We start from the raw sequence: 56358 nt of genomic DNA, 5'->3' as shown, positions 1-56358 counted from the left end.
ATTCGAAAAATTGAAGGCACTCAATTTTATTTAGTTAATTAGCTAAAATTCTAGCAATAGGGGAATCGATTATATATATATATATGTGTGTGTGTGTGTGTGTGTGTGTGAGAGAGATATATATATGTGTGTGTGTGTGTGTGTGTGTGTGTGAATATTCAACGTTAATATTTATGTGAGTAGATGTGACATTTATTATTGGATATATAAGACTCACTTCAATGATATTCACGTAAATATTCATGAATCATGATGTATGCTCGTGTCATCAAAATTTCACTTTTGATTGATTATTATTTAAAAACATATTAATTTTTTTATTTATAAATTAAGTTATAAAATTAGGAGTGGGACTCATGTAACACGGGTCGACCAAGTTTCATATGAGATGGATCAATCAAATCTATATTTAGACTAAAAAGTAATATATTTGACATAAAAAATAATTTTTTTTCATAAATCAAGTCGCATGAAAATATTTTTAAAAAAAATAATGTATTTTTTTAAAAAAAATTAATTCTAATGATAATATTATAGGTTAGACATATAATTTTATATTCTATATTATTTAGTTATTTTTAATATTTATATTGATAGTAAAATTTTGTCAGTGAGTCCAGGGGCGGAGCCACTCTTGTGTTAGGGTGGGCTCCAACCTCACCTAAAATTATATATATATATATATTTTTTTGACTTTTCTGTATTTTTTTTTTATTTTTGTATTTTTGTTAACTTTATTTTATTTATGTAAATTTCAAGAGTTTTTGTTAACTATGAGTAATTTTTTAAAATTATCTTTCATAAACATTTATAATCAATTTTGACTTTCGCTCGCATTTTACTCAAAAGGATGAAAAACTTAATGTAAGTTATTTTTAAAATTAGTTTTAAGTTCCAAATATATTTTTAGGCTATATTTACATAAACACACAAATATATTAAATTTAGCTAATATGATAATACAATTATGCATTAAATACATATTTTATTATATCTTTATTTAATTTCTATTAATACTAAAAATTTTATAGAATTTTAATTTTTTTAGTATGAACTGGTGTATGTTTATTAGAATTGATTTTGAGAAAAATAAAGCGCAAATTTTTCATGTGAATCATAGTATGTGATATTATATGATTTATCAATTATTTAAATGATGTATCAAACTTTTGTTTTCTATTAATGTCTATATTATTCTTTGATGTTTGTCAATATCATTTTTTTTTTACTTTTGGTTTTAAAAAATGATGTGAACTGACTTTGGCTTTTGACCGCAATGATTTTTAAGAGTAAAAAATTTGAAAAATCTTTTTTGGAATTAAGATAAGGCCATACATCAATTCAGCCTATGGGTGAACAAAATATCGATTTCAATCCAAATAAATTATCAAGCTGAATTAATTTAAAAAATCAATTTGTTTAATTGATTTTTGGTTTTAGTTTTTAAAATTTGGTATAGGCCATTCTTGTCAAAAAATGATTCAATCACAGTTGACAACCACTATCGATTTAATGTATTTACAGCTATAATAGATTTTCAAGTTGAAAAGCTTAATAATAGATTTAAGGATGAGACAATTGAACTTCTTAAACTTAGTTGTGTTTTGGAACCAAAAGAAAACTTTAAGCTTCTTAATGTTGATCATATATATCGACTTGTTGAGAAATTCTATTATATTGATTTCGATTCACAAGATTTGCATCACTTGAGAATGCAATTAGATCACTATAAACTTGATGTTGCTGGCCATGAAAGATTTCAGAATTTATCAACTATTTTTGAACCATGTCGAAGATTAATTGTCAGGAACCTACGATTTGATTGACAAGTGATTTATACATTTTTATCTACGTCGTTTATTATTTATCGAATATTATATATTTATTTAATTGACAGCTTGATTCGTCTTATTTTAACTCGTCCCGTTTCTATAGCAACAACGGAACAAGCATTTTCATCAATGAAATTTGTTAAAACAACTCTTCGTAACAAGATGGAAGCATAGTTTTTCGGAGATTCTATGGTAATTTACATCAGACGAGATTTGGTTGAAAAAATTGATAACGATTTAATAATTAACGAGTTTTATTCTAAGAAAAATCAAAGAGTACAACTTCAGTAGTGTTTTAGCTCCATGTTTTTGAAAATATTAAATACTCTTATTTTATGTTTTCATGAAAGTTAAATTTTTTAGTTAATTATTTATTTTATTAAATATCGTATGAGACGAAGTCGTCGTAATTTTAAATCCTGTTCCGCCACCGTGACTTCACCTGAATGCTTCATGGAACATGCGGCTCCGGCGACGACCCAGAGCGGTGTCCATCTCCTGCGCTTAGTCCTCTCCTGCAGAAATATCACAGCCCAAGTCATATCTCCGAGCACCGACTCTATTATAGCCATGGCTTCATCCACCGAACAAGAATTCATTGCTGACTACAGAGCGAAGTTCGAACGCTTCCCGCGCTCCCAATTCTTCTGGAGCTCCAAAGTTGCTCCCAGAATCGGGGAAAAAGATGGCCACCCGCCTCAAAGTAGTCGGGGTCTTGAGCGTCCAAATTGATGCGCAAGAGGAGTTGTCGAGGCCAATTCATTATCTGATAAAGCCATTTTCAGGTATATATTAATCTAATCAACTGTCTTTGTATTTTTTTTCTCTTCATTTTGTTCAGTTTAAAATGTTAAAGAATCAATCTTTGTTTACGAATTGGTGGGTTATCCATTGCGATCATTAAAATTGTTATCCCTTGAAATTGTGGATCATTCTTTTTGAACCACGGGATATGTGGGTCGTGAGCCTCGTGACGTGGATTTTTCTTTATTATCGTTTGCTCTTACAAATTTGGATGAGATATGCTAGGAGATTGGTTTCAAATCTAGCTTTTACGCCATTTACAACGCAGATTTTGCTAATTTTGATTGGTTTCTCCACCATCTTGAAATAATATAATGGCGGCTGAAAAATTTCCTGATAAGAATAATGTGGCCGGTAGCTGTCCACTATTGGTAACGATAATCAAGAATTTGATTCAGTATGCTACAATTTAGTTGGTTTGTCTCGGGGAAACTTGCCTTAAGAATTATTGAACTCTAAGTTTAATGCTCGGTGGAGTCGTAAAAGATTAATGGTCATTTGGATTGGAAAATCGCCTTTGGAACATCAAACTTCTCAGTTAGGAATAGTGTTTGTGGATAAGTTATATTTCTATTTGTTTGGATGGTTCTATCTTCAAAGTTAATAATAATAGAGCAATCCTATCTACACTTTATATCGAGCTCCACATAAACTAGATTGATCAAGAAGTGAAAGAACTTATGCATAAAAAAGTCTATTTTTTATTGATGATATCATTCAGCCATCCCAAAAGAGGGAGATAAATCTTCTATTATACAGAAACAAAATTTATCTGGGCCATTTATCAACATAATACCAAAACAGTACTGATAGGCGGCGCACCCAGGAATAGGTATGACGGGGGCAAAATGGTTTCGTGAGGGGTGACTCAATGCATTCGAAGGATGTGAAACTAGTCCATGGGAAAAATGTACTCATTAATTTTACATATTTGCCATTTGATACTGGTTCACACTTCACACCTTCTAAACTGCTATTTCTTGAAAGTGCTGTGACTCTTTAAATGTTAAGAATTTGAGCATGAGCTCGATATAGATTAAAGTCTAAGAGATATCTTGGTTTTCATTTGACATGGATATGCAGGAGCAGTAAATGTTTTCATGCCATGAGACGAGTATGGATTCTCATTGTTATTTTTGTTTCGCTTTTGTTATTGTCTTCATCATCCATCTTGTGAGGTTTTTTTTTTTCATTTCAACACTTGTTTGGTGAAATTTATCTTTGTTTACCTTTATTTTGCTGATGCAGCTTGGATGTGAGCAAAATCTTTTTTGCTGGCCAAAATACAATATTTGGTCCCCAGACTGGTCGATGTATCATTAAAGATTTTGCTACATATAGACCTCAATAACTAGAGTAGCTGATATTTCCTTGTACCTCGAGTTTATTTGTTTTCTCAGTCCGTTTTTTAAAGAACAGATCAAGTTGATGTGAGAAGATGGATCATATTCAGGATTGAAACTGGAATAGACACCAAAGAACTTGTAGATTTCAAAAAACGGCTGGAAAATGGTAGTTGTGTTTTATGCCAATTAGCATAGGGTTCAGATATGTAGTCTCTATTGTAATCTTTGTGAGTTCAAAGACTCATTTTCTTCAAATCATAGGGTAGCGCCTTGCTTATTCTTGGTTTTTTATGTTTAAAACTGCAGGGAGAGGGCGATGGAGAGGTCGCGCCAACTCACTCAAGAGATGTTGTTGCCTTGTTGGCTCTTGTGTAGTTAATTTTAGAGCCCTATAGCTTTCTCTGACTCTTAATTTTTTATATCCTTTTACATCCTTAAATCCGAAAATTATGTCGAAAGAGAGACTTAATCTTAAAATCTCAAACTTGAATCGTGGTTACATTCACGAATTTTATATGTACTCATAACTAATCCATTCCATTGGTGCAACTCATCCACCTGCATATAAATTTCAACTGTATGTCTATTTCTTTCATCATTTCTTCAAATCTCCGAACAAGATTGAATGGGTACGGACACATACGAGGAAAAGCGAACTGGCATGCATGCTTTCTTACCAAATCAGCTGGAGTTACTGTTATGCGCAAGATGCTCATCAAAATTCTCAAGTAGAAAAATCCAAGCACAAAAATTGGGAATCCATGATGACATTCTGACTGAAAAAAGGAATGTTGACTCAGTGGAGATGCATCCCTGCTCCACAAATGCAGGGGCACATTTCCTAATTTCTAAAAACTAATTTGTTGAGATAGTTTGAAGCAAATGAAACAAGAAGAAAGAAGGAGCAAATAAAATGGGAACGTTGAAATAAGCTATGTCACACTCACTTACACATGTATGAATAATAATAATAATAATAAAATCTAGAACATGTCTAATGTACATAGTATGTGTTGTACATATACAAGGGATCGAGTTCATTTAAAATGAGGCGAAACAATCTTGTTCTGGGGAATTCGAATCGTCGCAAGGCGAGTGGTTGTGCCGGCCTTCGTAGGTCGTTATTACCATCCGACAGTCCTCCGATAGACGCTCGACCCTCTTCTTGACTCGGCAGTTGCTGTGAGTACATCGATAATAACTTCTACATAATAAAATTTGATAAACCATGTCTAAGAATGATATACATACATATTATAACAGAAGGAAAATTTAAATCCTGCATTTTACTCTAAATTTGTTTTCAAGACATTTAAGGTGAATGAGTCTGAAATATAAGCATACAGCATGTCTAGCAAGTATACATACCATCGAAGAGCGAGTAGGGAGTAGGAGCATAGGCTGCGCTTACTTTTATTTAAAGGAAACTATAATTTTAGTTCTATTCCAACTGTGATGTAACGATGAAACTCTCCAAATACGAAGTTATTTGGCCTAAGGGCTCAACATTTCCTTCTTCTCTTCAGCATGAGACAGAAACCATGACATTTTCTTAGACTAATTGTACAACCAGGCATTATTATATTCAAAATTAAACTGGTAGTACAGTAGAAATGGTAAAGGGATAGTTTTCGGCTGATGNTTATAAATTCCCTTTCTCCTATGTCTGCAAGAATTCAAAAGAATCGAATTTGAAGGAGGAAAGACAAAAATAAGCCAATATGATAGCAACAGTAGTGTACTATCAGTATTCTCCTCTACTCCTCACACCAATTCTATCAATAATTAATGTTCATCATGCGCGCACACATACAGTTTTGACAAATCTATTTAGGCTACTAAGAAATTAAGTTATATGTACTTGTAAGAAAATTACATTAGCTAGCTTCCTAAAACAACAACAATAATTTTTTTTTAATCTGTATGTGTGGTGGTTCATTTCGATTTTAAAAGTGTCGTTTTTTACATAAAAAAATGTATTTTGTTCTCTTGAATTTACTTCTCTATTTTAATTCATCTTAATCTTCATCGATTTGCATATATGAAACAATCTAGTCTTAATTTCCTTATATATGTAAAAAATTCTTAATCCATTAGGATCAGTTAATTAGAATGAAAGAAAAAAAAATCAAAATAATAAACTAATAATGAAAAGATTTTGAGTTTTGGGGCAATATTAAGTTACTGTGCACCTTGGATGAAGGCTGTTCTTAACAACTTTCTGTCCATATTTCCTCCATTTGTAACCATCATCAAGAACATCTATGTCACTCCTTGTCTGAAAACAAAATCTTGGCTCCCTTAGCTTTCTCCTCACTTTGACTTTGTTCTTATCTGATGAACAATTCCTCCACCTGCCAAATGTATTATACATCAATCTGTGTTTTTATATATGCGACTCGGATTCCGGCTATTTTATTTAATAAATTTTTTTTATAGAATTGTAAAAAATATCAAGATTCAATATCCAACATCATAAACATCAAACACTTAGCATCAATCACTCAGTGTACAGAGATGCATACATATATATAGATATATATATATATATACATATATATACATATATATAGTGGAAGCAGCACTTGTCCTTCTCAGATTTCACTAAAAATATATATTCATCACATTAACATTGGCAGGCAAATATAATTGAAACAAAAAGGTATTCTTTTTGTGGGATTTCTACGATATATTAAGATCTTTCATTAAAAGTACATAAACAAATAAATCCCTTAAAATCACACTAATTCTCTATTAGTTCGATCCGAACCCGATATTTTAACATATTTTTCATATTTAATTATTTAAGCCTAACAGAAGCATTTTTTGAGGGGGAAAAAAAGAAACAGAAAAAATAATCCCTTTCGGATTAGTCTTTCCGACTCAAAATTCTCTATTTCCAAACATTGATGTTATATATGCCATACTTCATTTTTTTTTTGCAATTTAACGACTCTTCTCTTGGATTTTTTTAGATAAACAAATACAGTAAAAACGTAAATGATAACCTGGCTATTATTCAGACATGTGGCATCAAATTCAATGTTCGAAATATCATATTTTGCTAGGTTTGAGAATCTGAACTTTACAAACATCCCAATTGTATATACCATGGCCAGATCTTGATGAAAAAATATCTGTAGGGTTTCATTGTACGTAAGTCATTCATGAATATGTACGTACTTACGTGGGTCAGATCCCTCTTGATCCAGTGAAAAAAAATATGAACGCACGATCGATATATAATTGGTTTGATGATAAGATAAAATCCCAGATCGTGCACTTAAATAGTAAGAGGCTATGCCCGAGTTAAACTAGAAGATGGAAGTCTTTTTTTCGTAAAAAAAGCTAAACCAATTTCATGGAATAACAAGGAAAAAGAAAAGGAATTCAAGAAAATATCAAGATACCATGAATTTCCACCTTCATTGTTGTTTGCACTGCAATTTTGATCGTTTACTGACTTGGGATCCAGAGCTCCTATCTGTAATATAAATTTTATCCATTTAGTAAATTTTCTCCATTTAGTAAAAATTTCAAAAAGAAAACATTTTTTTATTCATTAATAACAAAGATCTTGGACTTGAAGCAATCAGTAATCTAAAAGTAATGACAGCAATTTGAAACCTAAAAGTGTACCCAAGATTTCCAAAGCGAAATGAGTACAGAAACCCAACAACCTGATCGTTATTCCATGAGGGTCTGTTGACGAGCTCGGTATGATTGAACCTTAAGAAACCATTATTGCTTGCAGCAGCCGCGGCTAACTTGGCGGAGCCGTCGCCTCCTCCGCCGTTCACGGGGGACTGCAACGATGACGGAGGCGTCAAAAAGCTCACGAATTGATTATGATCTTCAAACTGTACAAACCCCATTTCTTGATGAGGCACAGAAAAAGAAACTTGTAGCTGATCGTAAATGGGAGGCAGCCCTCTTTCTCCTTCCATTATTTGGATCTTTTTCTTAGCTTTTTTCAAAGGAAATATTGATGATGAATTGAAGAGAAAACATCTTGCCCTGCAGCTCTTATTTTCTTTCTTTTCCCTGCTGTATTTTGCTAGTGGATTGTGGGATACTATTGCATGTTCACAGTACAAATGTGTGGGGCGTAATACTTATACTCGTGCCTCTTCAATGAGGTGGTGTGTTTTGTTTTCTTTCGGTCAACTTAAACTCTCCATGGAATATTGTGCAGTGGATTTTCAGACAGTCGTTTCTAATCGTATTGTGTTTAATTTCTTCAGTGAAGATCGATCACAATCAACTTCAAGTTTTGTTATATATGTTTGGATTGATCATTTTCAGCCTATATCGTAGGATCGAGAAACTATAACCAGTGATACCAAAGTTTGTAACTCGAATATTTTAAATCATATCAAATTTCGATTAATTTTATCTAACATATATGTATCTTTTGTGTAGTAAATAATCGAGAATAAAATCTAACAATCATGTTTTTTTTAACAAAGAAATATATTATTTAGAAAATGTAGACCACACATATATACATAATGATTTTCTTCTAAACAAAGCCTATAATGCTTGAAATAAATATCACAAGTTGTTGATTTAGTAATGTGAGATTACTAAATAATTAATGATTTTAAAGAATGAAATATGACATATCTTGGTCCTATGAAGTCCAAATGATTTGAAATCTAGATATAACGTAGAAAACTCAAAGAAGATGATTCTTATTTTTGGTAGCTCATCACGTAAGAACTCCAAAGTTAAGCGTGCTTGACTTTGGGCAATTTTGGGATGAGTGACTGACCCACTGGAAAGTTTCCTAGGTGCGTGTAAGTGAGGACATAAGCACGCTGGAAAGACTCATCTTGGTACAGTGAGGACAGTCGTCGAATCTGTAGCGTTACAGCCAAACATAGATATAGCCTAATTATATTATAATTTATTAATTATTATATATAGTCTCAAACATTCGGGTGTGTAAAATTGTTAATGGGAATGGCCGAGTGGGCAATCGTGTGATCAAAACATAAAAACCATATATTTGAATTTCTGGAAAAAAGAATTTGCATGAGTTTGAAATTAGAACTTTCCGTTAATTAGTTGGGTTGATAAGATTGTAATATTATTATTAAAATATTTGAATATACAAGGATGATTTCGTGACTCAATCAGATAATTCATCGGGTCACATTTGCACTAATCGTCACGCACAAAAACTAACGGAAATTCAAGAAAACCATTATAATTTTCAAGTCTCACTTAAACTTTTTTCCATGTTGTTAACATTTTTCAATCACAAAAATTCTTATGAGATCGTCTCACGAAAAAATTTTGTTAGACAAATTTCCTATCACACATGCATGATTCATGAAAAATATTATTATTTTTTTGTAAATATGAACTGATTCAGCTTATAAATTCATGAGACCGTCTCACTTTAAACTTACTCTTTTTCAATTAATATAAAAAGCTGCAATCCGCATTTAGACAAGAGAACTAATAGGAATGTGGTCCATGAGTTTTTAAGTCTCCATCCAAGTCAAATAGGAAAAGAAAATGATACGGGTTTCTAAGAATCCACCAATAGGAACCCTTACTTAGGAGTGGTATATCGTCCCGTACCGTACCGAATATCCTATATCGTATAATGTACCAAAAATTACGATATAAAAAAATTCATACCGATATCATACCGAAAATTTCGGTACATATAATTAGCATACCGATTATATCGAAATTGTACGGTATACCAAGATTTCGGTACGGTATCGATATATACCATTTTTATATCGAAAAAAAACCTTACATTTTAAAATTTTTATAACTCTATTGTTTTAAAATATTATATGTTTTAAAATTTTTGTATATTTTTTCGATATTTCGGTATTCCGGTATCTCCGAAATTTTCAAATTGCATATCGTTACTGAACCGAAAAATTCGGTATTGTTACCGTATCGTACCGAAATATTTGGTATACCGAAAAGTTGGTATTTTTTCGGTACGGTAATCTCGATATACCGTGCAATTCGGTGTTTTTTCCCACCCCTACCGTTACCAGATGGACAAAAACAAAACAAATATTATAATTGTGTTTATCTATATGATATAACTTATGATCTAAATTAATCTAAATTTCCAATAAAAAAATGTTAGTCTTTCCTTCACCAAATTTTTTTTAAAAAATAACATTGATATTGCTATCATATTAAAATTTGTAATATATTTTTATGATGATTTGAACAATAATAATTTAAAATTGAAACCCTACATCGATTCCAAAATAGGAGAGGAACGATGCACTAAACGACATGCGGGCCATGCTCGAAATGTAGGAGATCGATCATTTTGCTATCCTGAAAATTAACTTTGTACAATTAATCTTACATAATAGAGATCAATTTACCAATAGAGTCACGTGTATATATTGGGATTAATCTCTTAAACTTCACAGAAAATTTATCGGGGAAATCATTTTTCATCTGAAGTATAGATTTGGCGCTATAGACGTCAATGTCACTTCGGTATCATGCATGTCAAGTGTGACATTGGCACCACGTCATAAAAATTAATAAAATCGAGGAAAAACAAATATTAAAATTGAATTTTAACAACATGATAAAGCAAAATCACAAAATAACAAAATTGCAAAGTTCCATACTGCTCGATCACTGTTTATCTAAAAAATGTTATTATTTTTGTGTATACTTAGATAATGTTTTTAAAAAATTTCTCCATTGGTGAATATGATACAATAGTTATATTACTTTTGCTTGTAATTCATTGTGTAATTCTATTCATGTTTACGAAATAGGATCGTACAAATCGGTTTGACCAGGATCCGATTATTGTTCGGACAATACTTAAAAACCGTTTTAACGGTCGAATTGGTTCACTTTTTTTTAGAATAATTTTTTTAGAGTTTAATTGTTTCTCATATTTGAAATCTTAAATTTTATTTTTGGTTATACATATGATAATTTAGATTTTAAACTTCGTTAAAAAAATTATTTTAATAATATTAGAGCTTATTTTATTTGTAATTTTTTTTAAAAAATATATATGTAATTCATCTAATATTTTGATTATATGTAGGTTGCTGCTTATATTTTAAATTTATTAATTTTTTTTATTATTTATATAAATTTAATATTTTTAAAATTTAAATATATTATTTACTATATTATATTATTATTTTATTCAATGCAAAAGTGTTCTTGTCTGATTGACCGGTTGAACCATTATTAAAATAAATCGGTTCGAGCATCTATCCTGTTATGAAAATATTGGTATTTACTATATGTTTTTAAATCATAAATATTTTGTCAATTTATTTCTAAAGAATCTTCTCCTCCAATTTGACACTAAATATAAATTAAAAGAAAAGAAAGGATGTTGATGCATGCATGGCTATGGTGGTGCCTATTGGATTATGCTTTAGGCAGTAATAATAGAAAATAATTTCCCCCAAAGTAAGAAAGAAATCTAACTTTTTGTTTTGAAAAGATTTTCTGCATAGAGTGGTGTAATTTAGGACAAGCACGACTACATTTGGAGGGATACGATAGAATAACAGTCTCAATTCTTTATAAAATAAATTAGATAAGGTAAGACGGGTTAATCCTACCGATATTCACTATAAAACTTTTTGTTTTGAAAAGATTTATCTGTAAGACGAGTTAATCCTACCGATATTCACAATAAAAATTAATACTCTTAGTATAAAAGTAATATTTTTTCATGGATGACCCAAATAAGAAATATGTCTCACAAATACGACCCGCGAGATCGTCTTACACAAGTTTTTGCTTTCTTTTATATAGCGGCTAAAATTTTAAAGAATTGACATACACACTACTAAATCATATTTTAATAATGTAAATGACAAACAATATAAAAAGACAACATATAGAATAAAAATTACAATTATTCTATTCGATATTAGACTATAAATTTTAGGTGTTAGAAATTGTTCTCCATTCAATGGAGTAAGGTTTGTGTTCGCTTTTAGTACATAAAATCAATAACAATTATATATGCGATTATGGATTTTTTTTTAAATGGTCGAATTTAGATAATTTTACCGTAAATGTTATTTGGTTTAAAATACACAAAAAAATATTTATTTTTAAAAAAATTATATTTGTAATATATTAAAAAAATGAATATCGCTATATTATATCATAAAAAACAAACACTTTCTTGGTTTTTTGTTCTTTTAATTACCTTCTCACATATATTTTAATATTTTTATTTACTGTAATTCAGCAAGCAATAATGAAAATTTTTATAATCTTTTTTCTCCATATACGAGTTGGGATGCAAGGACAATAATCCAATCATGTCACCCGAGCAATTTGTTTTTAAATAAATTAAATTTATAATCAATTTGCATTTTTGTTATGATTTAATGCTTACAAAATCATACTGTATAAATTATTATCTCTTAATATTAATATATATTTATAAATTATTATCTCTTAATATTAATATATATTTATATAAATTCAATACTAAGAATCACTAAATTAAGATTCTGTCCACAGAAAGGGATTGGGTACTGATAGAAATCTGACAATTTAGTAATCATATTTATATATCAACCATTCCTTGCGTGCACCTTGGTAGTAATAAACTATATATTATTTTGCATATTTGTACTATTAAAATAATAAATAAATAAAATTTTATATTTAGCAATTCCCCCAATACAGTCAAGATTTCAAACTGAAAAAGTTGGTAAAAATGGAACAAACTTTCAATCCATACTGTGATAAGTACAAATATTCAGGGAATATATGAGGATTAATCATTAGCTATAATAACATCACAATAAATTTGAATTTCTACTGATCCCAATTCTCAAGATTTAGCATGGAAAAAACCAAAAAATCAGTTCGAGTAAAAAAATTATTCCAAAGTATAAAAAGAATTTTGCAAATTATGTTTTTTTTAATGTTTATCAATTTATGATTTTAATCATTTATATAATCACAAAAACTCTTGTGAGACGATCTCGCTGATCAATTTCGTGGGTCGAATCTCTTATTTGAGTCATCTATGAAAAATTATTACTTTTTATTGTGAATATCGGTAGGATCGACCTGTCTCACAGATAAAAATGCGTGAGACCGTCTCACAAGAGACTTACTCTTATATAATTGAATTTCAATTTTAATTTTTTATTTTTTTTGTTTTCGTAATTTTATTTATTTTTTTATGTGATATTGATATGTACAATGTCAAATAAGTACTTTCATAAAAAATATTAAAATTACAAAACAAATTATCAAAATATAAAAAAAAGAATTAAAACTCGATTTTGATAACAAAACTGACAAAACATCATATATGAAAGATGAAATATATTATTTACATTATTTTTTGTAGCCAAATGTTTTCTATTCCTTTAACCAAATATTTACATCATTATTTAATTTCACATAATCATTTATTAAAGCAATTCATGAATGGCATCATTTCGATTTTCTTTGGAAGATATTGAAATGACCATATCACATGTATGTCAAGCAGTAATTTTACTCTTTTCATCGTTATTTTCCATATTTTGAAACTATATTTCCAAACATTCATTTCGTTTTACGATAATATATATCTTTTTTTTTCTGAATTTTATATTAATATATTTTAGAAAACTACTATTTTTCGATAAATTAGTAAAAGAGTAGAAAACATATTGCTAAATAGGATATAAGACTACATATTTGGGACAAATAAAAAAATAAGATAAATGATCTATGTAATTGGGACGAAGAATGTAACACATTTTTCATATTTAATATTAATTTTCTATTCTTTTACAACCAATCGATATTTGATTTGTGTTTTATCTACTAATTTGTTTATTTAATTTCTAAAACATTCATTAAAAAAGAGGTTGTTAGGTGCAATAATTATCTCTGTTGGATAACAATCGAAACGTGGTGCTTAAGCTGCTGGTCGATTTAAAATATTTGAGTTGCATTGTTACTAACTTTTGGCCAAGTTACATGTTCGATTCTCTTTGATTGCAAAAAGTGCCATTATTGGTAGATATGTTGTTGAGTGTAATAATTGTCTCTGCTAGTTAGAGCTATTGAAACTTGCTGCTTGAGCTGTGCGTTTTAAAATATTTGAGTTACACAATTACCAACACAATTAGATGTATAATTTCATCACATCTAACTTGATGTCGTCTCAACGGTGCTCACACGTGTCCAAAGTGAGTTACCCAAGAGATCAATTCACACACACACACACCACACATATTTCATTGGATCATAAATAATATTGCATGACACAATTTGATTTGTAGGATGAGATAATGAATGATGAGATGATAAATTTAAAGATAATGACAGCACAGTCATTCTTTAACTTTAATTATTGTAAAACTCGAATCAAACACGAGATGATATAAGGATATTGAATATATATCTTCCACACCAAATATTATGACACCATGTGCACATTATTTACTGTGATCTAACAAGAATTAACATAATGTAATTGGAATGTGAGATGAAGAATGGGACACGAAGCTCCACTTTGAATAATCTTGGTGGCATTTGAAAAAGAAGCTTACCTACGGATCCGACAATCTCATGATTATTCATTAAAATTTCAAAAGAGCAATAGATATTGCAAGTTGAAGCAAATGGGGATGTAAGTAAGTATGCGCTGAATTCCATGCAATAATAATGAATGCTTCCTTTCAATATCAAATCAACCCTTTAAATATCTTCCAATTTTCTATCATTACCACACTCCTCTTATTTGGTGGTGGATCCCCATTTCTTCCTTTTCACCTCTAGTTTATTTTTTAATCTTTTCTTAAAGCAAAATTGTGAACTTCATCCCGTTTCGAACGTCTGACTTAACATAACAACCCTAGAAAAAGAGACAAGGAGCTAGGAGACGACTCTTTCTCAGATTATTTGGCAGAGTTAAAGTCTTACGAACCAAAACCTTACGCCAAAGATCAAGCACTGAACAAGACCAAAATGGAAATCATATACTTTTTTCCACCCTTCTAATCTATACTCATAATCGACAACAAGTTTAAACAAATTATTTCACTCCAAACTGAATAAGTTTGTACTTTTTCTAAACCATAGAGACAATTATGAAACATATTAAATATGCAAAAATATATGAACTAGTTCATAGCATTTGATGCAGATTAACTATAGTTCATAATGGTTAGAACATAAAATGTAAGAAAAAAAATTATGCAAAATTTGAAGGTACAGCAGGCTTGTTTACGCATTTAACATTCAAGATTAAGAATTAAACTACCAAACCATTTGTCATACAAGTGAATATATAGGTCCACAAAGTTCAACTTTCTGCTGATAGTAGCCTGTAGCCAATCCGAACACAACGTTTCGGAAATAAACTCATCCAGAACTCAACCCAGCTTCTAAGAGTTTGTTTGATGGTTAACTACCATGCTCACAGCTTGGTTGTTGAGACCAAAACATAAATTGGATGATAATTAAGTCAGAGAAATAAAAGTTCCAACATATAACAGGGATCATTGTTTCGCCGCCCTTCAATTGCTACCTTTTCATCAATGTTGCTGTAGGTTCATCTCCATCCAACAGAAATCCCGGATCACAAGCTCTCTCCTTGCACACAAAAGTTAAAAAAAAAATATGACACGAAATGTCAGATTAATTGAGCTTGAGACGTTGAATCATAGTTCAAATTGTTTCCCTTCAAGCACTGCTCGAAAATAAAAGTATGTTAGTACACTACAATTTTCATGTAGGGTGGTACCTCTTTCAAAACAAATTCTTCCACGCACAGCTCATTTATATATAAGACTTAAAGTAATTCAAGAATTCAATAACAATATCAGAACATGTGTAGCGTATACGCTCCAACTTGCTCGAAAGTACAAACTCAAATAAGAGCAACAAGCATAAGTAATTAAATATGTAGAGTAGACTTGAATCGCATTGCCTCTGCTCTAATCTCTCGTCCTTTTTCATTGTATAAGCCACAAAATCTGTAAGCTAATATATTATTGATAAGGTAATTTACCTAGTTTTATAACAGTAATTGATTCCTTTTGTGTAAACTAGAGTTGATAGAGGGCAAGACACTTGGATATCATAGAGCTTTAGGGACAAGGTGAGGCACGAACCCTTTTAAACGGAGGTACACTAAAAAAAGATGACACACTAGAAATTTAAGCATCTCAAGAAAACTTTATTGCCTAGCATCCTCATGTATTAAACAAAGTTTTGAATGACAATAAAATAAATGTTCATAAATTTATAAGCAAAAATCAATGATTATCAACAAAGTGTGCCTTAAAACGATTCGATCCTTTAAACCGCGCCAAGGAAAGTGATCTACAGCCAATGTGTATGCTTTATTGAAGAGATATCAGATATGCCTTGGCTTGCATCTGGGCTCAAGGGGGGAGCCTGGCTCCAACTTGTCTAGGTGCATACTTTGTGTAATTTCAATTAATATAGTGTAAATGATTTTTCAAACTAATAGAGTGTAAATGATATCCCGGAGCTTGGTTTTCTGTTTTGACTTGTGGTGAGTAGGTTAATTATAGGCAATGCTGCCTTAACACATGGTACAATGGGTTTATGCCCTAAAAGTTCCAACTAACATGCTAATCGCATAAAGAGAGTCCAGGACACAATAGTACCTTTCGATGCTCTTTTGAAACTAAACTTTGTTTTGGGGGTCCTGAGCCCTCTTCAGAAATTTCCTAAATTCAAAGTGAAGCACTTTCTTGTTCCAGAAGCAGAAATAGAGGTGACAGATAAGGCAACTCTTTTAGAGGCTAACTTAACCGTTCCCAATGCATAAAATTTATTTGGATCCAACTCTTGTTCCTCCAGGCTGATTTGAATATTCTCCAACACTTTCGCATTCTGGAGTAAAAACTTGACAAACTCCATTGGGAATACAAAATAGCAGGACCCAGTAATCTGAACCTCTTTCAGATGATATGACAAACAAGCCACATCCTCATCTCTGGACTTCCAATCTTCCTCGAAGCCCTGGAAAAGAACATAGTAGAATGTATTCATGAGGAAATAAGATTTAATAATCTTGCACACAGGAAAAATTGAAGAACAAGAAGAATCTTTTGAGATTGCTTAGTGAAAAACAGAAAATTCCCTTTACAAATTATCAAACATTATAAGTTAGACATACTTACCATTCCTGGTCACAAGCACATACTGTACATTCTGGGACAGAATATATGTGCAAAGACATCCTATCACACAAGATGATTATATCAAGCAGAACGCAAGCACGGAGTACATAACCATGTTAAAGCCAGGGGATACAGCCAAAAATTCATTATCAGTAACAGGAAATTCATCATGCTGGTTCTACAATGATAGATCTGCAGTTATTGTCCATGAAAAAATACTGATTTCCCTGTAATTATAATGTAGAATCAATCCATTTATATAGTGATGAGCAATAAAAACAGTTATTTCAATATGTCTCATTAAGTAGCAGTTGCGAGGACAACAGACTATAATAGATGAAAACAAGGCCAAACAAACAGGTGGTACAGTTTTAAAATTTTGTTTCAGGAGTTGGGCAGAATTACAAGCAGCTCCAACCTACAGGTAGCTTGCCTCACCCAGGAGGTGAGAAAAGTCGAGTAAAAAAACTCACAAAAGCTTAAAAAGATAGAATCACCAGGCAATAACAAAATACGTATATCCTCTGTGTAGGAAAAGATTCTCTATTATCCAGTGTGAAATAAACTCAAGGAAGAGGGAACCAACACTTGCACACCCTCAATTGCATATGACTCCAACATCAACAAATCACTTCCCAAAGGCAATGCAAAATTAAAAGCACTTACCCACGTGAATTCCATGGAAAGTATTTTAAGATTGGGTGTCAGCTTGAGTAAGTTGATTAACCCCTCCAGATAGCGTGCAGCATATAACATACATAGCCTCAAGGACCTTGCATTTGGTAAATGGCACCCTGATCCACGCCGAGCCCTAGAAAGATACTAAGCAAAATATGACAAATAAACAGTAATGAGTAAAATACAAAGAGAAATTCACATGTACAAGATTGAAGTACAATTTGTACAAAGAAAAAGTAAAAACGGCAGTACGCTGAACATCAATTACCACCATAAATCATTTATAGACAGAAAGTGTAAAGAGAGTAACTAGAGGGGATATGGTTCTCTTATGTTTATGAATTTCACTACAGATAAGGGTTTGGTTCGGAATTTTTCCCATCAGAACCAAAAAGAAAACAACTTCATAGATTAGATTATTCTTCACAAGTTGTTACCTAGTCAAAAAAGTGACTAAAACTATAAACCTTTGTAGGAAAAGTCGCGAATTCATGGTTTTCAGGGTTCAGATAGGTTAATTGGCAGTCTGACAAACTAAATTGAAAATTTTTGGTCCAGAGAACGTTTATTAATGTACACTTTTGTGAACATCCAATACAGCTTTGTCTATTAATAAGTCCATGAAAACAAACATGCATGCTTTAATTGAATGTGGAATTCGATATTAATAACTTTGGTCATGGTACAGAAGGAAACATGCTAAAAAATTTGGTGAAATGAAATATAGTCTGAACAACAGATAAATTTTTCTAAGCAATACTTTGATGAAAGCTATTCTTTCTATCCTCTTATTTCTAGTGGAGCACAAAACTTTGCATGGTGAAAAAGTTGGGGCATCTTACCATCAGTACTTACCTGTTGAATAAAAATATTGCATTTAAGAAGGAAAAAAACAGACATGGTCGGCAGCAAGATCAATACTCAAATAATTGAATAAATGATGATTTCTTTCTCTAGAACATTCAGACTCCAGATGATCTGTAATAATATCAATGTATTGGTTTAATTATCCATGCGTACTCAGTCCCATCTGGGGGGTGATACATTTCTTAAAAAGAAACACGAAACTAAATAAGGGACTGTGTAAGTATTAAAAGCTTAGTCATTTGTATAAAGACAATAGAACCCTAAACTATTTCAACAATATTTCTACAGTTGTCACGACTTACAATCATCCTTTATCTTTCTATTGTAAATTACAGTTAAAAAGGAAGTCACAAATGGCCTAATTAAAAGAGTGAATAACATAAAAATAAATAATTCCACCATAAATCTCACAAATGCTCATATATTGCTGTGCTAAAAATACCCTTTGAATCTTAACCAAGAGTATCCTGTAAGCAGTGTGCTTTAGAAAACATTTTTTAGACAATTACATCAAATCCATATTGACAAAAGCACCAAATGTTTGTTCCAATGCATACATACCAGGGGAACCATTGATGGTAATGATAAAGCTTTTGCACAACTAAGAGCAGAGATCATTGCAGCCAATTTAGGTTCACGCAGTACATTATACGTCTCATAGGACACCTCAATCATCGCATGGTTCACAGATGACATATTAGAGAACTCCCAACATATTACTGGCCCATTATAACAGAAGTTCACAAGGTTTGGAGTGTGCAAGTTTAGCCTGCCATGAAATAAATGTGGGTTGAACATGTCATGGCGCATATTAAAAAATGTGAACTTCTTAAGGTTTGGAGCTGAGATATTTAGAACTTCGAGCATCTGCATGCGACAATATTCCAGAGATAAGTTCTCCAGAACACCACAATCGGTAAACAGTTTCTCAGAGATCTTGGCATCATTGAAATAAACTGCAACCAATCGTAAACTTTTCAGATTTCCAAATGCTGCTGGAAATTGCTTTTTAACCGAACCATCATAATATTGCCTTAGTGCTGACAAAGATTCAGAAAGTGCAAGGCTGAATGGATAATCATCTACAGTAAATCTCGCCTCAAACTGAAGTTCTTTGACATTTTGGGTAGCAAAAAGACCGATCAACAGATGAAATTGTTTGACGTCAAAATAATGACACGAAATACGAAGCTGGGTGACTTGAGATGCCTCGCTCATAAAGAAGGCCCGGAAAAAGAATACCCAAAACTTTGATAAACACTCACAATAATTCAACTGCAGATATGGCATCTGGACCAGAAACACGTCGAAATCAAATTTCAAGGAAGGGACAGAACTCCATATGTTCCTCCAATTTTTTCCTAATGCACTGGTCCGAGTAACATCAGTGGCATCAAGAAATGAGAGAATGTGATAGAGAATATCTATAGGCAGATTGCTCAGCCTATCTTCACGAACTAGCTTAATCATTTTTGCACGCTGAGTGTGTGACCGTTTGTAATATGCATGATCCATAGATGACATGACAAGATATAGCAACAAAGATATGCTTGAGATATCCTTTAAATAATGCGATAAAGCATACTACATCAGGTTTCTGCATTCAGAAAGAGAAAACTGTCAGGTACTCAGGGAAACATCCACTCACAGAGTTTTAGCAATAGGATGCAGAATAAATCTGGAGAAATGTTTAACAAAACAAAGAACAATATGGTGTTTACATTATACATTCCTGAATGCTAACCAAAACACAGCAAGCCAAAGTGCTTGTGATGAACTTTTATGAACATATGGTGAAAATGAAAAGACTATGTACAGACTATATAAGCTACTGTACTCCTGAAGATTCTAAACACGAAGATACAAGATATATGAAATACATAATTTTAGAAACTAAATATCAAAGCGATTGACAGACAGAATCAAATTAGAGATTCTAGAAGTAAATCGAATTAATCAAACAAACTCATTTGGTGCAAGTAACTAATGCAAGGTTGGCAAACAAAATTAGCAAACTAAAAATGGCCATCACCCATGCTCATACATAAAATTCTTGCACGATTGAATTGCTGCTTGGGAGTGAGAATAAAAGTTCATCTTCAAAACAAGTAAATCGGAAATATAATAAATTGGATCAATGTTCTATCCTTTTTGGAAATTGTTCTCGCCATCACAATCAGCGAAAATGCATAACTTTGTGTGAAAAGTATATGATAACAAAATAAGAAAACCTACAGAGAAAATTCATTTCGTCTAATTTAGCATTAAATTCGGGTGCCATATATTCAAAGAGAAAAACGAGAACTGAAGCACAAAATTCACAAATGACCTAACATTCGTTGCATGATTATACCCTAGCAAATGAACATGAAATTCACCAGTGATCAAATAAGGACGAATTGGAAAGAATTTAGGCATGCTCATATAAATAGATGCAGAACAAATATAAGGGGAGGGGAAGGAGGGGGGTCTTCACGTTAGAGGGGGAGGCGGCCGCATTAGAGTAAATAGAAAATAAGAATACCTAAAAGAAGAATGAAAGAAGGAAAGACAGAGAGAAAGAAAGATATATAACTGAACAAAATTTACTTCAATTAAATTAACAAATCAAGTTTCTAAGCATAAGATTTCATTTAGAAATCTAAAGAAAGCGCTTTCAAAAAAAAATAGAAATCCAAAGAAAGCAAGAAACCAATATTTGACTGCACCAATATTGCGCCAAAAGAAATTACAAGTCCAATTGAAGAAAAAATTTTAGGGGAAAATTACAAAATAATATAAGGGGATTTAATGTTGCACTAATAGATAACGGTTTTGTCGCATCATATGTGCATTTGTCAAAAAAGTGCAGAGTTGCGTCCATTCACAAGCAAATTGCTTTTAAAGCCATAGCAATTAGCAAAACTTTGGCTGGATCTTGTGTTTTTCTCCCATGCGCAAGGTGCACTATGTCAACACCCTCCTTTCTCTTCTTTTTCTATCCCCTTGTTTGTCTTTTCTGAGTTTCCTTATTCTCACCATGACATGCAACATTCAAAGTACCTGTTATTATTAAAATAATTAGTATAAAGATAGTAAAAATCTCTGGATCGAGCGTTAAAACCTTACGCAGATGTCCAGGTTAATTAATTTATTATCATCTGACAGATTTTTCTGAAACATGCTATAATTTGTAGAACCACTTTTATTGCTAAAACCTAACTTCATTCCAAAGATTGCACCTGCATTATCAGGAATCTTGATGAATTACATCTAATTAACACTTCTACAAGGTGCACTTGTGTGTGTTTCACAATAAACACTGCTAGAAATTTGTTACGCATCAAAATATGACATAGCACAGGAATCCCATCAAAATAGGGGCTAAGCAAAAGAAGAAGGCATAGACTGAATTAATGGCATAAATGCACCAAAAGGAGCTAAGATAAAATTTACTTACTAAAAAATAATTTAAAGAATCAGCCGACCAAATTGCACGAAATAGAACGAGCAAACAATAAAAACTGAAAAAAACATTCATCGACATTATAAAACTTTATACTAAAAAATCCAGCATGCAAGTGTAAGAAATTCACCCAAGAGCATCTCAAATCTCGTGCTGAAATACCCATAAAATTCTAGAGCAAATATCAAACCACGTCTGCCCTAGAGTTTCTTGCCAACCCTTCCACAGTAGTAATAACCTTAAACAATCAGAAATATCATTAAGTATGAAGAACTATATTCAGATATCAACGGAAGATAAAAATAAGTTATGATCGTAGTTTAGTGCATCCAGCTATAAAGTATAACCATTGATTTCTAACTTCCATTAGGCTCATCTCCTTCCAATCAAAGGATAACTCATTTCACTTTCCACAATATTGCCTTTAATTTCCTGAAAATATACAATCCACACCCGTATATTCTTCCCAGCATAACCATTTTAATAGTAAAATTCAATCGGCGAGTACGTAACGGTTATCTGCTAATAGCACAGTGAATTTTAAGCATCTTTCTTTGTGTGTGGTTATGAAACAACTCCAGCTAATTCTATCAGTATAGATACTATAGCTTCCTGAAATTCTGCTCTCAAAACATATATAATGCGGATAAGATTAATGTCAAAACTGTCAAGCCTGAAGAAGGAATTATAATAGCCTTACAAGCTGGAAGACCTGAAGAAAGATGCAGAACACAAAGATAATCCGAAAACCGCAGGGTGAAAAAAAATGGTACTCATTTAATCAATGACTATATACCTTTAAAAAGAAAGCCAATAACTTCAAAGATTTAACCAGAATAATCCCTTCAACGACCCATGAGGATAAGATTGACAGCAGCAATCTGGCTAAAATACAGAGGAATTCCCAAACACAGCACAATTTCCAGAGCTGTACCGCCAAAAAGCTCCGTGCAAAGCAACGTAGGAGGGAGGCGCGCCTGAAAGTCATTTTGCTGGTAGTCATTGAAACTCCTGAATTATGAAAATTTTCAGATAAATATATAACATCAACCCGAATCAAATCTCTGCAGGATTTACTATAGAGACTGGAAATTTCCACTGGTTTGAATGAATTTCTGAAATATTCATAATTCTGAAGGAAGTCGATCGTGTTTTGTGGAGACTACGAAGCGGATATTACGGTTCCCGGAGAATCGCATTTGACGGAGCTTTCATGGGTAAATTAGGAAAAAGGGACTTAGAATGACTTTTTTAAAAAAAATGATCTATTGTTAAAATTACTTTTATCTCCCTGCGTTTTTAGGTTAAATTCTTTAAACACACGCCTTTTCCCTAATTTTCCCCGATTAACACGTCCATAGCTCTTTTGGAAAAAAATTTGAAAAGCTCTCCGACCGTTCTCCTAAAACCCTGGAAAAACGCTTCCCTCAAGCGACGCAAACTCAATCAAAGGAATGGCAAACCAAAATGTGGTAAGATTCGCGTTTATTTCGATTTGTTGCTTCTGTGTTTATGTCCATTTTTGTGATTTATGTATGCCGTGTGCGTGTGAATCGACCGTGTGCGTGTGAATCGACGGTGTTTTTTTTACTTTGATGGTCGACGTTGAGAGGTATGCCATAACGTATGGTCGACCTCACATGGTCGACCATCAAAGTAAAAAAAGCCAATAGATAATGGTCGACCATCGAAGTTGGTCGGCCAATAGATTATGGTCGACCACCTTTGTTTGTATTGTCGACCATGTGTTCCAATGGTCGACCATAAACACATGGTCGACCATAGGTTATGGTCGACCATTCGACCACCCTTGTTTGTCGACCATGTGTTACAATGGTCGACCATATACACATGGTCGACCATAGGTTATGGTCGACCATCTTTTCATCAATTTATTTTTATTTTCCTAACTGTACTAATTTTTTTTTGTCACAGGTCTATTTGCGGAGAAAACTAGGCAGAGATGCAATTTTTCGATGCAAATTGACAATTCAATCGAGATATAAAGAGATTTCTGAGAAGATTCATCGCTATTTGAACAACGACGAGAGAACCCATTTTTTCGAGCAGTCGCCTTTTGGTAATTTGGTTAGGTATTATAGAGATTTTAACATTTCAAGTCAAATTATATGGTATTTAATGAGTAATCAGATTGTTGACAGTAGTAGTGATGATTTGTGGATGGTGGTGCGCAAAAGACCGGTTAGATTTTCTTTGTTAGAATTTTGTTTAATAACGGGTCTCGATTGCGCTATAGAGCCCGAAGATTTATCAGATAGAGGTGTATTTGGCACCACACACTTTCCCGGTAAGTCTGAGATTGCTTTGAGTGATTTGGAGGGAAAGATTATTGTCGAAGAGCATAATGAGACCGGTATAGATGTGGAGAAGATAAAGATGGCGAACCTATACTTTTGTTGTGCCGTATTCGGTGAGGCGACGAGGAAAAAGACGATGAAGATCGACCCTAAATACTTGAGGCTTGTAGATGATTTGGATAGGTTCAACCATTATCCCTGGGGTAGAGTAGCCTATCGGGATGCTGTCCGATGTTTGAAGAAGGACCTTTTAGGGCGATATAATTACCTCACCGAGGCACAAGGTCGGAAAGAAGTTGACGGCAGCTTCCTTGTCGGCGGTTTTGTCATGCCTCTGCAGGTATATTATTTTTTGAATGTTAAAGTGGATTTGTTATCTTTATTTCTACTAGTAACATTCTTTGAATTTTATGTTACAGATCCTTGCTTATGAATGTTATCCGAGCGTGGCACAAAAGGTAGCAAGGAGAAGAGATGTGGACGGTTTGATGTTGCCCAGGATGTTTCAGTGGGTGACTAACACGTGGTCGTCAAACCGTGCCCCAACTGGCGCTGAAATCGCTGCAGCCTTTGGTGGTTCTCCTATAGATGTAAGTAATATGAATTGATTTGATATAATAACTGTGGACATTAATTTTTATTAATCTGACCTGTTATTAATTATATGCAGGATTGTCTTGGATTTTTGACTCCTACTCCTGAAGAGCTAGTTTCACCTTATTACACGACCGGGAATTTTGTTGATTCTGCGCCTGATGCGGTCATCACTCGGGTGGTCGAGCTCTGGAGTCAAGGTGAAACAGTCATATGTAGCGAGCACCCTTTGGAGTCTCCCTCAGTCCAGCACACGCCTTCTGCACATTCAAGTCCTGATGATTTCGGCACCTTTTATGGTGATATGAGTAGATCAGTCCAAAACACTCCTTCTCCACATGCATCTGCGGACGTTTCCGGCTCTCGTTCTGGGGATCTCAATAGAAACAGCTCCAGCACCAGTTCTCCTATGCGTACGGGTCCTAGAGTCCACTTTGGACTCAATCCTTCCCGCCGCCCATCACCCTTGGAGCATCGTTTCGAGAGGCGGTTGACTGCGTTGGAGGATTCCGTTAGGGCTTTGCATGCTAAGATGTCAGCTGAATTTATTGAGACGAGGGCGTCTATCCGGAATATGAATATTGTTTTAGATGACATGAAATCGAGTTTTAATCTTGGTCTCGATGAGTTGAGATCGAGTTTGACTGCATAGATCAGAGACGGTTTTGTTGAGATGAGGTCTAACATGTCAGTTCATCAGGACAAAGATTACAGCGTAGCCTATAGCAGAGGGCGGAAGAGGAAATCATCTGAGGCAGATTTTGGTGAGTTGATTTTTATTAATTATATTTATTTTTATGTAATAGAATGATTTAGTAGAATTGTCATTATTATTTTAATTTGTTTAATCTACGCTGTTAGGCGTGGATGATAATCTGGTTAGGGAACTTGGCAGTAGTAGCCAAACACTACATATATTTGAGCCAAACCTTCCAGTCATTACAGAGGAGTCCTCAGAAGGTGAGTTAATGCATTTTTTTGATCTTTTATTTATGTATAGTATGTTAAACCATATAATTTTTGTTTTTAGATATTCAAGTGACTCCGGATGCGCGTAAGCCAGGTGGCGAGGCGACCACGTCGAGAGGTTATTACACTACACCTTGTCTATTCATATTTGCATTAAATTAGTTATTATTTTAATTTGTTTAATGTACACTGTTAGGAGTCGATGATCATCTGGCTACCCAACAGATATTTGACCCTAACCTTCCGATCATTACAGAGGAGTCATCAGAAGGTGAGGTAATGCACTTTTTTATCTTATATTTATGTATAGTATATTAAACAATATACTTTTTTGTTTTTAGATATTCAAGTGACTCCGGTTGTGCGTACGTCAGGTGGCGAGGCAACCACGTCGAGAGGTTATTACACTATACCTTGTCTATTCATATATTAGTTAAAGTTGTTATAATTGATCAATTTACGCAGCGACCCGTCAGTTTGGGCCAATTAAAGATGACGGTGTGAGGCCACTTGAGGAGACGGTGACACTGAAGGTTAAAAACTCGCTGGCCCGAGTTAGGGCATCGATGCTCGACCGTTTGCCAATTACGATTCGAGGTTTCTATGCCGAATATGAGAAGTCGTACTACGGGCCCATGGCGATCGCAAACTCACGTGTCACTTTGTCTGTAAGCATTTATAAAGCTTTTAAATTTGTAGAGAACTTATTTTAAATATTAAAAACCTTTTGTTTTGTTGAATTCAGCACATCAGCGAAGCTCTCCGTGGATTGCTTGAGATGCAGATCAGACATCCTGAAGTGATGTCGCCAGATGTGTCGTTGATGGACTTCAATTTCTATAGTTCGATGTCAATATTGGCCGAAGATAAAGATGATGTTGTCAACACAAATCTGGTTGAGATAGTGAAAAGCAGTGATCCACAATGGCCGTGTATCTCGTGGGAAAAGGCACGAAGAATTCTCATCCCTGTTTACAGAGATAGGCGATGGTTTTTTCTTAAACTCGTTACAGGGGTGAATAAGTGCATTATATATGACTTGCAGCGAAGGCACGATCCGAACTTCAAAGATCTGAATGAGGAAATAGAGCCTATACTTATAAATGCTGCTCATCTGCTATCCATTGTTGGGAACAACCCACACCCTGAGAAGCCATGGAATATAAAGCTGCATGATGAATTCAGTGCGAAGATTATACAGTAAGTTGTAAACTTTCTATTTGAAATTTAATAACGTTATTAATGTTTTTTTAAATTGTACAGTAAATAATAACTTTTCATGTTATTTTCTTTTTTCACAGTGAAGACTCCGGAGCATTCGTGTTAGCTGTTGCTGGATATTCTTTGTCTAAGAAGAGTGCCCATGTAGTACTGACTTTAGATGAAAAAATAGTATCTGAGTTTAGATATTTTTTAGCTTGTAATATGTTCCTTAATGATTGGTCATTGTTGTAATGTATCGGACAATATGATTTTTATCTAATTAATGGACAAATATTTTTTGTTTTCTAATTAGTTCTGGTATTTTGGTTAAATTTTTTAGCTTGTAATATGTTCTCTTTGTTGGTCGACCAAAAAACTAATTATTTGTTGGTCGACCACTGTCATTTTTGGTCGACCACTATAGATTTATGGTCGACCACTTTCATTTATGGTCGACCACTCTCTTCGTTGGTCGACCAAAAAACTAATTATTTGTTGGTCGACCACTGTCATTTTTGGTCGAACACTATAGATTTTTGGTCGACCACCATTTGCTGTTGGTCGACCGACTCATTTATATTGGTCAACCACTCTCTTTGTTGGTCGACCAAAAAACTAATTATTTGTTGGTCGACCACTATGCTTTAGGATTTAGGGTTATGCTTTAGGGTTTAGGGTTTACGGTTTAGGGTTATGGTTTAGGGTTTAGGGTTTTACAAAAGATGAATCCTAAATACAGGATTATGTTATATAATTTACATGTGTCACGATCAGAAAACTTATGTTACATTTTACAAAAGATGAATCCTAAATTCTGGATTATGTTATATTTTTTGTAAAAAAATATTAATCGTAATCTCATGATTATGTTATATAATTTACATGTGTCACGATCAGAAAAATTATGTTAGGGTTTTACAAAAGATGAATCCTAAATTCAGGATTATGTTATATTTTTTTAAAAAAATATTAATCGTAATCTCCCGATTATGTTATATAATTTACATGTGTCACGGTCAGAAAAATTATGTTAGGGTTTTACAAAAGATGAATCCTAAATTCAGGATTATGTTACATTTTTAAAAAAAAATTATTAATCGTAATCTCACGATTATGTTATATAATTTACATGTGTCACAATCTCACAATAATGTTATTTTTTTTTTCAAAAAAAAAATCGTAATTTCAGGATTATGTTATATGTTTTAAAGTAATGGTGGGATCACAATCTCACAATTATGTTACATTTTTTTTCAAAAAAAAATATAAATCGTCATTTTAGAATTATGCTATATTTTTTAAATTACATATGCATCACTGAAACACAATTTGAGTATTTTTTTACATTATAAAAAACAAGATGATGTTATATGTTTTAAGTTGATGGCAGGTTTATTTTTACGTATGAATAACGGAATCATAATCTCACAACTATCCTAATTTCACAATTATTTATGTTACATATTTTCGACAATTATTAATATCTATTTAAAAACAAAACAAAACTAATGGTCGACCACCAATCTCATGGTCGAACATGAGCTTGATGGTCGACCATTAGTTTAATGGTCGACCATCAACCTCATGGTCGACCATGAGATTGGTGGTCGACCATTAGTTTAATGGTCGACCATCAACCTCATGGTCGACCATGAGGTTGATGGTCGACCATTAAACTAATGGTCGACCACCAATCTCATGGTCGAACATGAGCTTGATGGTCGACCAAATAAAACTAATGGTCGACCATCAAGCTAATGGTCGATCCCAAGCTATCTCTTGCTGAATTCACCGATGGAAGGAATTCTGTTTTGTTTTCTTCTCCCAACTCTCTTCTCTAACAAAGGAGGCAACACCTGCTGAAAATTAATGTTGCGTGGCCATTCATTTTCTTCCGGAACGGGATACACAGTCTCTGAGTAAGCCATGCACCATGACATTGTAGAATAGCACTCTGAACACATATCATATAAATCAATCTTCGCTATCCAACTGGCTGCGATGGCATGAGCACATGGGATTCTATCAATATCAAAAACTCGACATGTGCATCTTTTTGATTCAAGGTCCACAATGGCAGAATGTCCACGACTCCTAACATCAAACTCCAGGCGTCCTAATTGAAAAACTTGCATTCCTTGGGCATCTGTGAACCTGCTACGAAGAATCCCCTCGATCGTTGGGGTCAAGTTAGTGTTACTTGCAATTGATGCGTGGCGATATCGGGCAAACCAAGATGAGGCCAGTTTCTGTAGAGAATCTAATAGTGCAATGATTGGCAGCTTCCTTTCTTCAAGTAATCTAGCATTGATCGACTCAACCCCGTTTGTCGTCATAATATTGTAACGGGTCTTCGGACAATACGCTCGAGTCCATCTATCAAGTGAGTCTCTCTCGTCCAAATATTGCGCTGCCTCAGGATATCTATTCCTAAAATCATTGTATGCATTATCAAACTCGAAAGTTTTATAAATTTTTGCAATGTGCAAAAACATTTCGGTTGCACCCTTCTTTTTGCATCTAGTCTTCATGTTTTGGCATAAATGCCACGTACAATGACCATGATGCGCAATAGTATGAATGCTGATATATGTCTGTTATGCTTCCTCGATTCATCTGCTCAACCATGTGCAAAAAACAACTCAATTTAGTAAAACTATGCGTAGGATCACCTTTCAACATATTGTCTGCTAGTTCTTTCCCTTTCCAAGCCTTGTAGTATGATATATCAGCATTCATACTATTGCGCATCATCGCCATCACCGCTTTTGGTATAATTGGCACTGGCTGACCTTGGAAATTATCCACCAACATATCACGAACAACAGCTGAACTCGCTCCACGGATTCTCTTTCGTCTCCCAGTCAAACCACATGTGTGTGTCTTGCAATATGTTCGAACAGAGAATGCACGCGAATCATTCTTAATCAAAGAGTTTCAGATTCTCCACTTACAATCAGAGACTACACATTTTACGGCGTACACCTTTTGACTACTTTTAACCGTCTCAAATTCAAAGCAAGCTTCCAAACTTATTCTAATTAGCTCTTTTTTCACCGCTTCTCGGGTTGGAAACTCTTGACCAACAAACAAGTTTGAACCATCCGTGAATGAAAATGTATCATTATCAATATCCACATCCGCATCCATATTTGCGTCATTGCTTTGAACCAAATTTGCCTCAACCTCAATTGCGTCAATACGTGCTTCATCATATAACTCGGCTGCGTTACTACGATCCACATGCATGGCATCCACATTATGTGCTTCGTCGAAAAAATCACTACTATTATTACGATCCACAGAAACAATATTCAAGTGAAAATAATCATCAAAATGCCTATGTTCGTTAATATTGCAATTGTTTTCATCAATACCATATCCGTGCACATTATCAAAGGAATCAAAAGAAGCAACACATTCAATTTCAACTTGAAGCACTGGCCTACTTCTCGGACAACCAAGATACAAATATGCTTTCAAATCATGGTCATTCTCTATATAAATTGGTTGAATATTGCACGGCAAATTTAGAAGATAACTCAACCTCAAGTTGGCAGTGTCTTCTACCTTCCCAGCTCTATATAGTTCACTTTTTAAATTTTCAAAATAACAAATATCATCGTCCACTGGAATAGCAACAAACTTTGCATTGGCCCCTGGATTCCATTTATATACGAGCCCGTCCGTCACTTCCCATTTTCCATCAAAATGAACAACAATAACTGTTGGCATATCTACAAAGTGCATAAACAAATATGATAATTAGAATGAGCAAAATTTGTTAATGGTCGACCAAAAATTTTGTTGGTCGACCAAGAAATTTTTTCTTCTTCTAGAAAGATGGTCGACCAATAAACGTTTGGTCGATCAATAAACGTTTGGTCGACCAGTAAGAATTAATTTTGGTTGAAATTCATTTTCATTTTGTCCGTGAACAAAACAATGAACGACACAAATTATAGATCTTAATTTTGGTCGATCGCTGCATGAAATGAAGAAAACAATGGACTGGGTTCAAAGAAAATGGAGCAAACTTACTTACTGGATAAAAATTTTTCTTCACATACAGACGAATTGGTCTTCAAATACAGAAGAATGGGGGCAACATATGTTTTAGTAGATTTAGATCTGGATCTGAGGAATGAGCGCAACAACAGTGTTCAATATCAATTTATTGTAACGCGAAAGAGGTAGATGGGGTAGATGAGTTCTTTGAATTTGGGAAGCTCATAATAGAGAAAATGTAGGTGGAATGAGAAGAGAGAAAAGATAACAATTAATTTAAGAAGTTAAAAGTTTAATTAATGTTTAACATACTAATTAAAAGTCAACTTTTTAAAAAAAAAAAAAAAAATCAGACCCCTTGTTTTTTAAATCTTTCCTAATTTAATCCCATTTTTTTAATTACCCCTTTCATCCACAAAAGATTAATTATCCGAATTTTGTTCGATTTGGGCACATATTTGCCACGGTTTGGTGCAGTCTCGAACATCCTTTCTGCTTTGGCTCATATTTCGGATTCTAAAGCGTCGACGGCGGCGGTTTTCTTCATCATGCTCGCCGGAGAAGATCGTGGTGGGTGTTAGGCGGTGCTTTTTCTCAGCCATCGATTTCTAATTCATCGGACGGTGACCATCATCTGATTTGGTTGGATTATACAATGACCAATCCATTTCTCAGCCCACTTTATAGCCCAACCCATATTTGTTTCAAAATCTGGCCCAAATTTGCATCAGAAAACTAGGGACTAAATCTGAATTTCCATATAACTTTCATTTTGGTGATTAGTATCTCCTGAAATCTAACTAACATTTATATCCATGTGAAAAACAAAAGGTATAAAACATTTTATGAAAAATAAATAGTCAAATACAATCTTGTGTTTTTTAAATCTAAGCAAAAAATCCCCTCCATTTTTTGTTTATTCTTACTAGTTTAAGCAAACAATAATGTTACTACTAAATAAAAATTTTAATATAATTATATTTTCGTTATTTAAAGATCCAATTTTTTTACAAAATAAATGATAAATAATCAAAACATACTTTTAAATTTTTTATTAACTTAATTAAAAAATAAATATTTTTATTTACGTTGTGTCACTTTTAAAAATAAAATTTGGATGCAAATGCAAACAAAAAAGAGAGGTGTTTTTGCTTAAATTTAAAAAACACAGGGCCATATATGATCATTTATTTTTCATAAGGGGTTTTATGTGTTTTTGGCTTTCACAGGGTGATAAATAATATGTTCCTCTTATTTGGTTATAAATTCTAAAATTTGATTTACATTTACGAATTAAAATAATAATTAGTTAAGATACAACTTTTTTAAAAATTTAATTTAGAAACACTTCTAATTTTATTAAACAATATAATTTCGCTCAAATTTAGCAAGAAATACAACTCCAGCTCAATGCATGTTTGTTTTTTAAATTCATTCATATATATAATTTTATTAAAATAAAATATCTTTATTTAAAAACTCAAAATGCTTTCCGAACATACATGAGTTGGATAAATTTCGATAATTTTACATAGAATCGAATATTATTTAAATTGGCTTGACTCGTTTAGATCAACAGAAGTTGGAGAGGAAAGTAGGATAAAACAAAGTTGCTTAGAAAGTTTTTTGTCGAAAAAATCCAAGAATAAATTTTGTGATATAATAAACCCATCCATCAATTTTTTCAAGTTAATGAGAGTTTACCTTAAGACAGTATCTCAATCTGATCCATATCATAGGTTATTAGATTTAAAGGTTAAGATAGTACCATTTAAGTTTAGCTTGAAATCAAGAAATTTTTCATTAAAAATATGTTACGATCTAAACCAGGGAAAGAACGTACATTTCTCCGTAACATGTACCTATTTATTGAGTGATGGCCGAGAATATATACCGCAAAACGTTTCATTGTTCAAAGCTCTAATTAGCAGACAAGGCCTATGTGTGACACACTCACAAATGATCAGTTGAAAATCAGAAAACAAACCAAACCCCTACAATCTACAACAAACATCTAATTTGAATGATAAAGAAGAGAAGCATCCATTAAAGATTGTGATTATGCTATCGACTGAGAAGGGCGTAAGAAGGTAAATCTTCGAGGCGTGTTATGTCTTCCTGCAAAAGCTCTGTTTCCAGCTGCCGTCGCGTGGCTTTCATCACAGCCTGAGTTTAGCATGGAAGACAAAACATGAACTCCAAATTTAGTGTACACAATGGATCCATTTGGTAGCAAGTAAAATAGAAACAAGTGATTTGAAATAATAAAAAAATTGTTTTTTTTTAAGTTGTTGAAATTATTACAGAAATGTTAATTCACAACATTTTATTTTTTGTATACTTTATCTAAATCAAGTAAAAATGAGTTATATTGCATTGTAAAATTAAAATAGTATATTAAAAAAAATATGAACTCAAAAGTTATGATATATAATTTTAATAAATGAAAACTTACGTTAAAATCCATGTAGGAAGCATGCATAGCAAGCCACTGATGGTCCATTAGCTTGAATGCTATACAATATAGAAGGTCAAACGCGCATTCATTCTCTGGCAGGTTAATAAACAAAAGAAAATCAGTCATGATCATCAAAACTCTAGGAACATAAATTAAGTTCAATAATTAGCGATTGTTAGAAGAAAATCAGATTGATGGCCATTATTATTTCCCCGACTGTCCTCTACCTCCGAGTGAAACTGCAAACTATACCTGCGAGAAACTTCAAGAAGTTTGCTCCCACGAGCATTTGGGGCTTCACTGCAAAAAATAATGTAACAGATTGGCTTGTTAGCAACGAGTACAGCACTTGTTGCCTTTGAGTGAACATCGTGTGGCTAGATTCTACCAGTACTCAAATCACGACATTGTGGTAAGCATCATAAAAATCTAAACATGAGAAGTTTAGCAGTTCATATTTGATGCGAGCAAGAAATGAGAAATCATGAAATACAGACAAGTGATCGATAGAAATGACAATGCTTCATTCTCATCTCTGACAAGCGTCTGAGAAAATCTAGAAAAACAATTTCAGCAGCTCAGTCGACACCAATCATTGGAGCAAGAGTGAAATGGAAAGTTGATAAATATATTGCTTGTCGACAAATTTAAGCTAATAAATGTATAATTTTTCCATTTCCATTATGCTAGAAATAGTTCTAGGCACAATATAGATACAAAACAGTTTCAGAACACTTTTAAACAAAACTGCAGAACAGGCATCACAGCTAATTCATTTTGTAATTGCTATCAGTCACAAGTTGAAGGGATTATTGAGGTCATTTGAAGAAGAAACACAAATAAACAGAAAAAATGAAAATGAGCTTGAGGCTAAACGTAACCGCGACGCCCTTTTTGACTAAATATTCAAAAAGCTACCTGCTTCAAGATCAAGCATCTGAATAAGCATGAATGTGATGTTGACACCGGCTACAGCAAATGGATATTCCCACATCGCCCTATCGCCTTCTTGCTTCCGAAGAAGATCCTGAAAGGATCTCTGTGGAGAAAACACAGTATGATTTCGCCAAAACTTGGATTTCAATAATAACTTTAGGAAAACAGTCACAAAGAAAACCCTACACAGGATTTGGAAACTGTTGTACAAATCAACAAGTCAAACGAATCCAACAGAAGGAACTTGCAAAGTTCAGACCAGATTTTTTGTAATAAGCTTTTCTGGTCCTACATCATGTCCAAACAATCTTCAACGCCACAGATACGAGGGCCAGTGGTTGAATCCCACAGACCAATTAAATGCACCATGAATTTGTGGTGCAAAGAAAAAATGTGCATGAATTTCAACTTTTCCTCAATTTTGTTCCCGCTTGGGATGTTTCCCCAGGGAAGTAAATTTCCAGTAATCAAAACACGGCTCAGGACTTCAAATTAGTCTATTTATCTCAAAATTTTATTTTGTTGCCAGAAATTAAACCTTCAGATCAATTCCACCAAAAACCACCCAAACATAAAAGGAGATCAAGTTTGACCAACTTATTAAAATTTCAATTTCATGAATTAACAATCTGCAATTAAATTCAACAGAAGTAGAAAGTAATACGGGAAGCCGGATTACTACAGAATGAGATTAATGGCATGTGACCAAAGCTTTATCGAATCAAAGCAGTTCAAAACCATATGTAAAAAAAGTTCATACAAACAATGAGAATGATACGCCACTTATTGGAGAGGGCATCTTATTGAACCACAAACCAAAACATGCACAGACCAAGTTTATACCACATGCATGTGCAGGCTTGCACTAGGAATGAGAGATAGTAAACTTACTGGAAAATTCCTCGCGAAGTACAGCAAATTTTCCAATGATATGAATCCACCACCCCTAAAAGATAAACATGTCAAAGGTTTTCAAAAAATTTAAATTCACCAATTCCAAAACGAAAATCGTAGGTTCACCAAGAACTAAGTCAACTTGTTTCAAGAGATTGAGAGAGTTCTATGAATATTTGAGTACCGAAAATCAGTAGATGGATCTTTTCCTTGCCAACCCATTTCCTTCCATTGATCTGATATTAAGCCACAAAGTTCCTCCTTAGGAAAGGCAGCATGCCACAATTCCCGCAGAGCTTCCTGTGAATCAAAACCAAACAATTTGAAAAAACGAGAAACATCTTACGATTTCATAGTTAATCATGACTAGAAAGAAGGTTTCTGTTGACATTGCTCCACTACTCACGAGTATCTGACACATGCATACCGCATAGCATCTTTATGAACTACTATACCTGATGTTCAGGAATGGAACTATCGTAGGAAATATCCATCCGGTTCTGTAGCCTCTGTAAGCATCTCTCCTGGCACATGAGGTAAAATGGAAAATCAGAATCTAGTGAATTAGGTGTCAGTTAAGGGTCAAAGTAAGGAATACAAACAATACAATGAAGAACTCTTCGACCGTGTGAGGTTGATCGATCAGCATACAATTTTATGGTGCCTAAGTTGTCAAAACACAACTTTAAGCACAATGCGGAAGAGAAACAGATATGCACTAAATTCAAAGGCATTCTATGAGCATGAGTGAACCATATTTCTCCGGCCATTCATGCCTAGGCCATCTAGGTTTTAATGCCCTGCAACAGTCCTGGTCAGAGCATGGGAGTTTGAAGGCTTCACCTTCTTATACGAGCAACACCAGCCAATTTGGATATAAGGAAACTTGATCAAGATGTAATGAGAGAAAATCAGATAAAGTAAGCCAAGATAAAGAAAGGCTAGAGAGACTCCGTAGAACAATGCTATGCAACATTGGCACCTGAAACACATACGTTACTATAAACTTTAATTCAACAAGAGTCGAGAATTCGAAGCAGCAGAGCATTGCCTGTGAAGGTGTCAAATCAAATGATGGCCTAGCATCACTGTCTCTTCTCTGAGCACAAACGCATGAAAGGCCTCTGCCAAGCCATGCAGCTGATCCTGCCACAACCTCCTCTGTCACAAAAGAGATGGATCGGAAAAAATTAATAATGGGAATGATGCTTTGTATTTTTAAACATATCCTGGTGCAAGTAAATGATAAGGCAGAAATCAGCTTCCCCCTAGATAACAAATAGCAACTTCATACCTATCACAAGAATTATTCTCATGTTAATGTGCAATCATCTTTAGCTCAGCATGATTTATACACACACACACACACACACACACACACAAAAATACAAATTCAAATAGATGTAAAGAGCATTTCACGCGAAAAGAGCAGTAATCAGTTGGTTTGAACAGTTCATGTCTGGTCATTGGTGAGTCTACAGCATCTCTATTTTTGTCAATAGAGCTACAAATAGTAAGAAGACAAAATTCATTTTACAAGAATAAAAAGAATAGAAAGCAACCAAGTCAGATTTCATTTTAGGTCGGTGACAAAAAATATAAAGTACTTTCTTATGATGCAATAAATTAAAGTACAACTTATAAATAAATTCCTGTCTTGAAGTTTATTGTTATCCAAAATTCAAGTATGCAATATAACCAGGTTCCAATGTCATAAACAGGGGGGCAAGCGGATTAATTCACTTGTCCCAAAAGTTCGAGCTCTTGGGAGACAACAGTTATATTTTAACATGCACGTACAAGTTGGTTGTTATTAGGCAATAATGGTCATGCAACACTAACTTCATGAAAAACATGAGCTTTTCCTAACTTTGACATACCTTGAAATTGTTCGTCTCGAAAAGAAAACTAACGGGAGACAGCCCAATTAAAGTTATTAACTCTACTGCACATAAAGTATGCACCAAAAAGGCGACTATTAAGAGCCCTTCATAATATTGAAATTTATATATGATTTCTTTAAAATTGAAGATTTAGCTTACCTATCCTCTCTCGATTGAATTGCTGCCCTTCGTCATAATGGCCTCAAATATAACATGTTTAAGGAAAATATTTACATAATTTAAGTTCTGATCAATGAGTCCAACAAATTTTTAAAAAACAAAAAATCAATGAGTCCAACAAATACCACTCCATAAGAAACTTACAGAGATAATGTTCGATCAATGATTTATTAATATAATAACGTACGAAATGGAACAGTAACTCTAATGTAACGTATTGTCAGAGCCACAGAATGAGTGAATTTTCACCCTGAAGCAAATTTAAAAGTGTAAAAAATTCGAAAACAATATCTTAACAGAATTGCAAGAATTTTCAAGCTTCAAGCAATCCATCAAATCATTAACGGATAGATAGCGTGGAGATACAGAAAACACTGTGGACGAATTTGTAAACGGCCAAAAAAAAAAAAAAAAAAAAAAAAACCAACCCGAAATCTCAATGCACTTGGGTATAACAAACGAATTCTTTCAACACACAGATCCATAATCCCCACACGTTTCATTATAAGCAATTAAGCATGAGTACACAGAGACACATACACACATCCATCGATAGGCACTCGTACGAACAAAAGGGAGAGAGAGAGAGAGAGAGAACAGTGAGAATAAAATGAGGATAGTGATGATCGATAGGTGAAACAATGTTAGGATAAAAAGCAAATTACAGAACGAAATAAAATAAGATATATAAAAAAAAACGAGAAAAGGAATTATACCAGATGTAGAATGGCAAGCACTTCCGCGATCGAGCCCCTGCGAAATTCGCCTCACCGCGACAAAAGATCCTCCGCTTCCTCTATCTTCCATCCCCTCACTAATTCTACTCCGGTTTCAGTCAATTAACAATCCCTCCACATGATTCCAACCTTAACTGACAATCATGCTATATCTCACAACCGTCTCTCAATCAGATTCCACGGATTCACATTCAAATCACAAAAAAAAAAACGACGCGAAATGTGCGATGATTGGATAAGGAGGAAACCGTTTCTCGAACTGCTCGCGATCAGGAAGGAAAAACTCCTCCTCACGGTTTCAAGATCTGCCTCACACAAAAACCGAATCGAAACTATTGATTCTCTATAGATTCGTTTGCATGTGTCGATTACGGAATACAGCGAAGAATGCAGAGATTATTTAAGCCTTGCGATCGTATTCCTGCAAAGAAAATTTCATTATTCTCTATGGAAATGGAGGTTTTGTTTTATTATTGTGTCTGTTTGAGTTGGGTGGCCTGCGCGTTTGTTTTCACGGAGGCGTATTTCACATTTTTTAATATTATTTCCACTTTAATTAATAAATTAATATTTTAACCTTTTTAAAGAAATTGGATTATATTAATGATATAATGATTTTTTGAACAACTCAACAACTTCGGGCTAATAGAATAGCTGTGTAAACTACATTAATAGATAAATCTTATTAGAAAAATCGCGTGAGAGAACCTCGATCATATGATAAATTGTTGGTAAGAGAAATCGAATCTCAAAAAGATTATAAATTTAAATGGTATGGAAAATGGCAACTAGGATATATAAAACTTAATTGTGATTTATGTGAGAATGAATGAATATATTTAACCATTTTTATTTTAGATATTTAACATTGGATATATTAAAAATATGTAGTATTTAAATAAAATTAAATGAGTTGGCGATATATTAATGCAACAAGAAGTGTTGGTGTATAAGTAATTAATTCAATTACTCGTTGATATTTATGAAGGGTGTCAAAAATGGGATAGCTGGATTCATAATTCGTTTCGGGTTGGGAAAACGTAAAATTGGCTTTCAGTCTCCAGCCGTCGATTTTTTTTGTGTTCAGTCTCTGGGTATTTTTTTAGTACCACATTTCCACATGAAGTGTACTACATTTTGTATGACATAGTACCATAATTTTGTGGGTAGAGAGTGAACCCAAAGAAATATTTTGATCGGAGATTTTTCACCAACTTCCCCTTGGTAAAACATCAACTTATCTCACCTATTATAAATGACACGGCAGACCTAACCAATTTAATTTTGATTTTGTGGATTTACGGATTGATAAATTATCAACTCAATTCACCTATTTTATACGATGACACGTGTAAGTTGAGTTTAATCCATTTTACATATTTGGTCATTATTAGTACATATGCCCTGTTTATATTGATCACGTTTCTTTTCTTTTTTTGGTTTCAAATATATAGACTATAATTTATAACTATTTTTTTTTCCTACTTCTTTGCTAATATACCTTCATTAACTAAATCTTGTAAAACCTACATTATTTTTTAAATTAATTAAATATAGATAAAATATGAAGTTTCTATTCAATGAAAAAACAAATATGGATAAAATATTAAGTTTTTTTATGTGGATTTGTTTTTTAAATCATTTTCTTAATATGTGTATTAAAACAAACAAACTTATATAATTGACACGGATGAAATATCAATTTTCGTTATTAGTCTTGTATTTTTCAATTTTTGAGGATTTTAGTCATTTTTCATTAGAAGTGTTGATGTGACAGTAGCTACGCACTTCAGTATTGACTATTGTATTGGGATCACATCAACGTTAAATCTAAAAAAGAACTAAATTAAAAAAAATAAATGATTGAAATTGAAAATTGATAATATAAAATATTAAATAAAGACAAGCATACATTAAAAATAACTATAAATTAATATTCAATAAATTAATAATATTTTTAAAATAATATTTTGTCTCGATCCCTACTCGAGACAATATGCTAAATTAATAATTTCGATAAATTAATGAGATAATAATTTTTCGGAAGACTTATTTATAAAATTATGGTAATGTCAACATCATAAATTTATAATTTTCTAAAATTATAAACATAACTAAGAAAATTTAGCAAAATATAATTATATTATTGTCTGTTTTTACATGAAATTTGATTCTATTATTTTATGTTTATACAGAAATTTTATTTGATTAATAAATATAATGAATATTATTTAATTAATAAAAACAATAAAAGCAAAAAAAGTTGATTTATGGTAAAGGGTTCTTAACTTCTTATGACCATGTGGTTTTCTCCAAAATTTAAAATGTTGTTGATATTGGTATGTTTTATTTTATTTTCTTTTTTATTTACTTTCCTTTTCAGCAATTTTCATCTTTTCTTTTCGATCCATTTTTATGATCGGCTTTCTAAATTTTTTTTATAATATAAAGTTCATAATTAATATTAAAACAATATAATCAATATTCTGAGTTGCATACTTCAATTTTGCAACTTTTAATTAACATTATGGAAAATGTTCTTAAATAATGACTTTTTATTAACTTCCCATTCGACTAAATGCCGCAAATCAAAAATAAAACCAGTTTACTTTCTAATATTATACTCATACAAATCAAAAAAGAGGTTTGTCAAATCTAGAAGTGCTACTCATGTTGTAATACAACAATTGTCACTAACCTAAAATAATCTTCAAAATTTTAAATAAATTCTTTTTTTAATGTTATAACATAACTCTAAGGAATTTTGTTGTAATAAAATATCGAACTTGAAATCTCATTTCAAATTTAAGATATTATACTGTGTACATAGATAGTAATTCATTGGATCAGTGGGTATTTTCATGGAATGAAATATTGTGAAAAAATATAGAGTAGGAATTAATTAATTAAAAAAGTCTCATAATTTATGGAAATCATACATTCTCAATTAGTGATGTGTATTCAGTGTAGAGATTTAATGACTTTTTTAAACGATAGATTTTCGTAGATTTGGTATATTTTTATTGACTCTTATAGAATCTCATAGATTTGTAAACATAATTTCATGGACTTTTGTTGATTTTTTGCAAGATTTTTATAGATATTTTGCAAATACTTTTATTGACGGTGCAAATTTATCGGAAAATTGGCCTTCAGTCCCCAGCCGTCGTTTTTTTTTTGTTTAGTCCATGGGTACTTTTTTAGTACCACATTTCCACATAAAGTGTACCACATTTCCACATGAAGTGTACCACAATTTGTATGACATAGTACCACAATTTTGTGGGTAGGAAGTGAACCCAAAGAAATGTTTTGATTGAGTATTTTTCACCAACTTCCCCCAAATTTATATATATATATATATAATTATTTAACATAAATAGCATCTTCACAAAAATTGAAATATAGAAATTGAAATAGATTATTTTTTTAAGAAATTAAACATAAAATTAGATAAATAAGATCGGTTTAATTCATAACTAGAAACCACAGAAAATACAAAAATTAAAACATATAATTGTTTAACAAATCGAAAGCTAAATGCACAAACTTCCTCATATCACATTATATAAAAAAAATTTGTAGCACACACATAAAAAGATAGAAACAGGCAACAAACGGAATACAGAAAGAGATACATAGAAATCATAATATGTTTTTTTTTTATCAAATCAATAATGATTCAAGAAAGGAATCATGTCTCTGAAATTCGAGGAATCCTCGCCTTGTCTTTAGAGATAAGAAAAGCGTCGTAGAGATATATGGGTGAGAAAGATATTTTATTCGATTAAAAGTCTACCGAAAATTTCCAAGGTGAGTAGAAGACAATTTTTGAGTTTATATAGTTGTACATAGAGTTTTAAAATTTGTACATAAAGAATTATATTAGAATCATTGTAAATCTATGGAAATATTGGATGCCTATAGATTTTTATAGATTTTTAAAAAGTCAAGTTTGAAAACCACTAGACTTTTTAACCCTCTAGAAAAATCTAATTTGAATACCTTTAAACTTTTATAGAGTTTATAAAAATATATGTTCAATATATCTAGACTTTTAAATTCTACAAAAATCAATAAAAGTAATTAAATTTTTAAAATTGAATACACACCCCTGTAGGTGCAATATGTTCAATACCTCTAGACTTTTAAACTCTACAAAAATCAATAAAAATAATTAAAATTCTAAGATTGAATACACACCCGGTAGGTGCAGAAAACGTGTCACGGAGCTGTGGAAAAGTTGGGACCATACACGTTCTAAATTCTAACCTTACCTAACCAAACCTGCTGGACCTGGGCCTAAATTTCTAGCGGGCCGCAATTTTTTTTAATTAATTTCTTGTTACGTGTTTCGTTAGAACTTTGCCTACTTCTGAAGTGGGCGAGGGACCAATGGGGTCCATTTAATCAAAAAGTAAAGACAAGTAGCCCAACAATCACCACAGCTTGAATATTTGGCAAAAAAAGTTGATACATACACAAACAAATTTGGATGATTGATGATCTATTGCGGCCTACTTACCAAATTGGTATATATATAAGCTAGTGGATGAAACTAATTATATTTTATGTATAATAATTAAAAAAATATAGATATCTATAAAAGTTTTAAGAGATTTAATGTTTGATCCACTCTTCCTTCGCCATTGTGCTCCATTGAATCAAAGATACTTAAAAAAAAAAAAATCAAATGTGGTGAAACTCAATTGGACTCACCTAAAAAAATAAAATTAGATCATTATGATGTGAAATTCACTTTTCATTTGACTTAAAACCTACGTCGGATGCGGATGTTCATCGAGTACGAGAGTCCTAATATTTGAAACGAGATATCAAATTTCAAGACCTAATTACAACAAAACCACTTCTCATGTCCTTTCGACGAAGATAAACATATATCATCAAATCAACACATCAATCAGTTGGAAAATATCGCAAATATTAAAGAATGAATTCATCATTGAATCCAACCAATAAAAAAAATGTATAATACAAACCTAATTTTCCAAAACTCATTACTGAGTTTTTAAACAGAAAATTAATTTAAACGGTTCATGGGCTTTCAAGTTCCTGATTTCTGAAATTTTTATCCTTTTTAACATCTAATTTTTGTTTTTTTTATGAAAATAAAACAAACTTTTTTAGACAAGAAAATAAAATAAAATAACTAAATATAGCTTTGTGACATCTAGTTTGATCAAGAAAATGGTAAATACTTTTCAAATATGATTTTTATTAAAGTCGCATGAATCTTTTAATATAACTGAATGATGGTCATACATAATGCATTTTTAATGCGCAATCTCGTTTTACGTTTAAAACCTATTTTAATAGTTCATTGTTGTTCAATGAACTTCATATAGTTCTCCCCAAAATACAATATAGATCAATAGCCATAATACAACACCCAATTCATTATGGAAATCATTCTCAGACACACCAAAAGAAAAAAAAAGAGGTAATTATCGAAAAAGTTATACATACAATCAACCAGATCCTTTGTCAACCAAGAGGGTAATAGATTGTGCATTTGTCCAATACAAAGAACAGAGAAAATGCATATAAATTCTACATAGTCCATGCCATTACAGAAGATGGCACTAACCCATAGCGTATTTCTGGGTCCAGCTCCTTGCAGTTTGCTCATATTTGGCTCGGTCCGTCTTGTACATATGAGCGATTTCCGGCACCAGTGGATCATCGGGATTTGGATCCGTCAAAAGAGAGCAAATGGAGAGCAATACCTGAATATAGTCAAGTCCAATCACTACCTTAAATAAACATAACTCGAGATCCCTACTGTGTAAAAGGAGATTGCGATCAAATTAGTGCTCTCCTTTGAGTAAAAGATAAATGTAATAAACTTGTTATGACAATACTAAGTTGGCACACTATCTCATTGTTGATCCTTTTTGTTTTTTGTCGGCCACAAATATTTCCCAAACTCAGTTCAAGAAGGAGGTCCCAACTCTGAGCTCAATTATTCAGACTTGGGCTTTAACTGGTATGGTGCACATTTATGACTAAGATTGAAAAAAAAGGCAGTAGAAATTAGGATGATTGCATATGCAATTCCGGTCCGCTATAAGGCCATTATAGTTAAGCTGATAAGAGAAATGACTCCGGACAAAGAATATTAACCTTAGATATGGTTAGGGCAGGACTCCACTGCTCCTTCAAGATATCAAGGCAAATACTGCCATTGCTGTTTATGTTTGGGTGAAAAACTTTTGTCCTGAACGCCACCTGCAAAAATAAATACAGAAACAATGAACTTTTCTATAAGCAGCAATGCAAACACAAAATTAACAATGTAGTGTAGTTGATTGCACTGACAGTTGAAAATTATCGTAAACTGGGATTCAAAACAAACTTGATACAAAAAGCATACTTCAATGAATTTGTTAGGTTTTTTTATTAACAACTAACAAAAGCTAACACAGTCAACCAGAGTTTTAACTTGCAAAACAAGAGGCAAAATAAGAAAAATCTAGAAAGGTCATAATGCACGGACCTTGAAGATTCTGATCTAATTTTTTTAATGATTAAAGTATAGGAACAAAAATAATAATGCAAATATTCTCTTGGCTATGCTATGTCAGACAGAAGAGCGCCACTGATTAATGGTTAGTTCTCACCCGGAAATCCGGAATGCAACTGGCAAAAAAATTTACTGCATCCATTAATCACCTTAGTTCTCAGTACCTTCCGATAGCGTTCACTTCTGTTGTTCGGATGGCTTCAACTCAATATACAAGGATTGTTATTAATTGCATTTATATATGACACTATTCACAAGGTAACGCCCAATATTTTCTTTATTTCAGTCAATTCCACAAGAACTAATATTTTCTGCTTCTATTTTTTCACTTCTATTTTTTCACAATACAAATAGAATCCAGTAGCTATTTTCTGCAACACATAAATATAAATATTCTTATAATTCACCTCTAATCAAACTACAAAACCATAACAAACTTCGGCAACACATCTAAACATCTTGATGAGGGACAAAATCATTGGAAATATTAAATCTCAGCTACAACCTATACAGAAAAATTATACAAACTTAGATAAAAACAAATGTAGTAAGAATTAAACAGGCAGTCAGACTCAGAATATTATGCAAAAAGATGACGATCATCAACAAAGTTATTTTCTTATACGATATAACGATACTAAAGCTTCAGCTGATGGATCCAAGGTTGCCCCCCAATAAAACAAATGGTTTTGTATTATTCTCCAACCGAATCTTGACACACACTAAATCAACAGGTGATGCTAGAAAGAGCCATAAAAAATCCAGACAGCATGACCTTTGAGGTACTCTTCTTTTGTAAGCTCTAACCAACCATTCTAGAGACAGTTTAACTATTCACATACCTTAGGAGGTTTGAATGGATAATCAGGGGGGAAATGAATAGTGACAAGAAACACTCCTCCTGCATAAGGGCTATCTTGAGGCCCCATTATTGTTGCTTGCCAGTGAAACATATCTTCCCCAACTGGACCTGCCAATGTCAAAATAACAAAAGGAACGTCACACCTCCATCTGTAGAAATTATCTACATATTCTATCAGCTATAAATCTACAATTCCCTCTATCAACAATTGTTAGTAAAAGCATACAAGTGAAAATGCCAACTCACAACACTACTTTATGAAGAAGAAAAAACAGTATATGAAGTGTTCGAATGATTCTCCAATTTAGAAACACATCCTGCTGTGACTCTCTTCTGTTTGAAAACCTCGAGATGATCACTGGAATTCCTGGCAGTGACGAACTTAAAATCTCAATACACATGCTTGTATTATTCATGCATATCTACCTATCTAGCATGCACCAACAGTCAACTAATCAAACATGACAAACAAATCTTCCACCTAATCCTTGTTAATTAAACTTCGACACGAAGCGTCAAATTTCTTCATGGAAATTTTAACAGCACAAACCCACAGATCAACACCCAAACGCTCAACAAATCACATCAAACCAAGAAAGAAACACAAAATTGAAAAAAAAAAGGATAAGAAAGAGTACCAGCGCTGCATGATGTGGGTGGATCTTTCTGAAGATCCTTAAGCTCCTTCAAAATCCGTTTCGAAGCCATATCAGCAAATCGACGCTCGAAACCACCGATCTGCTATCTGTATTTCGAAAGGAAAAATGGTGAAATTGGTGTGTGGAGAGAGAGAGAGTTGTGGTTGTGGACTGACCCGAGGAATTCGATTGGAAGAAATTTGCTTTGATATTTCAATAATTAATTTTCGTCTGGTTCCTCCCCGGAAACTAAACAGTCAGACTTTAAGGATTGGAACGGGTGGGTTCGGGCCAAACCCGCTCCATAAAGAAAAATCAGGACTCGAATCTGACCCACCTCGTCTCTTTTTTAGACTTATTATTACGACCTTTCATAGAACCAGACGAATTCAATTCTAAGTTGGACCAGTGGACCTGATATATATTTAATTACAAAAATTAAATAAACTATTAATGGTTGAAAATAAAAGATTGAGTGTTGAAAGTAAGAGTTGTAAATATTGAAAATTAATGTATGATTATATATTTATTTTTGGATTATTATCAAAAAAATTCTATAAATAGGTCTCTCAATTTGTGAAGAAAAACACAATTGAGTAGACAAAATTTTATAAAGTGTGTAGTTTAAAATATTTTGTGAGTTTGAAACTTTTATTTTTTACCGTAAATTTTTACTTTTAACACGTTATCATCACGATACTCGAAGGTTTGGTTCTCCATAATTTTCTAAGCTCCAAAACACAAGAAAAAGATAACAATATTCAAAAGCAAAAATATTTATTTTACTATTTTTTTATTTTTATTGTGTATATATTTAATATATAATATCATGTTATTATATAAAAAATTCTATGACACCTCATTATAATAACATGATTTGATTATATTATTACACTGCTTATATAATTTTATTATGTTACTGTTTATTTATTGTGTATATATATTTGAATAATATAAGGTTATTATATAAAAAAAGTATATGACACCTCATTATAACAACATGATGTGATTATTTCACTGTTTATATATTATGTTATATAATAGTTATATATATTTGTATAATATCACAGCATTAAATAAAAAGAGTTCATGACACCCCATTATAATATTGTGATGTTATTTACATAATTATTTAAACATGATTAACATTATATACATCATATTATTACCATAAAATGTGCATATACATACATTTATTTTTTTAAGATTTTGTAATAGTCATAAATGGTCATAAACGACTAGTTTTTATCCTATAAATATGATTTTACAAACATATTCAAATATTGATTTTTTAAACAATTTATTGAATTCGTCTGGTTATATGAAAGCTACGATATTAAAATTTGATATAAAATTGACGAAGATGCTTGATGAAATATTTATTTTATAAAATATTGATTTTTTAAACAATTTATTGAAAATTATTTTGTGGTGCTAACATTTTTTTATTGTTATTGATCTCATAAATTTTTATCATATAATATTTATTTTGTGAAGTATTTGAATTCTAAACAATTATTTATTTTATGAACTAATGATTAGTTTAGACAATTTCTACTCTTAAATTTAAATAATAAATCCATGAAACTTAATTATCATAATATATTTAGGTGATGTTTTGTTATTATTTTTTAAATTAAAATATTTATTATGTGTTTTGAATTTTTATTCGATTATTTTGTTAAATAATAAAATAATAATGATATATAATAAAAAATCATATATATATAAAATTGTATTTTTTTAAAAAATAAAAAATTATATTGGGCTGGTTTGGATGAGTTAGGTTAGTCGGATTTGTTCAAATTTAGGTTTGGGTTTTTAATTTTCAGGTTTGTTTGGATTGGGTTCGGGTCAAATTTGAGTTAATTTTTATAATACCTATTCTTCGTCCGGATCCGACCCACCCTAATTGATTCAACGTGACCTTCCAATAAAATCAGAATTGAACATTTGTGTCTAATAATAAAGACCAAGTAGCGAACCTTGACCTTTGGCCCTCCGCTCTTTCATGGTCGTCGCCGCCGGCTTCAATCCACCGTCACGGACACTGGTACATCCCCACAGCGTCTGACCATGGCGGAAGAAGAAGTGTTAGCAGAAATTGAGGCTGTCCGGGCTGTTTACGGTGATGATTGTCAAATCATCAAAACCTATCCCCCACACCTCCACGTTCATCTTAAGCCTCGGACAGCCGATGTTTCATCTCAACAGGTTTTATACTGATTGATATTCAAGATTCTACGGATAATTGAATGATTGGAAAATTTTGTGCGCGGATTCTTGTTGTTTTAGCGGTTTTCTCTTCCTTAATATGGGCTTTGTTGCTTGCGTTGGCTGAATTTTTTTCTGATGCTACGTGGTCTGTGGATTTATAGACTTTGCAATAGTTCAAGGAAGCGTATATAAATGGATTTTTTTTTACGACTGAATTTTTTATTCTGTGTCTGATGGAAAATATTTCCTTGACTGTTCGTCTTGAGCAATCCTCAGATCGTAATATATTCTTGAATTTCTTGGTATTTTTATTCGACGTGCTGAATTATTATATTCTTTTCAGCTTTATTAATCTTAGAACAGTACTAGATAATATGGGCCATTCTAAGTTCTATCTATTTAGTGGCTTTTTCCAGTTCAACTTACGAATGAATTTTGAAGGTTGCATTTGAAAAAAATAAACAAAACCTTCATTCTGTAGGTTGATGACTCCTTGTTTGTGGGATAGCAGTCCTGATTATATGCATGAAATGACTGCTTTGTCATTTGTTTTTCTTATCTATTTAATCTGTGAATACAATCATTTCTTCTTACGGCTACATAGTTTTCAATAATCTCTTCTTACCGCTACATAGTTTTCAATTAGGCTTCATGCATTGGGTGTTGAAGTTAATTTCTTTTATTTACGGACAATTTAAATATTTTTATAACATTTTTCTGTGCAGTTTGTGGAAGCGATTCTAGGAATTCAGACCAGTCCTCAGGTACACTCACACCTTGGCGCTTCTTGCCTTTGGTAATAGAATCTTGGGATTATACATTGCTTTTCTGGCACTTGAATTGCTATCTGTTGACTGTATCATGAAAGATATCAAAAGTATTTTGGGCTTTTTCTCCTCACTTCGTATTTTTTACACAAGTTTTTGGTTCTACGAGGATATCTTCTTTTTGCTTTGGTATTTCTACACTTTGATTTTTTTTACTACCCTCTTGTATTATTGAAACGTAGGTTATCAGTCAATTTTTGTGTAAATGCCAATGTGCATAATATTCAACTTCTTTTGTTGCAGTACCCTGAAGACCCACCAGTTATTTCTGTTGTTTACTCCAAAGGCCTTGATGAACAGAGGCAAAAACATCTGATATCTAGCCTTCGCGACAAAGCTCTTGAACTCGTTTCCTGCCTTATGCTCATCATTCTTTGTGAGGTACCCAAGTCTGGCATTTTGGCGTAGTTTTTTATTTTTTCTAAATGAGATGGTGTTGGGCAGGGGTCTCTATGTGCGTGGACATGTTTTTCCTGTGGTAACTGTTTAAAGATCGAAGTAGTAGTTTCCTTACCCTTGTTTCGATTTTATTTTCCCTTCGTTGCCCCATTTTTCACCCTTATGTTTTTAAATACCGAGTGAATTCGTCTCAATTTTTCATAGTCTTGATTGCTACATGTTATTTTAGGAAGCTGCAGAGATGCTCTCTAGTATGAATCACCCTGATGGAAACTGCGCATTATGTTTATATCCAATAGTTGATGAAAACGCAGGGAGCAATTCACGACCCTTTATGAAGTTAATGTCTTGCTTTCATTGCTTTCATTGGTAAGTATAGTTAATACCCTGCAATGGCTCCTCTATAACTATGAATATATCTGCATCTGGAAAGAAGGGGATTTTGATTTTGTTACTTAAGTAGTCATCATAATCCTGAGTACTCAGACTGGCCAGCGGGAGCTATTGAATTGCGCTTTTCAAAGTATGTTTGGAATGAAGTCAATGATCCTGCAATCGCTTGAGTTATTAATTTATGTAATTATTTTGTCAACTGTTGCAGTGATTGCTTCATTCGATGGTGGAATTGGATCCTGACGCAATGTGAAATGGGCGTTGCCAATTCATCTTGTGCTTCAAAATCTTCTGGAAGTATGCAAGACTAATTTGTGTTTGAAATAGTAATTTGTGTTGTAAATTGTTCGCTTCGCCCAGTTGGATTGTGCATCTTGCTCTTACTTTTGTTAGTACTAAACAGTCCTACTTTCTTGCTACAATGTTTTCTTTACATCATACTTGTAGTTGTGCATTATGAATTAAAAATCTGATGAATCTAACTGCGATTAATATTTTCAGACATTTTTTCGTCTTTTTTTTAGTACTTCTGACTGCCACTCTTCAACAATCTATGGGTTAATTTCCTTGTGTATCAACTATCATGTGAGTGTCTCATGCAAGCATTCTCTAGTGATATTTTATTTCTCAAAATATAGAGGCGCTGAGTTTGTTATTTGTTATTGAAGTATGAGCGAATACAAATAGTTCATAGTTATTGTTTCTGGCATTTGCATTTGGACCTGTGGCACAAACAATGTTCAAGGACAGAGCTAGAACACAGGAGATACTGGGAGAAAGTATGATTTATTGCTTGGCAGATTTCATTTTTGTGATCAATTATAATAAGATTGCCATGATGTGGGGGGGTTAAAGTATCTACCTCCCTCCTAATGGTTGCATAGTTTGGTCTCTTGACTGCTGTGATTGAAATGGCATGCCTCCTCTTTTCCCGTTACATATTTCAGCCGTGTATAAAAAAGAGAATGGTAAAATAAAAATAAAGATTGAATGTGTACCATTAGTCTAGAGGGTTTAAATTCATTTTTAGGTGGCCAGGACTCTCTTCTATCACGCATGCCAAGGTTTCTTTTCACACCATAGTTTAAAATTGCTATGATACTGAAGTGCACAATTGAGAAGTTGCCTATGTGTTTCTGGGTCAAGCTTAGTGTAGAAAATTACTATCAATGCCTCATTACCCCACATTTCTATATGCAGGTACACCATAAATTCACAGCATTTATATGCAACATATTTTAAATTTTGTGTTGGCATAGTCGATGAGTTGAATGAGTATGATACGATACAGGTTGTATAGTCTGCATCCTGTATGTAGATAGTGATTCTGATCATACTTGCTATTGTTTAGACAGTGGACAATATAACTGTTTGGGCTAATTCGAATCATCTGCATTTGTTTGCCAACTTTTTGTGTATATTTTTTTGCTCTGAGATTAGTTGCCAGAAGAATCTTATGTTTGGAGTTTAACCTGTAAAGTTACTTTGCATCAACAAAAAAATAAACTCTATATGGTTGGGGAAAATATAGAATTTTCCATTGATTGAATTGAAATGATTTCGAGTTCTGTGAACTTGATTCCGGATTCATGAACTTGATGTGATTTCACACCATATTGTCTGGGATATAATTGCATACTGTAGGTTAGTGATTAGTCCATACTGCTTATGCGGGGGATTTTGAGTTGAGCTGATGCTTACCTTTACCTGTCTTAGAATCATATTACGTAGTCACCATAACATTTTAATTGCACAACATCACAACTCTGTACTTTTCAACTTTTTTCTTGACTGATTAACTTGTCATTCTCTTCTTTGTTTTTGTTTTCGTTTTCGTTTTCGTTTTCGTTTTCTCCCATTTAGTATTTAAGCAATCCTTTATTCTGTCTTTGTGTGTTCTCCAACTCCACCTCACACTTATACCAACCTTAATTTTATATGTGTTGTGCCACTTGATGCATTCGTCAATTAGGCTAGTTAAAGAAAGAGAAGGATATCACATTTCACACCTCTTTTGCTTTTTTCTGGAATTGAATGATTTTGTTCCTTTCTCTAACCTCATGAGTTTGAATCACTTTTGTCTTTCGTCTTTAAATTCTACTTGAGTTGTGGAGTTATCTGATATTTTGTTGTTACTCCTTAATTCCTGATGAACTTATGTATCTTGTGAAGGCTTGCACGAAATGACAGAAGAAAGTATGTGTAAGTGCCCTGTCTGCCGTGAAATTTTTCTCACCAAGGATATTGAACATGTGCTGGACTTTACTGGGACTGCTACGCATTTGGTATGTCAATTAGGCACTCAGAATAGTTTTTCTTTTTTACTTTCTTTGTTGTTTCTTATTATATTTTAAATTTGATTTGTTCTGAGAAAGTGATGTAATTTTATCCGCTGCTCTTCGTATCTAGATTGTGTTGTTACTGCAAACACGAAGTGTAATCGTAATTACTTTTGTTTAGCTTGACCAATAAATAACATTATTTAATTTCTTTGTAACATAATGTTTTATAACAATTATTTGACTGTGTTTCTTCAATTGTAGGATTCCTATGAAAATGAGGTTGACAAAGATTTTCTTCAGTCTGATTCTGAGAAACTCAGGAGACAGAAATTTGAGACTGTTTTGAAACTTCAGCAAGAAAATAGTGGCTTGATAGAGACAAAGAACACTGAGGTCTTGTTGTCCGGCATGTTTCTTCCCCAGTCGGTTTTGTTACATTCGACCGAGTCCAACATAGTACCCAATGAATCGCGAAAAGAAGAAGTCGTAGTCAAATCCGGAGCAAATCCGGGAAGCTCCTTCAACAGGCCTGGCTCCAAGAAGCACAGCAAATCCAACCCAAAGAAGCACGGGCCTCAAAATTCAAGAAAACAATCAAGGCAGTGGATTGTAAAGGATGATAGTTTTTGAAATCAAGTCATCGTTTATTATCATCATTGTTTTTAATTTTGCCCCCTCATTTTTTGATACCCTTTTTGGTAATACTTTGATTGAAAATTGGAATCAATGATATACTTGTTACTGTAAGTATATTGCTGTTTGGATCAGATAGTGATGTGTCACCAGAAAGTATTGACCCAAAAAATCTGACTCTGGAAGTTAATGTTCGATCCCTGTTCCAGCTAACCGATTATATAATCTGATGGACGTTGTTATATTCGTACGTTGCATTGATTGCTTAAAAAACAAGAAAAAGAGGTTGGCAATTGGCAGATGTTCGATCATTTGAGTGGCGTGGGCGTGTCTGTCGTGTTCTTGCTGATGGCAAATACAATAGATCCGAATCAAATAAATGAAGCAGCTAGCCGTGAGTGCCTTTGCCATTTACTGGAGATTTACCCAAAAGAAACAAGTAAATTTGCTATTATAGGTATGAAATTCTTAAGTTCAAATCAATCAATCCAAATGCAATTTTAGATTATGTTTCAATTTAGGTATTTGAAAAAAAAATTTAAATCTATGCTGTCAAATCCATTAGTTTGGATGTTATTAGAAATCCATTGACAAATCAAATTCATTCACGTTTGTCACTAAAATCTATTAATCCAAGTAGTATCCTCATGGAATACAATCAGATTTACCAATTCAATAATTAACCACCATAAAGTCCATGATGTTGGTTCCACAAAAATTAGTCAATAAGTCATATCTGATGGAAATTTCCTAAATACTAGTGCACTAACACACGTGTTGCATGTTTATACAATATTTATTATTATTTATCTGGTTTATATTTGAATGAAGATTAAAATGTAATTATAAGAAATAGTGATAGATTAAACTGTAATTTTGATATATGAATTAAAAAAATAAATTGAAAAAAAAAATCAAAGTAGGAATTTAACCTACAACTTGATGCTTAAAAAACAAAGACTCTATTTACTAAATTACAAGTGACTTGCATTAAAGTTTTAACACTTTATCGATATATATAATTATTAAAACAGATCATGACATTAAAGTTAGTTATTCTAACGGTTTCAAATTTAATAATATAGTATATATATTTAATATAATCCAATTTTAGAACTAAATTATTTTTCTTAATTTCTAGATTTTTTGTATTAGAAGAAACACCAGAAATTCTTAACAGTCAATAGTTATATGGATCGATTTCAATATAAAAAGTATTTAGGCTACATTTGAACAAGTACTTTAAATTTTTTTTATTGTTTTATGGATGAAAAAATCTAAAGTATGTGTTTAGAAAAGATGTTTGTAAAAAATTCTTGAAAAATATTTTTTAAAAATTGTTCTCCAACTATAATTTTTAAAGAACAATTAATATATATATATATATATGACGACGATGGAAACCAAAACATATTACTTTTTAATTGTAAAAATGTTTTTATAAAATAAATTTTCAAACGCATATTTGTTCTTAAAACAATTTTTAAAATTTTTTTGTAATTTTTTTTTTATAAAAACTCTTTATAAGTATTTTTCCAAATAAAACCTTAATTTTGAAAATAATTTATTAAGTCGGAACTTTTATAGAAGTTCTATATTCGAATAGCAAAGACTATTTTTCTAATTGGCAAAATTAATAAGTTGAGAATCTGATTATCTAAAGGCCAAAATAATATTTTAGTCACTTCACAATTATTAAAACTTTGAAATTTAAGAACACAAGTTCCATTACACATAAACAAGACGCATTGAATATATATTCAAATATTCAATCGAATAATTTTATTGTGGGACGATATCACGGATCTTTATTCGTAATATAAACCAACTTTATCCATATTTAAAATAAAAAATAATAATTTTAGCATAAAAATAATAATTTTTCATAGGTGACCCAAATATAATATATGTCTCATAAATTTGATACGTGAGACCGTCTCATAAGAGTTTAAGTGATCGAACTCGACTTGATTCATACACGTGCATAATTTATCGTAATAAAGTTAATAATAGGTTTGAAGTAAATAAAATTCCAAAAAATCCTATCAAGAAAAAAAACTTGAGTAATTATTCTATGATATATGACAGCTATATTGTTGTGAACCCAAATTAGCAATGGTAACAATTTAGCTTTTCTAAATCTCGTGTGGATCCATTGTATATAAAAAAATTTATAATAATCTCGGGTCGATCCAATATCTTAGATATTTTTGTGTTTTCTTCGAAAGTTTTGTTGGAGAAAATCCATATAATTACATAATTCATCATGCTAAATCGTTAAGAATTTGACTGAAAATTTAAGCGGAAGCGTACACTAAGTCATATATCACTACAATAAATTTCCTAATCAACAACACACACACGACAACGGTTTGTCGCTAAAATTAGCGACTGTTTTGCTTAAAACCGTCGCAATATGCAAAACCGTCGCTATATATAGCGACATTTTTCAACAAAACCGTCGCACTTTTTAAATTAGCGATGGTTTTGATTAAACCGTCGCTAATTTTAGCTTAAAACCGTCGCTATAAATAACCGTCGTAATTTTTAAATTAGCGACGATTTAATTATAACTGTCGCTAATAGTGACGGTTTAAAATATTACCGTCGCTAATACTGACGGTTTTACCAAAAACCGTCGCAAATTGTCTATAAATATCGGCAGTCCATTTTCTTCCACACCACTTCACAACACTTAAAATTTTCTCTCATACATGATTTTAGTTTCGAGTTTGGGTATTTTTTTCGCTTCAATTTTTTGTAAATTTTTAGTTCAGATCATAAATATTGTTAACATAATCAGATTGTAAGTTTTTTTATTTTATAGATTTATTAAATTATTAAAACTATTTCTTTTATTTTACTGAAAAAATTAGCGACGGACATCATAACAAAATGTCGCTAAAATTAGCGACGGACTCTATGGAAAACCATCGTTAATTAGAGACGTAAAATTTTCAATAAATCGTCGCAAATGGTATCTACGACAATGTTTTAAAACCGTTGTCGTTGAACGCACTTTTAACAACACAGCTTTTAACAACATTTTTAAAAAGACTACGACAACGGTTTTTCACCGTTGTCGTTGGGCATTTTTCTTGTAGTGTATAAATGAGTTCTGAAAACTTAATCCTTTAGAACGAGTTCTTATTTTCCAGATTTATACGTTCTTTTCCTTAAAAGAGTCACCCATTTTCTCTTCAGAGCTATTTTCAATAATTGGTAGAGATTAGAGAACGTAATAACGCTTG

The 56358-nt window shown here is 32.6% G+C and overlaps 7 protein-coding genes and 1 long non-coding RNA gene across 12 annotated transcripts; 4 read left to right on the top strand and 4 right to left on the bottom strand.

Annotated features, from left to right (window-relative positions):
- Window positions 1-2263: 2263 nt before the first annotated feature.
- LOC140984270 (uncharacterized) lies at window positions 2264-4588 on the top strand. Its single transcript, XR_012176587.1, has 3 exons — window positions 2264-2617; window positions 3720-3750; window positions 3885-4588. It is a non-coding gene; the product is annotated as an uncharacterized lncRNA (long non-coding RNA).
- A 329-nt stretch (window positions 4589-4917) lies between these two features.
- LOC140985116 (probable WRKY transcription factor 12) lies at window positions 4918-8175 on the bottom strand. Its single transcript, XM_073452873.1, has 4 exons — window positions 7663-8175; window positions 7393-7466; window positions 6175-6336; window positions 4918-5186 (listed from the first exon to the last, which is right to left on the bottom strand). Exons 1-4 carry the CDS (start codon window positions 7927-7929, stop codon window positions 5024-5026), a joined length of 666 nt encoding a protein of 221 aa, XP_073308974.1. The 5' UTR covers window positions 7930-8175; the 3' UTR covers window positions 4918-5023.
- A 7070-nt stretch (window positions 8176-15245) lies between these two features.
- On the bottom strand, window positions 15246-23332 carry LOC140984881 (F-box/FBD/LRR-repeat protein At3g26920-like). 4 transcript variants are annotated; one of them, XM_073452558.1, is made up of 6 exons: window positions 22929-23332; window positions 21593-21908; window positions 19249-20284; window positions 17809-17964; window positions 16624-16981; window positions 15246-15580 (listed from the first exon to the last, which is right to left on the bottom strand). In XM_073452558.1, exons 3-5 carry the CDS (start codon window positions 20209-20211, stop codon window positions 16676-16678), a joined length of 1425 nt encoding a protein of 474 aa, XP_073308659.1. In that variant the 5' UTR covers window positions 20212-20284; window positions 21593-21908; window positions 22929-23332; the 3' UTR covers window positions 15246-15580; window positions 16624-16675. The 4 variants fall into 4 exon arrangements, with proteins under 4 accessions (XP_073308659.1, XP_073308660.1, XP_073308658.1 ...); XM_073452559.1 differs by lacking the exon at window positions 21593-21908; XM_073452557.1 differs by lacking the exons at window positions 21593-21908; window positions 22929-23332 and adding an exon at window positions 22263-22346.
- Window positions 23333-24062: 730 nt separating this feature from the next.
- Window positions 24063-25696, top strand: LOC140983950 (uncharacterized). The gene is made up of 3 exons (XM_073451103.1): window positions 24063-24790; window positions 24870-25040; window positions 25121-25696. Exons 1-3 carry the CDS (start codon window positions 24272-24274, stop codon window positions 25694-25696), a joined length of 1266 nt encoding a protein of 421 aa, XP_073307204.1. The 5' UTR covers window positions 24063-24271.
- LOC140983949 (uncharacterized) lies at window positions 25579-26918 on the top strand. The gene is made up of 6 exons (XM_073451102.1): window positions 25579-25808; window positions 25906-26004; window positions 26075-26131; window positions 26479-26681; window positions 26759-26862; window positions 26915-26918. The coding sequence occupies exons 1-6, from the start codon at window positions 25718-25720 to the stop codon at window positions 26916-26918; spliced, it is 558 nt and encodes a 185-aa protein (XP_073307203.1). The 5' UTR covers window positions 25579-25717.
- Window positions 26919-33059: 6141 nt separating this feature from the next.
- LOC140984346 (uncharacterized) lies at window positions 33060-38828 on the bottom strand. Of its 2 annotated transcripts, XM_073451691.1 has the most exons (9): window positions 38292-38828; window positions 36564-36673; window positions 35968-36036; window positions 35697-35812; window positions 35510-35564; window positions 34601-34721; window positions 33935-33982; window positions 33680-33774; window positions 33060-33390 (listed from the first exon to the last, which is right to left on the bottom strand). In XM_073451691.1, exons 1-9 carry the CDS (start codon window positions 38380-38382, stop codon window positions 33289-33291), a joined length of 807 nt encoding a protein of 268 aa, XP_073307792.1. In that variant the 5' UTR covers window positions 38383-38828; the 3' UTR covers window positions 33060-33288. The 2 variants fall into 2 exon arrangements, with proteins under 2 accessions (XP_073307792.1, XP_073307793.1); XM_073451692.1 differs by lacking the exons at window positions 36564-36673; window positions 38292-38828 and adding an exon at window positions 36120-36546.
- Window positions 38829-43777: 4949 nt separating this feature from the next.
- LOC140984347 (ubiquitin-conjugating enzyme E2 28-like) lies at window positions 43778-46598 on the bottom strand. Its single transcript, XM_073451693.1, has 4 exons — window positions 46357-46598; window positions 45699-45826; window positions 44457-44561; window positions 43778-44059 (listed from the first exon to the last, which is right to left on the bottom strand). Exons 1-4 carry the CDS (start codon window positions 46424-46426, stop codon window positions 43916-43918), a joined length of 447 nt encoding a protein of 148 aa, XP_073307794.1. The 5' UTR covers window positions 46427-46598; the 3' UTR covers window positions 43778-43915.
- Window positions 46599-48310: 1712 nt separating this feature from the next.
- LOC140984947 (uncharacterized) lies at window positions 48311-53140 on the top strand. The gene is made up of 7 exons (XM_073452650.1): window positions 48311-48570; window positions 49299-49337; window positions 49644-49781; window positions 50029-50168; window positions 50401-50489; window positions 52365-52477; window positions 52736-53140. The coding sequence occupies exons 1-7, from the start codon at window positions 48433-48435 to the stop codon at window positions 53102-53104; spliced, it is 1026 nt and encodes a 341-aa protein (XP_073308751.1). The 5' UTR covers window positions 48311-48432; the 3' UTR covers window positions 53105-53140.
- The last annotated feature ends 3218 nt before the right edge of the window (window positions 53141-56358 follow it).

The sequence above is a fragment of the Primulina huaijiensis genome, chromosome 9 (assembly GCF_012295235.1).
Source record: "Primulina huaijiensis isolate GDHJ02 chromosome 9, ASM1229523v2, whole genome shotgun sequence".
NCBI lineage: Eukaryota > Viridiplantae > Streptophyta > Magnoliopsida > Lamiales > Gesneriaceae > Primulina > Primulina huaijiensis.
The sequence above is the reverse complement of the archived record's forward strand: the minus strand, read 5'-3'. Positions and strand labels throughout refer to the sequence as shown.

Excerpts from the sequence above, each read along its gene's own strand:
- LOC140985116 (XM_073452873.1), bottom strand. The coding sequence starts at position 7,929 with ATGGAAGGAGAAAGAGGGCTGCCTCCCATTTACGATCAGCTACAAGTT. Across the intron at positions 6,337-7,392 it reads AATGAAGGTGGAAATTCATG|GTGGAGGAATTGTTCATCAG; the intron begins GTATCTTGATAT and ends TACATTTGGCAG. Across the intron at positions 5,187-6,174 it reads AAGAACAGCCTTCATCCAAG|AAGTTATTATCGATGTACTC; the intron begins GTGCACAGTAAC and ends TTTATTATGTAG.
- LOC140984881 (XM_073452558.1), bottom strand. The coding sequence starts at position 20,211 with ATGTCATCTATGGATCATGCATATTACAAACGGTCACACACTCAGCGT. Across the intron at positions 17,965-19,248 it reads TACCATCAATGGTTCCCCTG|TATCTTTCTAGGGCTCGGCG; the intron begins GTATGTATGCAT and ends TATTTTGCTTAG. Across the intron at positions 16,982-17,808 it reads TTTCCATGGAATTCACGTGG|GGCTTCGAGGAAGATTGGAA; the intron begins GTAAGTGCTTTT and ends GTTCTTTTCCAG.
- LOC140983950 (XM_073451103.1), top strand. The coding sequence starts at position 24,272 with ATGAGTAATCAGATTGTTGACAGTAGTAGTGATGATTTGTGGATGGTG. Across the intron at positions 24,791-24,869 it reads GTTTTGTCATGCCTCTGCAG|ATCCTTGCTTATGAATGTTA; the intron begins GTATATTATTTT and ends TTTATGTTACAG. Across the intron at positions 25,041-25,120 it reads TTGGTGGTTCTCCTATAGAT|GATTGTCTTGGATTTTTGAC; the intron begins GTAAGTAATATG and ends AATTATATGCAG.
- LOC140983949 (XM_073451102.1), top strand. The coding sequence starts at position 25,718 with ATGAGGTCTAACATGTCAGTTCATCAGGACAAAGATTACAGCGTAGCC. Across the intron at positions 25,809-25,905 it reads ATCATCTGAGGCAGATTTTG|GCGTGGATGATAATCTGGTT; the intron begins GTGAGTTGATTT and ends CTACGCTGTTAG. Across the intron at positions 26,682-26,758 it reads ACTCACGTGTCACTTTGTCT|CACATCAGCGAAGCTCTCCG; the intron begins GTAAGCATTTAT and ends TGTTGAATTCAG.
- LOC140984346 (XM_073451691.1), bottom strand. The coding sequence starts at position 38,382 with ATGGAAGATAGAGGAAGCGGAGGATCTTTTGTCGCGGTGAGGCGAATT. Across the intron at positions 35,565-35,696 it reads GATCCATCTACTGATTTTCG|GGGTGGTGGATTCATATCAT; the intron begins GTACTCAAATAT and ends TTTATCTTTTAG. Across the intron at positions 33,391-33,679 it reads CTTCCTACATGGATTTTAAC|GCTGTGATGAAAGCCACGCG; the intron begins GTAAGTTTTCAT and ends TGCTAAACTCAG.
- LOC140984347 (XM_073451693.1), bottom strand. The coding sequence starts at position 46,426 with ATGGCTTCGAAACGGATTTTGAAGGAGCTTAAGGATCTTCAGAAAGAT. Across the intron at positions 44,562-45,698 it reads ATCCATTCAAACCTCCTAAG|GTGGCGTTCAGGACAAAAGT; the intron begins GTATGTGAATAG and ends TTATTTTTGCAG. Across the intron at positions 44,060-44,456 it reads CTGCCCTAACCATATCTAAG|GTATTGCTCTCCATTTGCTC; the intron begins GTTAATATTCTT and ends GACTATATTCAG.
- LOC140984947 (XM_073452650.1), top strand. The coding sequence starts at position 48,433 with ATGGCGGAAGAAGAAGTGTTAGCAGAAATTGAGGCTGTCCGGGCTGTT. Across the intron at positions 49,782-50,028 it reads TGCTCATCATTCTTTGTGAG|GAAGCTGCAGAGATGCTCTC; the intron begins GTACCCAAGTCT and ends ATGTTATTTTAG. Across the intron at positions 50,169-50,400 it reads TGCTTTCATTGCTTTCATTG|TGATTGCTTCATTCGATGGT; the intron begins GTAAGTATAGTT and ends CAACTGTTGCAG.